Genomic DNA, 72089 nt, shown 5'->3' with positions numbered 1-72089 from the left:
ATGCAGCCCTCATATAGTATAATGCAGCCCCCTCAACGAATATAATGTAGCCCCCTCATAGAATATAATGTAGCCCCCTCATAGAATATAATACAGCCCTCCATAGAATATAATGTAGCCCGCTCATAGGGTATAATGGAGCCAGCCTGATATAGTATAATGCAGCCCCCCACAGAATATAATGTACCACCTCAGAGTATAATGCAGCCCCCTAATAAGGTATAATGCAGCCCCCAACAGAATATAATATAGCCCCCTAAGAGTATAATGCAGCCCCCTCATATAGTATAATGCAGCCCCCCACCTACAGAATGTAATGTAGCCCCCACAGAATATAATGTAACCCCCACGGAACATAATGCAGCCCCCTCATAGGGTATTATGCAGCCCCCAATAGGATTTAATGCTGCCCTCCTCACAGAGTATAAAGCTGCCCCCCCCTCATAGGGTATAATGTTGCTCCCCTCATAGGGCATAATGCTGCCCCCCTCATAGGGTATAATGCAGCTCCCCTCATACAACATAATGCTGCCCCCTTATAGGGTATAATGCACCCCTCATAGGGCATAATGCTGCCCCTTCATAGGGTACAATGCAGCCCCCTCATTGGGTACAATAAAGCCCCAACCATAGGGTACAATGCAGCTTCCATTATAGGGTACAATGCAGCCAGCCTCATAGGGTACAATGCAGCCAGCCTCATAGGGTACAATGCAGCCAGCCTCATAGGGTACAATGCAGCCCCCCTCATAGGGTACAATGCAGCCCCCTCATAGGGTACAATGTAGCCAGCCTCATAGGGTACAATGCAGCCTGCCTCATAGGGTACAATGCACCCCCCTCACAGGGTACAATGCAGCCCCCCCATAGGGTGCAATGCAGCCCCCCTCATAGGGTATAATGCAACCAAAACTCATTGATATATAAATATATACTGTATATAAATAAAAAAACATAATACTTACCTCTCTTCCTCGTTTCCACATTGATTCTGGTTCTGCTCCTGTGTGAAGAGCTGTGCTGCCTTCTGCCCAGCACACACAGTGGGTGCGCAATGAAGTCATGTCATCGTACACTGGCTGTGTCAATGGCAGAGGGGAATGATGGGAGAGAGAGTGTCGTCTGACGCTCTCTCCTCCATTATTGCTTTCAACTGCATCTGCATCTGGGAGCCCCTGGGCTAACGTTGCCAACTATTAAAGTGAAATTAATATTCACCATTCTCCACGCACATGGGGGCGTGGGAAAGAGTTAATATTAATTTCTCTTTAGCAGTGGGGACAGGCTTTAGCCGCAAAAACTGGCTTCTGCCTCCTGTCACCCTCTGCTGCTCCACTGGCACCTGGGGCCCCCATAGCAGCTGCATGGCGTGTCGCTATTAGCGACATGCCACTGGCTGGGGAAACCTGGAGCAGCAGTGCCCTAGGCAGCTGCTGACCCTGTATGCCAGTAGGGGTCAGTGCCTGGGCCACCAGAGAATCTGGATCTCTGGTGTGCCAGTCTGATCCTGCACATATCTCAGCCTTACACTGGATTCTCAGGCCACATTGGGTGATGAAGAGGAACAGGAGAAGGAGGATGATGAGGAGGAACAGTATTTTTTGCTCTGCGCTACAGAGGGACTTCCAATCCCAGCTTCATTGCTGTCCAGCATGGATGGCCTGAAGAGGAGGAAGAGGAGGCTATGTGTTGTGAGGAGGAGAGGATGGCTACTGAACTTCTTGGTGAGGACACTGAATGTTTGACTCTTTGTAGTCTGCCACATATGGCATTGTTCATGTCCAGATGTCTTTCCCAAGACCCTTGCATGAAAGACATTTTGTCCACCATGAAATTCTGGCTTTCTTGACCGACGGTACAAGGAGAAATTTGCTTCTCTAATGTCAGTGGCAGATGTGCCATTTTGAGTGCATGCATGCCAGAGGGCCATAGTGGAAGACTTGCTCAAAAGATTACACTCAGGCAACACTGGTGGCAGAGGTATCGTCTCTTTTCGACCAGAAGGATTACATTGGATGGCCACAAACACTAGGCACAAGTCGGGAGGGGAGAATTGTCCACCAACTGGGCCATTTTCATGAGACCGTCCCATCAGCAAGGGCTATCTGTGGGTGTAACTATGGAGAGGAAGGAGAAGTTGACCAAGATGGTGACCACACCAACATCCTTCCTGATTCTTCAGTGCCCTTTAAATATTGGTTGTCCAAGCTGCACGCTTGGCTCGACCTCCCCTTGTACCCCTTGAGGTGCTGCCATGACCTGCCACGAGTCTGTTATTTGAGCGGGTTTTTAGTTTGGCAGGTGCAATCATAATGGATATGCACCTGTCTGTCAATGGAAAATGCAGACAGGCTCACTCTTCCAAAATTGAACAAGGGCTGGATTTCCTCTGACTTTGTAAACCCTACGGATGATAGCAATGTTACTGTACATTGTTACCTCCAGGAGAAATATTATACATTGACTTCAGACTTACGTCTTTAACCCCTTTCTGCCAGCTGACGGAATAGTACGTCAGCTGGCAGATCCCCTGCTTTGAGGTGGGCTCCGGCGGTGAACCCACCTCAAAGCCGCGACATGTCAGCTGTTTTCTACAGCTGACATGTGCGCGCAATGAGCGCGAGTGGAATCGCGATCTGCCCGCGCCCATTAACTAGTTAAATGCCGCCGTCAAGCGCTGACAGTGGCATTTAACTAGCGCTCCTGGCCGCGCGGCCGGCGGTGCTCGCACTGCTGACCCCCGTCACATGATCGGGGGTCAGCAGTGCATTGCCATAACAACCAGAGGTCTCCTTGAGACCTCTATGGTTGTTGATGGCCGATTGCTTTGAGCGCCACCCTGTGGTCGGCGTTCAAAGCAACCCTGCATTTCTGCTACATAGAAGTGATCTGTGCATCACCTCTAGGTAGCAGAGGTGATCGAGTTGTGCATGCTTCTAGCCTCCTGTGGATGCTATTGAAGCATGCCAAAATTAAAAAAAAAAAGTGATTAAAAATATAAAAAAAATAAAAAATATATAAAAGTTCAAATCACCCCCCTTTCGCCCCAATCAAAATAAAACAATTAAAAAAAAATCAAACATACACATATTTGGTATCGCCGCGTTCAGAATCGCCCGATCTATCAATAAAAACAAAGGATTAACCTGACCGCTAAATGGCGTAGCGAGAAAAAAAATCAAAACGCCAAAATTACGTTTTTTTGGTCGCCGTAACATTGCATTAAAATGCAATAACGGGCGATCAAAAGAACGTATGTACACCAATATGGTATCATTAAAAACGCCAGCTTGGCACGCAAACAATAAGCCCTCACCTGACCCCAGATCACGAAAATTGGAGACGCTACGGGTATTGGAAAATCACGCAATTTTTTTTTTTTAAACAAACTTTGTTTTTTTTTTCACCACTTAGATAAAAAATAGCCTAGACATGTTAGGTGTCTATGAACTCGTAACCTGGAGAATCATAATGGCAGGTTAGTTTTAGCATTTGGTGAACCTAGCAAAAAAGCCAAGCAAAAAACAAGTTTGAGATTGCACGTTTTGTGCAATTTCATCACACTTGGAATTTTTTTCCCGTTTTCTGTTACATGGCATGGTAAAACCAATGGTATTGTTCAAAAGTACATCTCGTCCCGCAAAAAATAAGCCCTCACATGGCCATATTGACGGAAAAATAAAACAGTTATGGCTCTGGGAAGGAGGGGAGCAATAAACGAAAATGAAAAAGCAGAAAAAGCTCCGGGGGTGAAGGGGTTAAAAGAAAATTATGAACATTGGGGCTTGTATAGATCCAATTAGTGTGAACATACATTTTCAGCTTCAAGACTAACCGGGGAAGAAGATGCATGTCTTTTCATAACTGTAACTCATGCCTTTAAGCCACAAAGCAGTAGTGGGCAGATAACTGACAACAGCAATGTTTGGTCTCTGGGGAAAGCAAAAATCCTGATAAAAATATGGCAGCATTCTTGAACTTCTGCGATAGTCAGAAGTGAAGTTATTGCTTAAGTTGGGAATTTCATAAAATCCTGAAGGGCTGAGGAGATCCCACAAGGCGGGCCACATGACTTCATTACGGGTGGAGTGTGGGTACATATCAGTTTATGCATGATTCCTATTCGCAGGACGTTTTCAATCAAAGCACTCTACTTTGCTTAGCCGAATCATATCTGTGATTAGCGTAGTAAGTTTCATCCATTTTATTTTATGTATCTGTATATGCTGTATTGTTTTGTCCCCTTTGTAAAATATTTTGTACATTTTTCATAACGCTGCCTATCATTTGGATTAAATATAAAATGTAATAGTTCTTTTCCTTTTGTTCTGTAGCCTGCACCCCGAAGCCATATCCTACAGGAACCAGAACCCAGTCTCAAGTCAGCCTGTAAAGCACGACTCGTGGTGGCCGTGAGTAGTCTGGGGTTATCGGGGAGCTAGCAGTTAATGCATCAGGAGTATACCCATATATTCTATGAGTTGAAATCGGAGGTGTATATACCATACGCTCACTGAGTATTGCAGCAGGAATCAAGGGGTAACAATCCACAAATCTCTTTTAGATCTCTTCCCAATAACTGACCTATTAGCGGAAACAGCCTCCTCCATTACATAGTTACATAGTTATGTAGGTTGAATAAAGACCTGGGTCCATCAAAATTCAACCTTTCTACACCAACTGTACATTTCGTCACTAATCTAGCTATAACCTGCAATGTTATTTGTATCAAGGAAATCGTCCAGCCCTTTTTTAAAAGCTGTTATAGTGTCTGCCATTGCCATTGATTGTATATCAATTGCGTAGTTGTCCAGACAACAGGGGTCAATAGAGAGCTGTTTGCTCCAAAGATAACAGCGGGTAGATCTGCTTGACATCCCAGGCAGCGATCTTTGACAATTGGTGGCAAGTGATGGGATTCTGGATGGTCTCTCCGATGCCTTCTCATCACACTGTATGTTTCAGAACAAAACACACTTTAAAAGCTGCTGGAGAACAAGCCGCACTGGAAACTAGAAGGACAGGCTAGTCCCCGGCTGCCTATCCCCATCCAGTGCCAGTGAGAAGCTGCTGAGGTCCTGCCTGTCTGACTAGTCTCTCATTCAGCATTAAGCATTTAAAGAATTCATCCTAAGGCTTCTCTAATCAAAATCTAATATGATATCAAGTGTGAAAACTAATTGTAGGTTTTATGTAAATGACCTACAAATAATATTTCTATTTCAAATTCAGTTCACTGAATTGCAACATTCCGCAAACTAGAATATCTTAATAGCATTTGCATACTTGGTAATTTTTCCACAGCATTCACCTTATAATGTAATTATTTGCTGTACATTATCTAGTGCTGACATGCAGAAGAAGGGTTAGAAATAAATGTTCCGGATTGTTATTCTGTACATAGAATTAGATATTTCATGTTTCTGAAACTGCAAATAAAATATTGTGTTTTTGAAAATTGCTTTAATGTATATTTTTTACACCTTTTAAATGTGTCTCTGGTTGTTGTAGCTAAAAACAGAAGTGCCTAGAGTGTTGGCAGTCTGAGGGCAGATGTGCCTTTTTTTCTTCAGGCATTAGTGGCATCACGATAACTATAAAAGTACGTTACCATCTGTGTAAGAAAACTGCAAGGAAATTCTGTTGCCTAATTCTAAAAATAAGACAAGGAAGTAGTTTGTTTAAAAAGACTTTCAACCAGCAAGATCTCATAAATTTTACATATAATCAGCATGGCAAGAAACCAGGAAAGATTTGCATCAACATAACTGACAGAAGCCTCCAGAAGGGGTAAATAAACAGATGTGACCACACATGACTAATGCTGAGATCACTCCATGTCATCAACTTTTTGGGGGTAAATGCAAATCAATATATTCAGTATAAAGCTGAAATAAACTGTATGCTGTTTAACACAATAAAAAAACAATATATACAGAACTGTATGTGTAAGAAACTAGCATATGTGCAATTAGTAGACTTTCAAGGCAGAGTCTGCTCCCAAAATCTCTGACAATTTAAAATATTACACACGTGGATAATTCAGAACGGCATCTACAAGTAGCAGAACTGCAGATTTTACGACATTTAAAAATCTACATTATGCTTATTATGTTGTAAAAATATTACAAATGCTTCCAGAAATACAACCAGAACCTGATTGGATCTGTTATGATATCAAAATCCTTCTTATCGGCAGAACATCACCCCATTGATACAGGGGATGTGCTGCAGATAACATGCTGCTAAATGAGGACAGAGTGATTGTAATTATGCTCATTCATTTCCTACCAATATTTGCGTGCCTGTGTCAACTGAATGATCACTGATTAACTAGCCGCTTGTTAATGGGCCAAAAAGAGTCCATCTAAATACCTTTATGTACGAATAATTCCAAAAATTAGCAAGCACCATGCTCCTGAAAACCAATGGACGATAAACACTGTACATTTCTGTTTATAAACTCAGGTAGTTATTTGACACTTAATAATTCTGTTTGCTTTCTTCCAAGGTTTCATCATATCATATTTTAAATTAACATATCCTCAGCACCTTAACATTTTTTTTTACATTTTGTTTTAGTTTCACATTTTTGTAACTTAAAAATGGAGAGACATGGGATACAAAATGGAATTTTAACTGGTGCAATTAAACATCTACAAGCTGCTCATAACAAATAATCTAGCTGCTGATTTCAATTTCTAAAAAAATTACAAAAATGAAAAGTTGGAATCTGAATGATACTTCACTTTTCATTTTAAAGAGATACCAAAAAAAGACTTTATTTAAAGGCCAAATTAAATATGAAATACTTTATTTTGACAAAAATGAATGAATAAAATGATGTATACTAAAGAAAGGAAAAAAAACTGGACAAAGCATTTCAATGCGAAATGCGCTTTGGGTGTGGTGGTCTACTTGACACTAAACCTTATAATGTAATCACTTCAGAGATATGAATTGCTTTTTGATGCAGATGTATTTACAGTGGGTACGGAAAGTATTCAGACCCTTTACATTTTTCACTCTTTTATTGCAGCCATTTGTTAAATTCAAAAAAGTTCATTTTTTCTCAAATTAATGTACACTATGCACCCCATCTTGACTGAAAAAAACAGAAATGTAGAAAATTTTGCAAATTTTATAAAAAAGAAAAAATGAAATATCACATGGTCATACAGTCATGGCCAAAAATATTAACACCCCTGCAGTTCTGTCAGATAATACTCATTTTCTTCCTGAAAATGATTGCAAACACAAATTATTTGGTATTATTATCTTCATTTAATTTGTCTTAAATGAAAAAACACAAAAGAGAATGAAGCAAAAAGCAAAACATTGATATTTTCACACAAAACTCCAAAAATGGGCCAGACAAAAGTATTGGCACCCTCAGCCTAATACTTGGTTGCACAACCTTTAGCCAAAATAACTGCGACCAACCGCTGCCGGTAACCATCAAAGAGTTTCTTACAATACTCTGCTGGAATTTTAGACCATTCTTCTTTGGCAAAATGCTCCAGGTCCCTGATATTTGAAGGGTGCCTTCTCCAAATTGCCATTTTTAGATCTCTCCACAGGTGTTTTATGGGATTCAGGTCTGAACTTATTGCTGGCCACCTTAGAAGTCTCCAGTGCTTTCTCTCAAACCATTTTCTTGTGCTTTTTGAAGTGTGTTTTGGGTCATTGTCCTGCTGGAAGACCCAGCCATGACCTCTGAGGGAGACCCAGCTTTCTCACACTGGGCCCTACATTATGCTGCAAAATTTGTTAGCAGTCTTCAGACTTCATAATGCCATGCACACGGTCAAGCAGTCCAGTGCCAGAGGCAGCAAAGCAACCCCAAAACATCAGGGAACCTCCGCCATGTTTGACTGTAGGGACCGTGTTCTTTTCTTTTGAATGCCTCTTTTTTTCTCCTGTAAACTCTATGTTGATGCCTTTGCCCAAAAAGCTCTACTTTTGTCTCATCTGACCAGAGAACATTCTTCCAAAATGTTTTAGGCTTTTTCTGGTAAGTTTTAGCAAACTCCATCCTGACTTTTTTATGTCTCGTGGCAAGAAGAGGGGTCTTCCTGGGTCTCCTACCATACAGTCCCTTTTCATTCAGACACCGATGGATAGTACGGGTTGACACTGTTGTACCCTCGGACTGCAGGGCAGCTTAAACTTGTTTGGATGTTAGTCGAAGTTCTTTATCCAACATCCACACAATCTTGCGTTGAAATCTCTTGTCAATTTTTCTTTTCCGTCCACATCTAGGGAGGTTAGCCACAGTGCCATGGGCTTTAAACTTCTTGATGACACTGTGCATGGTAGACACAGGAACATTCAGGTCTTTGCGGATGGACTTGTAGCCTTGAGATTGCTCATGCTTCCTCACAATTTGGTTTCTCAAGTCCTCAGACAGTTCTTTGGTCTTCTTTCTTTTCTCCATGCTCAATGTGGTACACACAAGGACACAGGGCAGAGGTTGAGTCAACTTTAATCCATGTCAACTGGCTGGAAGTATGATTTAGTTATTGCCAACACCTGTTAGGTGCCACAGGTAAGTTACAGGTGCTGTTATTTACACAAATTAGAGAAGCATCGCATGATTTTTCGAACAGTGTGAATACTTTTGTCCACCCCCTTTTTTATGTTTGGTGTGGAATTATATCCAATTTCGCTTTAGGACAATTCTTTTGTGTGTTTTTTCATTTAAGACAAATTAAATGAAGATAATAATACCAAAGAATTTGTGATTGCAATCATTTTCAGGAAGAAACTGAGTATTATCTGACAGAATTGCAGGGGTGTTAATACTTTTGGCCATGACTGTAAGTTTTCAGACTTTTTGCTCAGACACTCATCTTTAAGTCACATGCTGTGCATTTCCTTGTGATCCTCCTTGAGATGGTTCTACTCCTTCATTGAAGTCCAACTGTGTTTAATTAATACTGATTGGACTTGATATGGAAAGGCACATACCTGTTTATATAAGACCTCACAGCTCACAGTGCATGTCAGACTAAATGAGAATCATGAGGTCAAAGGCACTGGCCAAGGAGCTACGAGACAGAATTGTGGCAAGACACAGATCTGGCTAAGGTTACAAAAGAATTTCTGCAGTACTCAAGGTTCCTAAAAGCACAGTGGCCTCCATAATCCTTAAATGGAAGAAGTTTGGGACCACCAGAAGTCTTCCTAGACCTGGCCGTCCGGCCAAACTGAACAATCATGGGAGAAGAGCCTTGCTGAGAGAGGTAAAGAAGAACCCCAAAATCACTGCAGCTGAGCTCCAGAGATGCAGTAGGGAGATGGGAGAAAGTTCCACAAAGTCAATTATCACTGCAGCCATCCTCCAGTTGGGCCTTTATGGCAGAGTGGCGTGACGGAAGCCTCTCCTCAGTGCAAGACATATGAAAGCCAACATAGAATTAAAACACATGAAACACTCCCAGACCATGAGAAATAAGGTTCTCTGGTCTGATGAGACGAAGATAGACCTTTTTGGTGATAATTCTAAGCGGTATGTGTGGAGAAAACCAGGCACTGCTCATCACCTAAAAAAATAGCTGAATACAGTGGCGCTGGTATGCACAAGAGACTAGCAGCAAAAAAAGAAAATAGCCACACAACTGTCACTTAGAAGAGGTAAAAATAATAAGATAAATTCATGCTTACACCCCTTGTCCTAGGAAAAGAAAATTTATAGATGTCTAGGAGAACGCTTACAAATCCTGCATGGTTAGGCTGAACCTATGGATCTTTAAAATAGCAGCCATGGTGATAAATAAATGATTGAATAAATGCGGAATGCAGTAAGCTATCCACATAAGGTTAAGGGATTAGCAGAGATAACATGCTGTAAATAGTCCTAAAGTTAGTAACAGTCAATCAACTGTCAAAAGCGGATGTTAGTTCCAGTTAATGTCCTGTATATCACAGTTGACATAAGGAATCCACATGAAAAATTGCGCCAGTGCAGGCATTAGTTGAAGTTGCCGTTCTAGGCGTAATAGATGTTAGGAGTAGTCCTTTCCAAAAAGCATAAAACAAATGAAATAAAGGCCGGGGGAGAAGATAGCTACCAGTCTTGCGATACATGGGTGTCCCCGCAATATGCTTGGTAGGACAGTGATGAAGTACTTGATGAAGACGTTGCAGTCTAAGCAAACCGGTAGATAGAAGCGCTGTTTGTGCCAGTGACAGCTACTCCGGGCGTCTTCTCCAGCAGTCAGCGGAGAGCCGGTCACGCTGATCAGGTTCCACGTACTGGGTGCAAAGCGAAATGAAGAATAACTGAAAGATAGACCATTAATTTTAATATATGAAAATATTTATTTTAATATACAAGAGAATGTGAGGTGGGGAACCAAATACCAGAAAGGGGCACAACACATGGGACAGCATATATTCTAAAATAGACACCAATCAGTAAAATAATTGTTAAGCACAAGTAAAAGATATGGTATGAATATTCTAGATTAGGATAATAATTCAAGTGTCATATATATATGCCGCTGTATATGGTATGGTGGATAAAATTGCTATCAGCAGAAGTGATTATGTGCAGGTATAAAGATATAAAAAAGATAAAGTTCATGTGCAATGATTTGTCACAAGAGGTAGAGTGAACACAGCTACTTATGAATCAAGTAACATGGTAAGGCATTAGTATACCATTGTACTTTAGTAAGTGAAGGGCCTCAGGTCATTACCTTATGCATGTCTAAATAGTCCCTTGGATGCGCCCACCCCATCGCGCGTTTTGGCATCTGCCTTCGTCAGGGTGTGGCGTCATCCAAAGGGAGTGGAGTATAAGAAGGGGGAACAGTCAATGGGAGTGGGAGCAGGCACTGAGCGACACATGCCCACATTGGAGGCCCACTAACATTGGAAGAAAAAGACCATGTGGTTCAAACTTCCTGAAAGGTAGACAAAACAAAGCAAAAGATCCTATTGTGTTGCTGGTGGCATGGCTTAAAATATATGGGAGCAAAGAAGACAATTGCAGTGATTAGACATACAAAAGAAAAGGGCAATAAATATGTATGTTAGAAGTGTTGGTTGTGACAAATAATAATAAATAATAATGAATAAAAGTGAATGGAAACAATAAAGAATTATGATAAAAGTGACAAAATTATATGAATAAATGCAAAGTGCTGCGACAGATGAAATATGTGACAATAAGGAAAAATACATTTCTGCTAAGTGATATAGTATGTGACAATACTATTAGTATGTGAGATATATATACAGTGCCTACAAGTAGTATTCAACCCCCTGCAGATTTAGCAGGTTTAATAACATGCAAATAAGTTAGAGCCTTCAAACTTCAAACAAGAGCAGGATTTATTAACAGATGCATAAATCTTACAAACCAAAAAGTTTTGTTGCTCAGTTAAATTTTATAAATTTTAAACATAAAAGTTTGGGTCAATTATTATTCAACCCCTAGGTTTAATATTTTGTGGAATAACCTTTGTCTGCAATTACAGCTAATAATCGTCTTTTATAAGACCTGATCAGGCCGGCACAGGTCTCTGGAGTTATCTTGGCCCACTCCTCCATGCAGATCTTCTCCAAGTTATCTAGGTTCTTTGGGTGTCTCATGTGGACTTTAATCTTGAGCTCCTTCCACAAGTTTTCAATTGGGTTAAGGTGAGGAGAATGACTAGGCCACTGCAACACCTTGATTTTTTGCCTCTTGAACCAGGCCTTGGTTTTCTTGGCTGTGTGCTTTGGGTCGTTGTCTTGTTGGAAGATGAAATGACGACCCATCTTAAGATCCTTGATGGAGGAGCGGAGTTTCTTGGCCAAAATCTCCAGGTAGGCCGTGCTATCCATCTTCCCATGGATGCGGACCAGATCGCCAGGCCCCTTGGCTGAGAAACAGCCCCACAGCATGATGCTGCCACCACCATGCTTGACTGTAGGGATGGTATTCTTGGGGTCGTATGCAGTGCCATCCAGTCTTCAAACGTCACGTGTCTGGTTGGCACCAAAGATCTCGATCTTGGTCTCATCAGACCAGAGAACCTTGAACCAGTCAGTCTCAGAGTCCTCCAAGTGATCATGAGCAAACTGTAGACGAGCCTTGACATGACGCTTTAAAAGTAAAGGTACCTTACGGGCTCGTCTGGAACGGAGACCATTGCAGTGGAGTACGTTACTTATGGTATTGACTGAAACCAATGTCCCCACTGCCATGATATCTTCCCGGAGCTCCTTCCTTGTTGTCCTTGGGTTAGCCTTGACTCTTCGGACAAGCCTGGCCTCGGCATGGGAGGAAACTTTCAAAGGCTGTTCAGGCCGTGGAAGGCTAACAGTAGTTCCATAAGCCTTCCACTTCCGGATGATGCTCCCAACAGTGGAGACAGGTAGGCCCAACTCCTTGGAAAGGGTTTTGTACCCCTTGCCAACCTTGTGACCCTCCACGATCTTGTCTCTGATGGCCTTGGAATGCTCCTTTGTCTTTCCCATGTTGACCATGTATGAGTGCTGTTCACAAGTTTGGGGAGGGTCTTAAATAGTCAGAAAAGGCTGGAAAAAGAGATAATTAATCCAAACATGTGACGCTCATTGTTCTTTGTGCCTGAACTACTTCTTAATACTTTAGGGGAACCAAACAGAATTCTGGTGGGTTGAGGGGTTGAATAATAAATGACCCTCTGAAAAGACTTTTCACAATTTAAAAAAAAAAATAAACAAAGAAATAACATTCTTTTTTGCTGCAGTGCATTTCACACTTCCAGGCTGATCTACAGTCCAAATGTCACAATGCCAAGTTAATTCCAAATGTGTAAACCTGCTAAATCTGCAGGGGGTTGAATACTACTTGTAGGCACTGTATAATGTAAAACATGTAATGAAAAATAATAAAATATATATGCATGCAAATAATCAAAGTGCATACAAGAACATAAAAATCATGTTAACAAGACAATGATATATATACAAATACTAGATGGTGGCCCGATTCTAACACATCGGGTATTTTAGAATATGTATGTAGTTTATTTCTGATGTTTTCAGAATAATGCAATTTATACACAGGATTCGGCTGGCCGGGCATGACCAATTAGCGAAGCGTGGTTCAAATTCCGTGCCAATTCGCAGCCGGACTGCGCCTGTCGCTGATTGGTCACGCCAGGCCGCTAACAATCAGTGAAGCCGGGCCTGCTCCAGGTTTTTGAGGACCCCGGGCAAAAGAGTCTCAGTGGGCCCCCCTCGTTAACACATACCACGATTCATGATGCACAGATACAGAGAAATATAGCACAGCCAAGTAGCATACAGCCCACGTAGTATATAACACAGCCCACGTAGTATATAACACAGCCCACGTAGTATATTGCCCAGCCACGTAGTATATAGCACAGCCACATAGTATATAACACAGCCCACATAGTATATAACACAGCCCACATAGTATATAGCACAGCCAACGTAGTATATTGCCCAGCCACATAGTATATAGCACAGCCCATGTAGTATATAACACAGCCACATAGCATATAGCACAGCCATGTAGTATATAACACAGCCCACGTAGTATATAACACAGCCCATGTAGTATATAACACAGCCCACGTAGTATATAACACAGCCCATGTAGTATATTGCCCAGCCACGTAGTATATAGCACAGCCCCCATAGTATATAGCATAGACACGTAATATATTGCCCAGCCACGTAATATATTGCACAGCCCCGTAATATATTGCACAGCCACGTAATATATTGCACAGCCACATAATATATTGCACAGCCATGTAGTATATAGCACAGCCACGTAGTATATAGCACAGAGACGTATTATATAGCACAGAGACGTAGTATATAACACAGCCCATGCAGTATATAACACAGGCCATGTAGTATAGAGCACAGCAATGTAGTATATTGCTCAGCCACGTAATATATACCACAGCCACGTAGTATATAGCACAGAGACGTAGTATATAACACAGCCCACATAGTATATAGCACAGCCCACGTAGTATATTGCCCAGCCACATAGTATATAGCACAGCCCACGTAGTATATAACACAGCCACATAGCATATAGCACAGCCATGTAGTATATAACACAGCCCACGTAGTAAATAACACAGCCCATGTAGTATATTGCCCAGCCACGTAGTATATAGCACAGCCCCCGTAGTATATAGCATAGACACGTAATATATTGCCCAGCCACGTAATATATTGCACAGCCCCGTAATATATTGCACAGCCACGTAATATATTGCACAGCCACGTAATATATTGCACAGCCATGTAGTATATAGCACAGCCACATAGTATATAGCACAGAGACGTATTATATAGCACAGAGACGTAGTATATAACACAGCCCATGCAGTATATAACACAGGCCATGTAGTATAGAGCACAGCAATGTAGTATATTGCTCAGCCACGTAATATATACCACAGCCACGTAGTATATAGCACAGAGACGTAGTATATAACACAGCCCACATAGTATATAGCACAGCCCACATAGTATATTGCCCAGCCACATAGTATATAGCACAGCCCACGTAGTATTTAACACAGCCACATAGCATATAGCACAGCCATGTAGTATATAACACAGCCCACATAGTATATAACACAGCCCATGTAGTATATAACACAGCCCACGCAGTATATAACACAGCCCACGTAGTATATTGCCCACCCAGGTAGTATATAGCACAGCCCCGTAGTATATAGCACAGCCATGTAGTATATAGCACAGCCACGTAGTATATAGCACAGAGACGTAGTATATAGCACAGAGACGTAGTATATAACACAGCCCATGCAGTATATAACACAGGCCATGTAGTATAGAGCACAGCCATGTAGTATATTGCTCAGCCACATAATATATACCACAGCCACGTAGTATATAGCACAGAGACGTAGTATATAACACAGCCCACACAGTATATAACACAGCCCATGCAGTATATAACACAGCCCACGTAATATATTTCCCAGCCACGTAATATATTGCACAGCCACACAATATATTGCACAGACACGTAGTATATAGTACAGCCAAATAGTATAAAACACAGCCCATGCAGTATATAACACAGGCCACGTAGTATAGAGCACAGCGATGTAGTATATGCCCAGCCACGTAATATATACAAAATGGTTGGTTGGTACACAAAATGAGAATGCTTGGTCTGGGGGAAAATGTGTGTAAATGGGTTAGTAACTGGCTTAGTGATAGAAAGCAGAGGGTGGTTATAAATGGTATAGTCTCTAACTGGGTCGCTGTGACCAGTGGGGTACCGCAGGGGTCAGTATTGGGACCTGTTCTCTTCAACATATTCATTAATGATCTGGTAGAAGGTTTACACAGTAAAATATCGATATTTGCAGATGATACAAAACTATGTAAAGCAGTTAATACAAGAGAAGATAGTATTCTGCTACAGATGGATCTGGATAAGTTGGAGACTTGGGCTGAAAGGTGGCAGATGAGGTTTAACAATGATAAATGTAAGGTTATACACATGGGAAGAGGGAATCAATATCACCATTACACACTGAACGGGAAACCACTGGGTAAATCTGACAGGGAGAAGGACTTGGGGATCCTAGTTAATGATAAACTTACCTGGAGCAGCCAGTGCCAGGCAGCAGCTGCCAAGGCAAACAGGATCATGGGGTGCATTAAAAGAGGTCTGGATACACATGATGAGAGCATTATACTGCCTCTGTACAAATCCCTAGTTAGACCGCACATGGAGTACTGTGTCCAGTTTTGGGCACCGGTGCTCAGGAAGGATATAATGGAACTAGAGAGAGTACAAAGGAGGGCAACAAAATTAATAAAGGGGATGGGAGAACTACAATACCCAGATAGATTAGCGAAATTAGGATTATTTAGTCTAGAAAAAAGACGACTGAGGGGCGATCTAATAACCATGTATAAGTATATAAGGGGACAATACAAATATCTCGCTGAGGATCTGTTTATACCAAGGAAGGTGACGGGCACAAGGGGGCATTCTTTGCGTCTGGAGGAGAGAAGGTTTTTCCACCAACATAGAAGAGGATTCTTTACTGTTAGGGCAGTGAGAATCTGGAATTGCTTGCCTGAGGCGGTGGTGATGGCGAACTCAGTCGAGGGGTTCAAGAGAGGCCTGGATGTCTTCCTGGAGCAGAACAATATTGTATCATACAATTATTAGGTTCTGTAGAAGGACGTAGATCTGGGTATTTATTATGATGGAATATAGGCTGAACTGGATGGACAAATGTCTTTTTTCGGCCTTACTAACTATGTTACTATGTTACTATGTTACTATACCACAGCCAAGTAGTATATACAGTCATGGCCAAAAGTATTGACACCCCTGCAATTCTGTCAGATAATACTCAGTATCTTCCTGAAAATTATTGCAAACACAAATTATTTAATATTATTATCTTCATTTAATTTGTCTTAAATGAAAAAACACAAAAGAAAATGAAGCAAAAAAGCTAAACATTGATCATTTCACACAAAACTCCAAAAATGGGCCAGACAAAAGTATTGGCACCCTCAGCCTAATACTTGGTTGCACAACCTTTAGCCAAAATAACTGCGACCAACCGCTTCCGATAACCATCAATGAGTTTCTTACAATGCTCTGCTGGAATTTTAGACCATTCTTCTTTGGCAAACTGCTCCAGGTCCCTGATATTTGAAGGGTGCCTTCTCCAAACTGCCATTTTTAGATCTCTCCACAAGTGTTCTATGGGATTCAGGTCTAGACTCATTGCTGGCCACCTTAGAAGTCTCCAGTGCTTTCTCTCAATCCATTTTCTAGTGCTTTTTCAAGTGTGTTTTGGGTCATTGTCCTGCTGGAAGACCCATGACCTCTGAGGGAGACCCAGCTTTCTCACACTGGGCCCTACATTATGCTGCAAAATTTGTTGGTAGTCTTCAGACTTCAAAATGCCATGCACACGGTCAAGCAGTCCAGTGCCAGAGGCAGCAAAGCAACCCAAAACATCAGGGAACCTCCACCATGTTTGACTGTAGGGACCGTGTTCTTTTCTTTGAATGCCTCTTTTTTTCTCCTGTAAACTCTATGTTGATGCCTTTGCCCAAAAAGCTCTACTTTTGTCTCATCTGACCAGAGAACATTCTTCCAAAACGTTTTAGGATTTTTCTGGTAAGTTTTGGCAAACTCCAGCCTGGCTTTTTATGTCTCGGGGTAAGAAGTGGGGTCTTCCTGGGTCTCCTACCATACAGTCCCTTTTCATTCAGACGCCGACGGATAGTACGGGTTGACACTGTTGTACCCTCGGACTGCAGGGCAGCTTAAACTTGTTTGGATGTTAGTCAAGGTTCTTTAGCCAACATCCGCACAATCTTGCGTTGAAATCTCTTGTAAATTTTTCTTTTTCATCCACATCTAGGGAGGTTAGCCACAGTGCCATGGCCTTTAAACTTCTTGATGACACTGCGCACGGTGGACACAGGAACATTCAGGTCTTTGGAGATGAACTTGTAGCCTTGAGATTGCTCATGCTTCCTCACAATTTGGTTTCTCAAGTCCTCAGACAGTTCTTTGGTCTTCTTTCTTTTCTCCATGCTCAATGTGGTACACACAAGGACACAGGACAGAGGTTGAGTCAACTTTAATCCATGTCAACTGGCTGCAAGTGTGATTAAGTTATTGCCAACATCTGTTAGGTGCCACATGTAATTTACAGGTGCTGTTAATTACACAAATTAGAGAAGCATCACATGATTTTTCGAACAGTGCCAATACTTTTGTCCACCCCCTTTTTTATGTTTGGTGTGGAATTATATCCAATTTGGCTTTAGGACAATACTTTTTGTGTTTTTTCATTTAAGACAAATTATATGAAGATAATAATACCAAATAATTTGTGTATGCAATCATTTTCAGGAAGAAAATGAGTATTATCTGACAGAATTGCAGGGGTGTTAATACTTTTGGCCATGACTGTAGCACAGAGACGTAGTATGTAACAAAGCCCATGCAGTATCCAACACAGCCTATGTAGTGTATAGCAATGTGGGCACCATATCCCTGTTAAAAAATGAATTAAATTAAAAAATAGTTATATTCTCACCTTCTGTCGGCCCCCGGATCCAGCCCAGGCGTTTATCGATGCTCCTCGCGACGCTCCGGTCCCAAGAATGCATTGCGGTCTCGCGAGATGATGACGTAGCAGTCTCGCGAGACCGCTACGTCATCATCTCGCGAGACCGCAATGCATGGACTGGAGCGTAAAGAGGAGCAGCGGGAAAGGTGACGGAAGGTGAGAATATAATGATTTTTTATTTTGTTTCTTATTTTTAACATTAGATCTTTTTACTATTGATGCTGCATAGGCAGCATCAATAGTAAAAAGTTGGTCACACAGGGTTAATAGCAGCGTTAACGAACTGGGTTACACTGCTGCATAACGCGGTGTAATGCAGCCATTAACCCTGTGTGAGCGCTGACTCGAGGGGGCACTGACAGAGAGTAGGAAGGGGCAAATTCGCGACTGTGCCCGTTGCTGACGTGGGATTTCCATGACAGACAGACAAACAGCAAACAGACGGAAGTGCCCCTTAGACGATTATATATATAGATCAAACTAGTAATACTAATGATGGAATATATAATTGTCCATGCAGCATAGCACATTGATCAGGGCACACACCAGGGGGATACGGACTGTGGAACCAAGATCCAGCTGAAGGAAACCTGCGCCAGCAAGTTAAAGTACGTGTACAGGAGGATTGAGTTCCCAAAATTCAGGTACAGAATATAACAAGTAACTAAATAAGAATAAACAATAAAATATATAAGTACATATAAAAGACACATATTCTCCTATGGTGTAAAGGACCAAAATAAGTGAGATAATAAATAATGGTAATAAATATATATATTTTAACCCCTTCATGACCCAGCCTATTTTGACCTTAAAGACCTTGCCGTTTTTTGCAATTCTGACCAGTGTCCCTTTATGAGGTAATAACTCAGGAACGCATCAACGGATCCTAGCGGTTCTGAGATTGTTTTTTCGTGACATATTGGGCTAGTGGTAAATTGGGTATTGGGTATTGGGATATTGGGTTAGTGGTAAATTTAGGTCAATAAATTCTGCGTTTATTTGTGATAAAAACGGAAATTTGGCGAAAATTTTGAAAATTTCGCAATTTTCACATTTTGAATTTTTATTCTGTTAAACCAGAAAGATATGTGACACAAAATAGTTAATAAATAACATTTCCCACATGTTTACTTTACATCAGCACAATTTTGGAAACAAATTTTTTTTTTGTTAGGAAGTTATAAGGGTTAAAATTTGACCAGCGATTTGTCATTTTTACAACGAAATTTACAAAACCATTTTTTTTAGGGACCACCTCACATTTGAAGTCAGTTTGAGGGGTCTATATGGCTGAAAATACCCAAAAGTGACACCATTTTAAAAACTGCACCCCTCAAGGTACTCAAAACCACATTCAAGAAGTTTATTAACCCTTCAGGTGCTTCACAGCAGCAGAAGCAACATGGAAGGAAAAAATGAACATTTAACTTTTTAGTCACAAAAATTATCTTTTAGCAACAATTTTTTTATTTTCCCAATGGTAAAAGGAGAAACTGAACCACGAAAGTTGTTGTGCAATTTGTCCTGAGTACGCTGATACCTCATATGTGGGGGTAAACCACTGTTTGGGCGCACGGCAGGGCTTGGAAGGGAAGGAGCGCCATTTGACTTTTTGAATCAAAAATTGGCTCCACTCTTTAGCGGACACCATGTCACGTTTGGAGAGCCCCCGTGTGCCTAAAAATTGGAGCTCCCCCACAACTGACCCCATTTTGGAAACTAGACGCCCCAAGGAACTTATCTAGATGCATAGTGAGCACTTTGAACCCCCAGGTGCTTCACAAATTGATCCGTAAAAATGAAAAAGTACTTTTTTTTCACAAAAAAATTCTTTTAGCCTCAATTTTTTCATTTTCACATGGGCAACAGGATAAAATGGATCCTAAAATGTGTTGGGCAATTTCTCCTGAGTACACCAATACCTCACATGTGGGGGTAAACCACTGTTTGGGCACATGGTAAGGCTCGGAAGGGAAGGAGCGCCATTTGACTTTTTGAATGAAAAATTATTTCCATCGTTAGCGGACACCATGTCGCGTTTGGAGAGCTCCTGTGTGCCTAAACATTGGCGCTCCCCCACAAGTGACCCCATTTTGGAAACTAGACCCCCCAAGGAACTTATTTAGATGCCTAGTGAGCACTTTAAACCCTCAGGTGCTTCACAAATTGATCTGTAAAAATGAAAAAGTACTTTTTTTTCACAAAAAAATTCTTTTCGCCTCAATTTTTTCATTTTCACATGGGCAGTAGGATAAAATGGATCATAAAATTTGTTGGGCAATTTCTTCTGAGTACGCCGATACCTCATATGTGGGGGTAAACCACTGTTTGGGCACACGGCAGGGCTCGGAAGGGAAGGCGCGCCATTTGACTTTTTGAATGGAAAATTAGCTCCAATTGTTAGCGGACACCATGTCGCGTTTGGAGAGCCCCTGTGTGCCTATGCATTGGAGCTCCCCCACAAGTGACCCCATTTTGGAAACTAGACCCCCCAAGGAACTTATCTAGATGCATATTGAGCACTTTAAACCCCCAGGTGCTTCACAGAAGTTTATAACGCAGAGCCATGAAAATAAAAAATAATTTTTCTTTCCTCAAAAATGATTTTTAGCCTGGAATTTCCTATTTTGCCAAGGATAATAGGACAAATTGGACCCCAAATATTGTTGTCCAGTTTGTCCTGAGTACGCTGATACCCCATATGTGGGGGTAAACCACTGTTTGGGCGCACGGCAGGGCTCGGAAGGGATGGCACGCCATTTGGCTATTTAAATGGAAAATTAGCTCCAATCATTAGCGGACACCATGTCACGTTTGGAGAGCCCCTGTGTGCCTAAACATTGGAGATCCCCCAGAAATGACCCCATTTTGGAAACTAGACCCCCAAAGGAACTAATCTAGATGTGTGGTGAGGACTTTGAACCCCCAAGTGCTTCACAGAAGTTTATAACGCAGAGCCATGAAAATAAAAAAAAAAAAATATTTTCTCAAAAATGATCTTTTAGCCTGCAATTTTTTATTTTACAAAGGGTAACAGGAGAAATTTGACCCCAAAAGTTGTTGTCCAGTTTCTCCTGAGTACGCTGATACCCCATATGTGGGGGTAAACCACTGTTTGGGCACATGCCGGGGCTCGGAAGTGAAGTAGTGACATTTTGAAATGCAGACTTTGATGGAATGCTCTGTGGGCATCACGTTGCGTTTGCAGAGCCCCTGATAAGGCTTAACAGTAGAAACCCCCCACAAGTGACCCCATTTTGGAAACTAGACCCCGAAAGGAACTTATCTAGATGTGTGGTGAGCACTTTGAACCCCCAAGTGCTTCATAGAAGTTTATAATGCAGAGCCGTGAAAATAATAAATACGTTTTCTTTCCTCAAAAATAATTATTTAGCCCAGAATTTTTTATTTTCCCAAGGGTTACAGGAGAAATTGGGCACCAAAAGTTGTTGTCCAGTTTCTCCTGAGTACGCTGATACCCCATGTGTGGGGGTAAACCACTGTTTGGGCACACGTCGGGGCTCAGAAGGGAAGTAGTGACTTTTGAAATGCAGACTTTGATGGAATGGTCTGCGGGCGTCACATTGCGTTTGCAGAGCCCCTGGTATGCCTAAACAGTAGAAACCCCCCACAAGTGACCCCATTTTAGAAACTAGACCCCCCCAAGGAACTTATCTAGATATGTGGTGAGCACTTTGAACCCCCAAGTGCTTCACAGACGTTTACAACGCAGAGCCGTGAAAATAAAAAATCATTTTTCTTTCCTCAAAAATGATGTTTTAGCAAGCATTTCTTTATTTTCACAAGGGTAACAGGAGAAATTGGACCCCAGTAATTGTTGCGCAGTTTGTCCTGAGTATGCTGGTACCCCATATGTGGGGGTAAACCACTGTTTGGGTGCATGTCGGGGCTCGGAAGTGAGGGAGCACCATTTGACTTTTTGAATACAAAATTGGCTGGAATCAATGGTGGCGCCATGTTGCGTTTGGAGACCCCCTGATGTGCCTAAACAGTGCAAACCCCTCAATTCTAACTCCAACACACCCCTAACCCTTATCCCAACTGTAGCCGTAACCCTAATCACAACCCTAACCCCAACACACCCGTAACCCCAACACACCCCTAACCCTAACCACAACTCTAATTCCAACCGAACCCTAGCCCTAAGGCTATGTGCCAACGTTGCGGATTCGTATGAGATTTTTCAGCACCATTTTTGAAAAATCCGCGGGTAAAAGGCACTGCGTTTTACCTGCGGATTTACCGCGGATTTCCAGTGTTTTTTGTCCAGATTTCACCTGCGGATTCCTATTGAGGAACAGGTGTAAAACGCTGCGGAATCCGCACAAAGAATTGACATGCTGCGGAAAATACAACGCAGCGTTCCCGCGCGGTATTTTCCGCACCATGGGCACAGCGGATTTGGCTTTCCATATGTTTAAATGGTACTGTAAACCTGATGGAACTCTGCTGCGGATCCGCAGCGGCCAATCCGCACCGTGTGCACATAGCCTAATTCTAAAGGTATGTGCACACGCTGCGGAAAACGCTGCGGATCCGCAGCAGTTTCCCATGAGTTTACAGTTCAATGCAAACCTATGGAAAACAAAAATCGCTGTACACATGCTGCAGAAAAACTGCACGGAAACGCAGCGGTTTACATTCCGCAGCATGTCACTTCTTTCTGCGGATTCCGCAGCGGTTTTACAACTGCTCAAATAGAAAATCGCTGTTGTAAAACCGCATTGAAATGCGCAGAAAAAACATGGTAAATCCGCCATAAATCCGCAGCGGTTTAGCACTGCGGATTTATCAAATCCGCAGCGGAAAAATCCGCAGAGGAACAGAATACGTGTGCACATACCGAAACCCTAACCCTAACCCTACCCCTACCCCTACCCCTAACCCTACCCCTAACCCTACCCCTACCCCTAACCCTAACCCTACCCCTAACCCTACCCCTAACCCTACCCCTAACCCTACCCCTAACCCTACCCCTACCCCTAACCCTACCCCTAACCCTATCCCTACCCCTACCCCTAACCCTACCCCTACCCCTAACCCTAACCCTAGTTCTTACCCCAACCTTAGTGGAAAAAAAATATATATTTTTTTTATTGTCCCTACCTATGGGGGTGACAAAGGGGGGGGGGTCATTTACTTTTTTTTTTTATTTTGATCACTGAGATATAATCTATCTCAGTGATCAAAATTCACTCTGGAACGAATCTGCCGGCCGGCAGATTCGGCGGGCGCACTGCACATGCGCCCGCCATTTTGGAAGATGGCGGCGCCCAGGAAAGAAGACGGACGGTCCCCGGGAGGCCAGGTAAGTATAAGGGGGGGAGATCAGGGCACGGGGGGGCGTCGGAGCATGGGGGGGGTGGACCGGAACACGGGGGGGTGGATTGGAGCACGGAGTGGGGGATCGCTGTGCGGGCGGGTGGATCGGAGCACGGGGGGGGATCGCTGTGCGGGGGGGGATCGCTGTGCGGGCGGGGGGATCGCTGTGCGGGGGGGATCGGAGTGCTGGGGGGTTTGATTGGAGCACGGGGGGTGTGATTGGAGCACGGGGGGAGCGGGAAGGAGGACGGGGGAGCGGACCACAGGACCGAGGGGAGCAGACCGCAGATCGGGGGGCGATCGGAGGAGTGGAGTGGGTGCACATTAGTGTGTCCAGCCATGGCCGATGATATTGCAGCATCGGCCATGGCTGGATTGTAATATTTCACCATTTTTTTAGGTGAAATATTACAAATCGCTCTTATTGGCAGTTTCACTTTCAACAGCCAATCAGAGCGATCGTAGCCACGAGGGGGTGAAGCCACCCCCCCTGGGCTAAAGTACCACTCCCCCTGTCCCTGCAGATCGGGTGAAATGGGAGTTAACCCTTTCACCCGATCTGCAGGGACGCGATCTTTCCATGACGCATATGCTGCGTCATGGGTCGGAATGGCACCGACTTTCATGACGCAGCGTATGCGTCAAAGGTCGGGAAGGGGTTAATAAAAAATGTGCTCACAATTAAAAACAGATGTTAAAATGAATAAAAGACATACTGAGTCATATTTTAAAGAATAAATACCTCAAGAAATAATAAATGGATGACTAGGTGGTCATAAAAATGGGGTAAAGCTAATATTCTCATTCAAACCATGGGGGTACATAGTGTACCGCGTCCATATCCATCTTGTTTCCATTTGTGCTAATCTTTGGCTGATGTTGCCTCAACATATAGAGGGCATGATCTTGTCAATACCCCTTACCCTTGGACATGATGGATCACAGTTATGAAATTGTTTAAAACGTTTAGGAATTGTTTTGAGAATAGATATGTGTTCCTCATCTTGTACTGTGGTAATGCCATTGACGTCCTCACGTACTCTTTCTACTATAATCAGTTGAATATAAGGCAAAACTTAAAAAGAGTTTTTTAAAAAACAATAATTTAAGTAAACCAAAAATGATTTTTTTTAATAAAAAAATTGGAAACTTCAGTGTAATTTATGGAGGAAGCAAGAACTGCCAACATTTTGATGAATGACGAACGCAGATACACCCTGCATTAGATATAAAGAAGGGCATCATACACATTATGTTAAAATTGTCATGTAGCTGTACACTTAGAGATTGTTTTTTCATGGCACATTATACTTTATGATAATGGTAACTTTAGGTCGATATGTTTTGTGTTAATTTATAAAAAATATCAGACATTTGATAAAAATGTAAACAAATTAGCAATTTTCAAACTTTGAATGATTATCCCTTTAATTCAGATAGTCATACCATAACAAAACATTAATAAATAACATTTCCCTCATGTCTGCTTTACATCAGCACCATTTGTAAAAATGTTTTTATTTTGTAAGCATTTTAGGAGATTTAAAAATGTAGCAGTAATTTTTCATTTTTCATGGAAATTTACAAAATGTATTTTTTAGTGACCAATCCAGGTTTGAAAAGACTTTAGGGGTCCTATATATTGGAAAACCCGCAAAAGTGATAACATCCTCTGACATACTGAAAACTGCTGTCAGATAGTTTGTAACGGGGTCTAGCAAGCTGGGGTACCTCTTTCAGTACCACCTCGTGTTTCAGGAGGTCCACTCTGCTTTTGCTGGATTTTGAATGAAGGACGCTGGCTGCAATTCCTTGGTTACGTGAGAACATATAAAAGCTGACTGCTACCCCACCTATTTTCTGTCTAAAAGAACACACTTTATTTACAGCACACAGAATATATAACACAGATACACAGGGCAGGTCAATAGAAAAAGCAGGCCAGACATACATTACAATAGCCGCAGGGGGCCGGAGCCTGCTGATATTTACTGGGGAAATTACAAAGGTGGGGGAGGACAGAAGGGGGATATCTTTTCCTCTCTGCCCAGTGGCGCAGCCTGTGGACTGATGTATTTCACATGGAAAGTATTATACATACATATACTGCATAACATTCTTGGTGCTGGGGGGTTCTGTAACACGGCTCCCCTTTTCAGCGACGCGATCGGCATACACAGTCTGATCCTTAATGGATCGGTTTGGGGATGACAGAAGTTTATGGGGTTGATACAAGTTCCGTTTGTCGACTTAGTCCATCGGCGTTACCGTTTTGTTTGCCGGGTCTGTAGTGGATGGTGAAGTCCAGAGGTTGTAGCGCTAAACTCCACCGCAGTAATCTGGCATTGTCTCCGGAGACCCGATTAAGCCAGACTAGGGGATTATGGTCCGTTAGGAGGGAAAACTGTCATCCATACAAATATGGTTGTAACTTTTTGAGTGCTCATACTATTGAAAGGCACTCCTTCTCGATGGCCGCATAGCTCACTTCACGGGGCAGTAGCTTCCGACTCAGGTAAGCTACCGGGTGCTCTTGGTCGTCCGGCCCGACTTGGCTTAGTACTGCCCCCAATCCAAACATAGAAGCGTCTGTGTGAACAAGGAAATGTTTAGTTGGATCGGGTGCGGCCAATACAGGGGTATTGGTGAGGGCTTCCTTTAGCTGGCGAAAGGCTTCCTCACACTCTGGGGTCCAGGTTACCTGGCGGGGTTGGTTCTTATGGGTCAGATCAGTGAGGGGCTTGGCCATGCTGCTGTAATTGGGAACGAATTTCCTGTAATACCCCGCTGTCCCTAGAAACGCCATGACCTGGGTTTTAGTGCGTGGGGTGGGCCATTTGGCTATGGCCTCAATCTTGGCTGGTTCTGGTCTCTGTTTCCCACTTCCCACCCAATGCACTAAATACTGAACCTCTGCTTTGCCCACGTGACACTTGTTTGGGTTCAGGGTGATTCCGGCCTTGTGGATCCTGTCTAATACTGTCTCTAGGTGACTTAGATGCTCTTCCCATGTCGTGCTGTAGATGGCGATGTCATCCAGGTAGGCACACACATAGTCCTGGAGACCATCCAGAAGCCGGTCAGCCAGCCTCTGGAAGGTTGCCGGGGCAGTCTTCATCCCGAATGGCATAACTCGAAACTGGAATAAGCCAAACGGGGTGACAAATGCCGGCTTGGGAATAGCATCAGGACTAAGGGGAATCTGCCAGTAGCCTTTGCATAGATCGATGGTGGTCAAATACTTTGCCCCTGCCAGCCGGTCTAACAAGTCATCCACCCCCGGCATGGGATACGCATCCGTCACTGTTTTCTCATTGAGCTTACGATAGTCTACACAAAACCGTGTACTCCCATCCTTCTTGGGCACTAACACTACGGGGGATGCCCAGGGACTATCTGACTCTTCAATGACCCCTAAACGCAACATCTCTTGTGTCTCTTGTCACATCCCTTCTTGTACAGACTCAGGGACGCGGTAGGGGGGTTGTCGCAGGGGGGTCTGATCCTGGGTCTCAACCTTGTGTTGTGCCAGGTGAGTGTACCCGGGTTTCCCCGAAAACATCTTCTGTCGCTGCCTCAACAACTCCTCCACCTGCTGTCTCTCCCGGGGACCTAAGTCTTCACCCCAGTGTACCTGGTCCCATGTTTTAGACTGAGTCCTCTCCCCTAAGACATCAGGCAAGGGAAGTCCGGCTAAATCCTCTGCTTCAGGTGCACAGATGGCCACTACTTCTTCAGGTCACTCCCGATAGGGCTTCAGCATATTCACGTGGAACATGCGGATAACCCTGGGGTCGTCACAATCGGCGACATTATAGGTGGTGTCGGCTATTTTCCCCACTACCTGGTAGGGCCCCTGCCATACAGCTTGGAACTTGTTCTGCCTAGTGGGCTGTAACACCAGGACCTTCTGCCCTATTTCCAAGGTGCGCTCTTTGGCCCTCCGATCGTACCATACATGCTGGCGCCGCTGGGCCACCTGCATGTTCCCATGTACAGCCTGGGTCAGCTCCTGTAGGCGGTCCCGGAATTCCAGCACATAGGGTACAATAGGTACCCCTTCTATGATGCCCTCCCCTTCCCAGTGTTCTAGCACTAAGTCTAGGGGTCTCCTTAGCCGTCTCCTGTATACCAGTTCGAATGGGGAGAACCCCGTGGATTCTGGTAAAAGTCCCAATGAGTTGTTTTAACGTCCCGTTAAAGCGTTCACACAACCCATTGGTTTGCGGGTGGTACGGGGCGCTTCTAATGGACTTTACGCCGCACAGCTTCCACAGTTGGTTGGTCACCTCTGCTGTTAACTGGGTACCCTGGTCTGAGATAATCTCCTGGGGAAATCCAACCCATGAGAAAACCTGGAGCAGGGCAGCCACCACTGTCTCTGCCAGTATGTTAGGTAACACAACCGCCTCTGGATACCGTGTGGCATAATCTACCACTGTCAATATATACCTTTTCCCTGACGGACTGGGTTTGGCTAATGGCCCTATCAGATCGACCGCTACTCGGCTAAATGGTTCCTCCACAATGGGGAGGGGGCGTAATTTGGCCTTGCATCGATCTCCCCTCTTGCCAATGCGCTGGCAACTGTCACAGGTCTGGCAGTATTGATGAACATCATAGGCTACCCCCGGCCAAAAGAAGTTTTGTGTCAGACGATGCCTGGTGTGACTGACGCCGAAGTGCCCGGCCAAGGGTATGTCATGAGAGATTCGCAGTAACTCCTGCCTATACTTCTTGGGAACTACCAGCTGTCGTTTTATAGTGGGGCTTGTCCCTGTGTGGTGCTGCTCTGTGATCCGGTAGAGGAGTCCCTGCTTCCATATAAACTGTTCCCCTTCCAGTACCCTTCTCCCCTCCTTTGCCTTCCCACGATATCCCTCCAATGAAGGATTCTCAAGTAACTCCCTCTTAAATTCATCTGGAGTGGCCCAAGAAATGTGTCTGGCTATGGGAATACGTGTAGGGCTGGGATGTCTTACCTTGGCCTCCTCTGAGTGTGATTCCGCCTCCGCAGCTCGAGCTTGTCTCCGGGTGGTCACAGGATATGTCTCAGCCAGAGGGGCAACCGAGAAGGTAGACAACATGGGCCCCAAGTCATTTCCCAGCAAAACGTCTGCAGGCAAATCCTCCATCAAGCCGACCTCAACAAGGCCAACCCCAACTCCCCAGTTCAGGTGAATCCTGGCAGTGGGCAGTCGATGTATGGCTCCCCCTGCTACACGGACTGCCACTGTCCGGTCCGTCTTCTCTTGGTCCCGGACGAGATGAGGCTTCACAAGGGTCAAAGTTGCTCTGGAATCTCTTAGTCCCTGCATGCGTTTCCCATTAACCCACACGACCTGTCGATGCTGTTGTCGATTATCTGCCCGGGATGCCTGCACGGGGTCTACTTCATGCAGCACTTCCTCCATGTCTTCCACCCCTTGGTTAGTTGTAGCCCCCAATGCCGGGTCAGCTTTGCCTTGGTAGCAGTGTACAGCGGCCCGGCGGAAGGTAGCTGTTCCCGCCTTTGGCCACTGGGTATGCTGAGTCGGGACATTCTCTTTGCAGGTGGCCCAGCTGACGGCAGGTGTGGCATCGCACCCCAGGGGAACTGTGGTAGGCCGGGTTTCTAGCAGGTCCCCCTACAATCTTCGGTGGTTTGGGGCCCTCCAGGTCCATGGGCGGACCCCTAGTGACCATCTTTGATCCTGATAACTGAGGCCTCCTGGCGTCATGATGTTCATCGGCCAGATGAGCGGCTTCCTCAAGAGTCATTGGCCGCCTGTCCCGAAGCCATTCCTGTGTCTCGTGGTTTAGTCCATTAAAGAATCGTTCTAAAAAGAAGAGCTGGAGGATGTCCTCCTTAGTGGTTGCTTGGCTCCCTTGTACCCACTGTAGCAGTGACCGCCGTAATTTATAGGCCCATTCAGCGTGGGTATCGGTTACTCGTTTTATAAGTCCGTGGAACTTTTGGCGGTATGCCTCTGGTGTCAACGCATACCGGGCCAAGATCACTTCTTTGATCCGCTCATAGTCCATACAGTCCTCATCAGGTACCGTGCGATAGGCGTCCGCTGCCCGGCCTGTCAGCTTGCTGGCCAGAATCTGAACCCGTTCCTCCGGCTACACTTGATGAAAGGCACACTGCCGCTCAAAGTCCTACAGAAAGCCATCAATGTCTTCCTCTGCCTCCCCCAACTGTCGGAAGGCATTATACTAGATCTTTTTGTGGCTTACTGTTGAAGGTACCTGGGCGGAAGCCAGAGCTCCCCTTGCTCGCCGACTCTCCTCTCTCCGCTCTGCCATCTCCATCTTGGCCAGCTCCACTTTGGTCCGTTCTGCCATCTCCATCTTGGCCAGCTCTATCCTGGTCCGCTCGGCCATCTTTACCTTCAGATTAGTACGCACATCAGCCATCACCTCTCGTATGATCTCTACTGCAGGGTCTAGGCCATAGAACGCCAGTCTGTTCTTTACCTCCCTCTGGAATTCAGTCTCCTCCACGTTCACATTGGGGGGCGCTGCACTGTCGTGTTCCATGATGGCTGCTATCAAATCCGCTTTTGTTTTGTTGCTGGCAATTAACCCTCGGGCTTCCACCAGATCTTTTAATGTAGTCCTCTTTAACTTCTGGTAGTTGTCTTCCATTCATTCCTTTCCTCCTGTAGAAGGGGTATCAGATCCCGCTGTCTGCTACCAGTGTAACGGGGTCTAACAAGCTGGGGTACCTCTTTCAGTACCACCCCGTGTTTCAGGAGGTCCACTCTGCTTTTGCTGGATTCTGAATGAAGGACGCTGGCTGGAATTCCTTGGTTACGTGAGAGCATATAAAAGCTGACTGCTACCCCACGTATTTCCCGCCTAAAAGAACACACTTTATTTACAGCACACAGAATATATAACACAGATACACAGGGCAGGCCAATAGAAAAAGCAGGCCAGACATACATTACAATAGCGGCAGGGGGCCGGAGCCTGCTGATATTTACTGGGGAAATTACAAAGGTGGGGGAGGACAGAAGGGGGATATCTTGTCCTCTCTGCCCAGTGGCGCAGCCTGTGGACTGATGCATTTCACATGGAAACTATTATACATACATATACTGCATAACATTCTTGGTGCTGGGGGGGTTCTGTAACATAGTTTATTAACCCTTCCAGTGCATTTAAGGAATTAATGCAAAGTGACATGACAGAATTAAAAAGTGTATTTTTATCTCCTAAATGTCGCTGACTTTTTAACAGGTCAGTGTAGCCGGCAGACACTAAGGGGGCTATTTGCTATTGAATTGCTATGGCAAACATCAGAACCACACAATCATGATCTCAGGATGCTGATGGGGATAAAGAGGGAGAAGCCACACTGCTAACCATTCATATAATATAGTCATTATTGACAGCAACATCTAAGGGGTTAAACAGATATGGACATTGACAACACTGATCGTGGCTGATGCAGCATGTTGTCAGCTATTGTGTACAGACGACAGCTGCTGGATTGTTAATTGTATAGGGAGGCTAGTCTCTTATACATATCTCAGGTCAGTTAAAAGACATATTGATGGTCATTAAGGGGTTAACATTTTTTTTCCTGTAAATTCCAATTTCTCTTGATTTTGAATGTTTTATTGTAAGTCCTTAAGGTGAAGTAAAAGTGTGACGCAATTGTCTTCAGCAGCGATCTGGAAGTCAGACATGCTTCCAGGGTCTTCCCCATGCTGTTCTTCTTCCATTCAGCACTTTTCCATCCATTTCAACATTTTCAATGGCCCCACAGACCTCCTTGTAGGGTCTGCCAGAAAAATGCTCAGATTGTCTATTGTCTACCATCATACTTGATACTCAAAAAAAGCATCAGAGCATTAGAATATTCTCCTTTCAAGTAACGAGCATCTGAGTATTTCAGTACTTGCTCATCAATTGTTGTCTTCCATTTATCATCTATTAAATGGATCAAGATAAAAACAAAATTGCTGTGTACAAGTTCAGTCTTATGTCACGTCTTTTAAACACTTCTGTGTTTGGAAATGCTAAAGCGATTAGAAGTGCTACACCTCCTTATATCAATATGTATAAAACTCAAAGTCTGTAGTAGCCCGCTCCATACAAATCCACAGTTCCCGCCTGATTTAGGTGAAATTTGGCATGCCCACTCTCCACCCACAGAAGCAGAATACTGCACGTTACATCTCGCTAGTGTCCCCCTGTCATGAGATTGGGGCCCCCGAAGTTAGGCCCTATACATATAATGGGGAAATGTGAAATCTGTAGTAGCCCGCTCTATACAAATCCACAGTTCTCGCCCAATTTGGGTGAAATTTGGCATGCCCCCTCTCCACCCACAGGAACAGAATACTGCGCACATTAATTAAATTTTGCTAGCATCCCCCGTCATGAGATTGGGGCCCTATACATATAATGGAGAAATGTGAAGGTGAAAGTAAACGTGCTGAGGGGAAAACAACAGTTGTGACTGACAGGGACGGATTATAGCAACGGCGCCAAAGAGTCGCTGCTAAAGGGGCCGCACCACCACACACAACACACAAACATTTCAAAAACACCATACAAACATCACATAGACAGCACCCATACACCAACCCACAATCACAACACCACACAAATACCACCCCACAAATACCACACCACCACCCCATAAATGCCACAAGCATACCACACACACACGCACAACACCACACAAATGTCACAACACACCACGCAAACACCAGACAACTCTAGGCACACACAGTACAAACAAAATCCCACAATACCACAACACCACCCCATAAATACCACATGCACACCACACGTACACACACACACACACGCACGCACGCAAGACCACACATGCATGCAAACACACTCAGATGGGTGCACCCTACGCACATGGATGAACATTACTGAGCAGCAATATTGGTCAGGCGAAAAATGCCTCATAGTAAGATTGTTATTATTGCTTATTATACAGGGAGCTTTCATCACTGAAGCTGCTGAGGTAAAGTGAAAGCTGAGTTCTGATTGGTTGCTATGGGCAACTGGACAAGTCTGCCTGTGAGGCGGTTTTCATTCCTGAGATTTGAGCTCTTTCAGGTCTTCGTAATACTGTGTGTGGGCTGCCATGTAGTTGGAGCGCCCCCAGATGCAGGGCCATGGGTTACTCGCTACCGGTCCTCTCTGGCTCAGTTCTGGGGTTGTCACGGTGGCTGGACCCGGTCCGTGACCCTGCTAAGGGGCGTCCAATAAAAGAGATGATGAAAGTCAGCTAAGGTTTCGTGACGCCACCTGTGGTATTCGGTCAGGGTGACCGACGCTGCTTGGGGTCCACTGGGGTGATGTGATGGCAGCTAGATGGTATACCTTCCCACAGGTGAAGTATGTCCCCAGGGCTTCCCAGTGGTGTAGGTGGCGATGGTGTAAGGTGCAGTCAATAATGAGGACAAAGGGTTGCAGTCTCTTTACCTTTTACTGAAGGCTTCTGGATCCGCAATCCAGAGCACTGTCAACAGGGCTGTCTGAGACCGGCCGGTCCGAAGGAACATCCAGAGTTCCCTTTGCAGGTGGAAATCGTTGCCTACCACTAGCGCCTGTGTGTTGTAGTGCTTCCCTGCTGAGCATTCGGGATAGTCCTCACAACTTCTGTTCTCGTTCTTTCTCGTTCTTTCTAGTTCTTTCTCTCTCCGTCCCCCAAGTTTGTTATGGCTAGGACGCACCTGCTTGACGGGAAGGCTCGGAGCTATTCTGGGACCCTAGAGACGCCCCTCTCCACGGTTGCCCCCTATGTCTGCTTAGGTGATGTAAGGTAGACAGCCAACCTATAATTAACTGTCCGGCGGTATTTGAAGTAAGGCATAGAGTCAGTTACTTCCTCGATGTTCCGGTCAGCGGCTACGTGCCTCAGTAGGATGTTGCCGTTCTCGGGGCACGACTCCTACTGGCTCTCCTTTGTGCTTGATCTCGTTTCTCACTGTCCACAATATCCTTCGCTTCGTGTCCTTTCTTTAGATGCCACCGCAAGGTAGTGCAGGCGCGGAACTGTAACGATCTGTCCTTGTCGCTAAGTCTCTGCCAGGTTCCCACGCCTGACAGGGACTCCCCTGAAGTCTCCCCCGCAACACCCCCTGCCACGGGATGTTGCCTGGGCAAAACACAGTCAGCTTCTCTACTAACTTCCTATCCAACCCCTAGTTTTACCAGTGTGAGGAGTGGCCTAATAAATAAAACCTTTTGCTCCCCCTAGTGGCCGGAGTGTGAAGTGTAATGTGTGCTGGTGATACCCGGTCAGATGAACTCCTTTAGTGCCATCAGACGTACCATCACTCCCCTTAGTGGCAGAGCGACATTACTGCAATGACCAGGTCTCTGGGGCGCTGCACTCCCCCCCGGTTAAATCCAGTACTCCTGGACTGGGAAGAAGAACAACAATACATGTTAGCAAAAGACATGCAAATATTTCAAATGCAAGAAAAATATAACAATGCTTCCCTTTATGGGAGGTGAGGGCACTTGAACGTTACAAACAAAAACAAGGTTAAATATTTTAAATAACACTCTGACTATAAATAACTTCTGGTACCCTGCCGGGTATTCTACTAAGTACAAATTCTGAGCAATAATTTAACTTCTCCTTTAAGGGTATATAGGCTGAACCCACTAAAGGCTTACTATAAAGTACTATAATGCAAACTCAACTGTTTCTTTATTTTTCTAACTTCACAAATGCAGGACCGCCTAGCTCCTTGTCTGGGCCTACTGCCATTGTGCTTCTATCAGCGCAATCAACCATCTTTCTATGGTTCTCAGGAGGACTCTCTCTAACCCCTACGGGTTCACTGTGTTGGAATTCGGCTTCCAACTTTTCCTGTTCTCAATCTCTAGTAACATTATTAACATTTTAACTTTCTTAAGGCAACATTATACTTAAGTGCAACATGTGAACATTCCCTTTAAGAGGGAATCAAGTCTCTCTGAGGTAGTGCAGATTCTCTCTGTCTGCAAGTCCGTTGGAAAGCAAGAACTTCTGTGCTGTATTCAAAAACAGTCTCTTCACAAAGTCTTCTTTCTGTGTAAAACCAGTAGAAGGCACCTTTAAGAAGGTGCAAACTATTTACAAAACAGTTTGTGAACCATTCACCGTCCATGATTCGTCAGTCTTTTAAACAGTGATGAACTTGTGCAAAATAAAATAAAACAATAGGGATCCCAGGTAAACAAAGGGACCCCTTTAAGAGTTAACCCTAGACGGGTTCAAGTAGTAAAAGAGCAGAAAGACAAACAGTTAACTATTTACAGTTTCAGGTTTCTGAGGTTTATTTCTATAGCAGGTGACAGTACATCAGTCAAAAGTGCACACTTCCTGGCCTGGGAAGGTCTGTATCCGGGCTCTCATCTGATGCTGTATTACCGTCGTGGATTTGTCTCTCCGGTGTGGTCAAGTCATTAGTGGGTTTGATATGGATGTCAATTTTTGTAGTAGATTCAGCAGAAGGAACGATACACACGGTGGTAGTAGTGCCAGGACCCGCTAGTTCAAAGACCAGGGGGTTACTGCCGTTAATCTCAATCACGGCAGTAGATGGCGCCACAGGAGGCTCATACCGCTGGACATTCTTGGAATACCATCCTTGCTCACCCCTGTGGCGGGTGTAGGTCACATGGTCCCCCCTGCACAAGCTTCGATAAAGGGTCCCGCCACAGGACTGAGTTTCCACGTTATAGTTGGCAACGAAGATTTCGGTCGGCAGTCCCGGCTCCAGTATGAAGCCCCAACCCCACCTCGGGTGAAAGGTTAACACTGTCTCTCGTCTCACCGGATCATTTTTGCCACATTTAGTCTTCGATTTCGGTACTTTTTGGACAGTCTGTTTGGTTTGTTCTTGGCCTTTCCATTGTGAAACTAAGCATTGTCTGTACTGCTCCCAGGTGAGCCCAACGACGTAAGAGCCCGTCCCGTCTGGACCCGTCTGGTTGGATTCTTGGCGCATCCCATTCAAAGATCACCCCCTCATGGCTCACGTCTAGCGGTTCGCCCCTAGATGTCGGTAGCAGGGGCAGTATCCCCTTCATGGCGTAAAGGGTTGCCACCCCAATCTCAACAGTGGAAGACCGGTCATAGATGGGATGGAGAGCGATCGCCGGAGCTGGATCGGTCGGTGGGGCAGGGTCGCTTTTGGTTCCTGCGTTTGATGTGGTTCCACCGATGTTGATCAGCTCCGCTGACAAGGACACTGGAGTCTGCGGCGGCTCTGACCACGGCTATCCCTGTGCGATCTTCTGGCACACCTCCGACTTCCATTTCTTCGCCGTCACTGACCCAACGTCTGGAGTCGGGTGGTTCGATGCTTCCTCCGGCAGCTCCAAGAAGTCCGGATCTCCCTGTGGCGACAAGCCCTGGTTCGGCTCCGCTGGGTTGCAGTGATCCTGGGTCATTTCGTCGTCGTTCAGGCACCCGCTGGTCGTCATCTCTGCTCCTTGATCTGCGGTGGCACACACACGAGGCCCCTCCATGTTCTGGGGTTTCAGCTCCTGCATTCCAGAGCTCGTCATCCTGCAGCCGTAGTCGGAGGGGGCGGATGCTGCTTTTGGCGCCGCTTTTGCGATCTCCTCCCATGGCACGCCCTCCTTCTTCTCCTGCGCTCCTCGTGGCGCAGCAATGGCGGTGGTTTTGGCGGGAATCTTGCGGTAATTAGCAATACACAGTCCTTGCAATAAATCACGGTTCAAGTACAATTCTAACACAGTTCCAAGGCACACATGACCTGCTTATCAGGCTTAAGTAGATCCTGTTCGTGACGCCAAGTTGGAGCGCCCCCAGATGCAGGGCCGCAGGTTACTCGGTACCAGTCCTCTCTGGCTCAGTTCTGGGGTTGTCACGGTGGCTGGACCCGGTCCGTGACCCTGCTAAGGAAGAAGGAGGACCAAAGCAGGGCCCACATAGAAATCATTACTGGTAATAAAAGAAAAAGAGAAAAAAAACAAGTTAAAAACAACTTAAAAACAAAACTGAAACCCACCAGAGGGATACTGATGGAAACTAAAGATGGGGAATAACACTGAGAGACAGGAGTACAATAGGCTAGAGGTAGGGAGCGAAACTAAAGGATTCGTTAAAACCTTTCGGGGTCACAGTGTCAAGCGTAGCGATCCACTTAGTTTCAATCTGTGCTAACCATTTTTTATTGTCACCACCTCTGATACCCAAATGAAGCACATCAATCCCCCTCACCTTAAACAATTTTTCATTGCAATTGTGGTGTGACCTAAAATGACGGGGGATTGTTTTGAGATCTGCCGCCATGGACACTGTCCTGGCCGCTCCAATGTCCCGCACGTGCTCCCGTACGCGAACTCTAAGTTCGCGGGTAGTGAGACCAACGTATATCCTGGGGCACGAGCAAGTAGCATAATATATGACATTAGTAGTGCTGCAGGATATACGCTGTCTAATTTGGAATACTTTAGAGCCATCACTAGAGGCGAAATCGGAACAGCGCAAGACATTGGCGCAGGCAAGACAGTGCCCACATGGAGTACATCCCAACTGAGGGCCGCCAGTACCAAAGAAGTTTTTTTCTGGGGCTGGGATGTAATGGCTCCTCTCCAACATGTTGCTGAGATTAGTGCCTCTTCTAGGGGTCATGAGGGGAAAGGCACACAGGGAGGGCTCAACCTGAAGAACAGGCCAATGCTTTTTCAGGATGGAACGCATGCTCTCCCATTCATGATTGTAGGTGGAAATGAACCTGATACGTCCATCACCACCCACAGCACGGCGTCGGGCATTAGAGTGCAATAGATCACTCCGTGGTGTTTTGCGAGCCCGATCATATCCAGCTTTTATGGACCTGCGGCTATACCCGCGGGCCACAAATCTGTCCTTCAAATTAGTTGCCTGTGACTAAATAAGCAGGCCTCAGTAGAGCAAATCCGCCGCACCCTGAGGAACTGTCTTACCGGGACGGCCTTAATGGTGGCTGGGTAATGGGCAGAGGAGGCATGCAATAGAGAGTTGACAGCGGTCGGCTTCCTGTACACATCCGTCTGGAGGCGCCGGTCAGGATCGACCTCCAGACGGATATCCAAGAAGTCGACCATATCTTCACTGGAATTGTATGTGAGCCATATATTAAACGGGTTCTTATTGAGACTCTTCATAAAGTCCTCGAGCTGGTGGGCAGACCCCAACAGAAACAGAATGTAATCAATGTAGCGATACCAGCACAGCACATGGGCAGCAAGCGGTGGGCCCCCGTCGCCAAAAATATCCCTCTCCCAGGTGCCAAGGAAGAGGTTGGCGTACGAGGGCGCACACGCTGCGCCCATGGCTGTGCCACGCCTCTGTAAGTAAAAGTTGTCTTTGAATACAAAGAAATTGTGGGTGAGGATGTACCCCACCAGCTCGAGGATCAGCTCACACAAAGGGCCGCCCAGGTCGGAGGCCCCCAGGAAATGGCGGACAGCGTCTAGCCCATGGGAGTGATCTATGCACGTATACAAGCTATCGACGTCGGCCGTAACAAATATAGTGCCCTGGTCCACAAGGATGCCATCGACCCTAGACAGGACGTCGGTCGTGTCTTTAACATATGATGGCAGAGTCTCTACCAACGGTTTAAGGTAGTAATCAATGAATCGACACACAGGATCACATATGCCGTCGATTCTGGACACGATAGGGCGTCCCGGAGGGTCAAGGGCATCCTTATGGACCTTGGGCAGTAAGTAGAAGGTTGGGACCCTCGGTGACCTGACCATCAACCCATCAAATACCTGCTTGGTAATGACATTTTCATCGAGGGCCCCAACTAAAATGTTCTGCAGTTCCCGTAGGAAGGGAGCCGTGGGATTGGAGGACAGCTTGAGGTAGGTGTTAGAATCTTTGAGCGGCCAGAAAACTTCCCGCTCGTATTTCACACACGGCCAGATCACCACGTTCCCCCCCTTGTCCGCTGGTTTAAATACGACGTCTTTCATAGACTTGAGTTGTTGTATAGCTTGGCGATGCCTAAAAGTCAAATTGTCATGTGTCCGCTGTGCAGACAATTTTTTAAAATCCTCACCAACCAATTTAGTGAAGACTTCTATTGCCGGTGACAGGGACAAGGGGGGAAACTTGGTCGATCTGGGACGGGTGGAAGGAGGAAACTTACTTAAGTCAGGTGTCTGTTGTTCCTCAAGCAAGTCCTCCAAATCACGAAGGGTCTCCCTTTCTATTTCACTCATCCCCTCAGCAAAGTCTCTGCTGGTGTGAAGTTTCTTGAGGATGAGTTTATGGGAAAATAAATGGAGGTTCTTTAATGCTGAAAAATAATCAAAAGAGTTGGTGGGAGAAAAAGTCAGACCCCTGCCGAGGACATACACCTGATCCTCTGAAAGAGTGTGAGTAGAGAGAGTGAGCACTTGTAAGCATCCCTGTGTACCAACCTATGTAAGGTGGTATAGTATGCGGGAAGGGGAACCTCACTTTCAGCAGGGTCAGATTCTGGCTGTGTAGCGTGCAAGAGGAATGTAGCGGTCTGGGTCAATGTACCAGCAGAGTCATCTAGCACTGGCTGGGCAATGGGCAGGATGAGAAGGAAACACAGATATAGGCCCAAATAATAAAGTGGGCTAAATGCATTTCAAAATTAGTAACAGGACTAACCAGGCGGCATTGCTTTGTTCAGTGGAGGACAACTGTAATGAGAGGCTGACACAGTGAGTAGGCCCAAATCAGTAAGTAGTCTAAATGCAGTTCAAAATTGGTAACAGTAGTAAACAGGTGGCACTGCTTTGTTCAGTGGAGAACAGCAAGGAGCGGCAGACACCGTTAGTAGGCCCCAACCAAACTAGTAGGCCAAATGCAGTGTTATATTAAAAACTACTTAATGAGAGCCTGAAGATAGAAGCTCAGGAAAGGAAACCAGGAGAACACCTGGGAGCGGCAGACACCGTTAGTAGGCCCCAACCAAACTAGTAGGCCAAATGCAGTGTTATATTAAAAACTACTTAATGAGAGCCTGAAGATTGAAGCTCAAAACAGGAAACCAGGAGAACACCTTGGAGCGGCAGACACCGTTAGTAGGCCCCAACCAAGCTAGTAGGCCAAATGCAGTCTTATATTAAAAACTACTTAATGAGAGCCTGAATATTGAAGCTCAGGACAGTAAACCTGGAGAACACCTTGGAGCCGCAGACACCGTTAGTAGGCCCCAACTAAACTAGTAGGCCAAATGCAGTGTTATATTAAAAACTACTTAATGAGAGCCTGAAGATAGAAGCTCAGGAAAGGAAACCAGGAGAAAACCTTGGAGCGGCAGACACCGTTAGTAGGCCCCTACCAAACTAGTAGGCCAAATGCAGTGTTATATTAAAAACTACTTAATGAGAGCCTGAAGATTGAAGCTCAGGACAGTAAACCTGGAGAACACCTTGGAGCGGCAGACACCTTTTGTAGAACTCAACCAAACTTGTAGCCCCAATGCAGTTTTCAAATTCCGATAGGCTGAAAACCTGACAATTGCAGCTCAGCTTTTTTGAGAAGAGGACAGCTTTATTGGGTGGCGCAGACACTGGTAGTAGGCCTTACACCACAATGCAGTTTAAAAAAAGGTTACAGGGGTACACGGGCAGCATTGTTGTGGTCAGCGAAGGACAATTGGCACGAGGGTCCACAGACAGACTTACTAGGCCTAAAATAAGAAAGTAGGCTCGATGCATATCTAAATAGGTTCCAGGGGTACACAGGCAGCATTGGCGTGGTCAGTGGAGGACAATTGGCAGGAGGGACTGCAGACAGACTTACTAGGCCTAAAATAAAAAAGTAGGCTCGATGCAGTTGTAAATAGGTTCCAGGGGTACACAGGCAGCATTGGTGTGGTCAGCGGAGGACAATTGGAAGGAGTGTCTGACACAGGTAGTAGTCCAAAATAATAAATAGATGTTAATGTCTGGCAAAAAAACAAATTAACAAATAAACAGGTGGCATACCTAGGTACAGGGGTGGGCTCCTCTGTTGACTTGCAGACAGTGATATTTGGCGCAAAGTATTAACTGGTGTAAATGTAGGACAGGGCCCCTGAATATATGTCAAGAAATTGGTATTGGCAGTGCCATTGAAGGATTTAACCGCATAGACTAAACAGTGGTGGAGCAGTGAGAGATAATTTTGCAAGTTGTAGAGCACTGTTTGAGCTTGGGGGGGACACTCTCTCATGGCTGGCGATACTAGCCCAGGGCCCCTCATGTTACAACGGTGTGTCTGACGTTGGGTGCGCACCAACACCGCCAGAGACACTTCATTGTACTATGAGGGACCCTGTGCCAGTGCCGTCGACCAAAAGTGGGCACACCCACCTCTTCAGACAAACGGCACTCTCACGGGTGCTTGTGCCAAGTGGTGACCACGGCCCCGTGGGGGGAGTCAGCCCATTTAGGGAGGTGTAAAAATGTTGTATGCTGGACATACAGCATCTGCAAATGGAGAAATTGGAACACTCAGTAAGACCAGTCCAAAAGCAAGACCTTTTTACAGGAAAGCTAGGTGTCAGCCGGGAAAGGTGGGGCAAAATAATTAAAAATCCATGATTGGTTCATTTTAATGAAGGTTAGATCATCAACATTTTGGGTAGCCAGACGACTCCTTCTTTCGGTCAGTATTGAACCAGCAGCACTGAATACTCTTTCTGATAGCACATTATCTGCTGGGCAAGCAAGCTCCTGCAATGCATATTCTGCCAATTCAGGCCAGGTGTCTATTTTGGATGCCCAGTAATTAAATGGGAATGATCGCTGAGGGAGAACATCGATAAGGGAGGAAAAATAGTTAGTAACCATACTGGACAAATGTTGTCTCCTGTCACTTTGAATTGATGCTGCAGTACCTGTCCTGTCTGCGGTCATTGCGAAATCACTCCACAACCTGGTCAGAAACCCCCTCTGTCCAACGCCACTTCTGATTTGTGCACCTCTAACACCTCTGTCATGTTGCCTCCTGCAGCTCATGTGAGAACCATCAGCGCCGCTGTGTGCTGGGAATGCCTGAACCAAACGGTCTACGAGAGTTGCTTGTTTGGTAGCCAATATTTGCTCAAGGTTCTCATGTGGCATGATATTTTGCAATTTCCCTTTGTAGCGTGGACCCAGGAGGCAGGCCAACCAGTAATCGTCATCGGTCATCATTTTTATAATGCGTGGGTCCCTTTTTAGGATGCGCAAGGCATAATCCGCTATGTGGGCCAATGTTCCAGGTGTCAATTCACTGCTTGTGCTGGGTTGAGGAGCACTTTCTGGCAAATCAACGTCACTTGTCTCCCTCAAAAACCCTGAGCCTGACCTTGCAACGCCACCAGTTTCTATTACCCAATGAGAAGCTTCCTCATCCAAAAAATATTCATCCCCATCATCCTCCTCGTCCTCCTCCTCTTTGCCCGCCACCTCATCCAGTAGACTTCCCTGACCAGACAATGGCTGACTGTCATCAAGGCTTCCCTCGTCCTCGGCTGCAGACGCCTGCTCCTTTATGTGCGTCAAACTTTGCATCAGCAGACGCTTTAGGGGGATGCTCATGCTTATGATGGCATCATCTGCACTAACCAGGCGTGTGCATTCCTCAAAACACTGAAGGACTTAACACAGGTCTTGTAGCTTTGACCACTGCACACCTGACAACTCCATGTCTGCCATCCAACTGCCTGCCCGTGTGTGTGTATCCTCCCACAAATACATAAGAGCACACCTCTTTTCGCACAGCCTCTGAAGCATGTGCAGTGTGGAGTTCCACCTTGCTGCAATGTCGATTATTAGGCGGTGCTGGGGAAGCTTCAAAGATCGCTGATGGTTCTGCATATGGCTGGAGTGTACGGGCGAACGGCGGATGTGCGGGCAAACTCTGCGCACCTTCAGGAGCAGGTCGGGTAACCCCGGATAACTTTTCAGGAAGCACTGCACCACCAGGTTTAAGGTGTGAGCCAGGCAAGGAATGTGTTTCAGTTGTGAAAGGGCTATGGCAGCCATAAAATTCCCTCCGTTATCACTGACTACCTTGCCTGCCTCAAGATGTACACTGCCCAGCCATGACTGAGTTTCTTGCTGCAAGAACTCGGACAGAACTTCCGCGGTGTGTCTGTTGTCGCCCAAACACTTCATTCCCAACACAGCCTGCTAACGCTTGCCACTAGCTGTTCCATAATGGGACACCTCGTGTGCAATAGTGGCAGCTGCGGATGGAGTGGTCGTGCGACTGCGGTCTGTGGACGAGCTCTCGCTTCTACAGGAGGACGAGGAGGAGGAGGGGGGCCAACGCCTACAGCCAACTGTTTCCTAAACCATAGGCTAGGCAGAACTGTCCCAATATGGCTGTCCCCTGTGGACCCTGCATCCACCACATTAACCCAGTGTGCTGTGATGGACACGTAACGTCCCTGGCCATGCCTACTGGTCCATGCATCTGTTGTGAGGTGCACCTTTCTACTAACAGAATGCCTGAGTGCATGGACAATGCGGTCTTTTACATGCTGGTGGAGGGCTGGGATGGCTTTTCTCGCAAAGAAGTGTCGACTGGGTAGGTCGTAGCGTGGTACTGCGTAGTCCATCAGGGCTTTGAAAGCTTTGCTTTCAACTAACCGGTAGGGCATCATCTCTAACGAGATTAGTCTAGCAATGTGGGCGTTCAAACCCTGTGTACACAGATGAGAGGATGAGTACTTCCTTTTCCTATTGAGAGTGTCTTGTAGGGTGAGCTGGACTGGAGAGCTGCATATGGTGGAACTAGCGGGAGTGAAGGTGGACATGGCAGACTGAGAGAGGGTTGGTGATGGTATTCTTGCAGTTGGCCTACATACAGTGTTTCCTACCACGAACCTGGTGATTCCCTGACTGCTTTGGCCTTGCGACGAAACCTCCACATTTGCTGCAGGTGGTGTGGTAAATGTTGGGCTTACAGTGAGGGAAGGAATGTAGCGTTGCTGACTAGCTTCATTGTGAGAGGGTGCAACAACGTTACAGGACATTCGGTAGTTAGTCCAGGCTTACAAGTGCATGGTGGTTAAATGTCTACACATGCAACTTGCATTTAGATTTTTCACATTCTGACCTCTGCTGAAGGTCATTTCTTACAGATGAATTTGCACTGATCATTTGGATCTTGGTTAAAAAATTGCCAGACTGCACTCTTCCTACTATCAGAGACCTTTTCAGGCATTGCACACTGTGCTACTTTAACCGGATGGCTACACTGTCCTACAACTGTTTTTGGTTTTGACACACGTTTTTGCCAGATACGGGCCTGCCTGATGAAAGCTGTTGTCATGTTGATGCCTGCTGCGGCTCCTCCTCCTCCGCTTCAGAGCTGCTGCCGGTGGCACACTGTTCCCCCAATGGCTGCCATTCGGGGTCAAACACTGGGTCATCTATCACCTCCTCTTCTATGTCCTGTGCACCTTCCTCTGTGTCACCGTGTAAGCCGGTGCTAGAGCGTTCGGGACGGGGCCCAATATTCTCATCAGGGTCAGATTCTGGCTCAGTACACTGCAAGGGCAATGTTGTGATCTGAGTCAATGGAACAGCATAATAATCTAGCTGTGGCTGTGCATCTGTGCACTCCATGTCCGATTCATCTTGTAATGGGCATGGCCTGTTAATAATTTCCCTTTTTAACCCAGGCACGGTATGTGTAAAGAGCTCCATGGAGTAACCTGTTGTGTCGCCTGACGCATCCTTCTCTGTTGTTCTGGGTGAAGGACACAAGGAAGCGACTTGTTCCTGACTGGGAGCATCTACTGACGACGCACTGCTTTTAAATTTTGCACTTTCCGAAGAGGAGGCGAAAGAGCTAGAGGCACAGTCAGCAAGGAAAGCCAAAACTTGTTCCTGCTGCTCCGGCTTTAAAAGCGGTTTTCCTACTCCCAGAAAATGGAGCGTTCGAGGCCTTGTGTAGCCAGACGATGATGCTGGCTCAACAACTCGAGACTTAGGTGCTATATTGCTTTTCCCATGACCACCTGATGCTCCACCACCACTACCATCATTACCAGCTGGCAATGACCGCCCACGGCCACGACCTCTTCCACCAGACTTCCTCATTCTTGGAAAAAATGTAACCAAACTGACAAATGTTATATGGTACTGTAAAACCAGTTATAAGGTGTACGTAAACTTGTTGTGAGTTTAAATCTCCCTTTATAGGTGTGTGAGACTGCATGGGAAAATCAGGCCCACTGTATTACACTACACAGTTTGAGTGGCAGAAAGTGGATGACAGATTCCCCAAACAGGACTGACGCAGATGCACTCAGTGGCAATATAAATCTCCCTTTTTTATGTGTGGGAGACAGCAGGAAAAAATCAGGCCCACTGTATTACACTCTAGTTTGAGTGGCGGAATTGGATGACAGATGCCACAAACAGGACTGACGCAGATACACTCAGTGGCAATATAAATCTCACTTTCTTATGTGTGGGAGACAGCAGGGAAAAATCAGGCCCACTTTATTACACTACAGTTTGAGTGGCAGAAAGTGGATGACAGATGCCACAAACAGGACTGACGCAGATGCACTCAGTGACAGTATAAATCTCCCTTATTTATGTGTGGGAGACAGCAGGGAAAAATCAGGCCCACTGTATTACACAACAATTTGAGTGGCAGAAGGTGGATGACAGATGCCACAAACAAGACTGATGCAGATGCATTCAGTGGCAATATAAATCTCCCTTTTTTATGTGTGGGAGACAGCAGGGAAAAATCAGGCCCACTGTATTACACTACAGTTTGAGTGGCAGAAAGTGGATAACAGATGCCACAAACAAGACTGATGCAGATGCACTCAGTGGCAATATAAATCTCCCATTTTTGTGTGTGGGAGACAGCAGGAAAAATCAGGCCCACTGTATTACACTACAGTTTGAGTGACAGAAAGTGGATGACAGATGCCACAACAGGACTGACGCAGATGCACTCAGTGGCAATACAAATCTCCCTTTTTTATGTGTGGCAGACAGCAGGGAAAAATCAGGCCCACTGTATTACACTACAGTTTGAGTGGCAGAAAGTGGATGACAAATGCCACAAACAGGACTGATGCAGATGCACTCAGTGGCAATATAAATCTCCCTTTTTTATGTGTGGGAGACAGCAGGGAAAAATCTGGCCCACTGTATTACACTACAGTTTGAGTGGCAGAAAGTGGATGACAGATGCCACAAACAGGACTGACGCAGATGCACTCAGTGGCAATATAAATCTCCATTTTTTATGTGTGGTTGACAGCAGGGAAAAATCAGGCCCACTATATTACACTACAGTTTGAGTGGCAGAAAGTGGATGACAGATACCACAAACAGGACTGATGCAGATGCTCTCAGTGGCAATATAAATCTCCCTTTTTTATGTGTGGGAGACAGCAGGGAAAAATCTGGCCCACTGTATTACACTACAGTTTGAGAGGCAGAAAGTGGATGACAGATGCCACAAACAGGAATGATGCAGATGCACTCAGTGGCAATATAAATCTCCCTTTTTTATGTGTGGGAGACAGCAGGAAAAAATCAGGCCCACTGTATTACACTACAGTTTGAGTGGCAGAAAGTGGATGACAGATGCCACAAACAGGAATGATGCAGATGCACTCGGTGGCAATATAAATCTCCCTTTTTTATGTGTGGGAGACAGCAGGAAAAAATCAGGCCCACTGTATTACACTACAGTTTGAGTGGCAAAAAGTGGATGACAGATGCCACAAACAGGACTGTCGCAGATGCACTCAGTGGCAATATAAATCTCCCTTTTTATGTGTGGGAGACAGCAGGAAAAAATCAGGCCCACTGTATTACACTACAGTTTGAGTGGCAGAAAGTGGATGACAGATGCCACAAACAGGACTGACGCAGATGCACTCAGTGGCAATATAAATCTCCCTTTTTTATGTGTGGGAGACAGCAGGGAAAAATCAGGCCCAGTGTATTACACTAAAGTTTGAGTGGCAGAAAGTGGATGACAGATGCCACAAACAGGACTGACGCAGATGCACTCAGTGGCAATATAAATCTCCCTTTTTTATGTGTGGGAGACAGCAGGAAAAATCAGGGCCACTGTATTACACTACAGTTTGAGTGGCAGAAAGTGGATGACAGATGCCACAAACAGGATTGACGCAGATGCACTCAGTGGCAATATAAATCTCCCTTTTTTATGTGTGGGAGACAGCAGGGAAAATCAGGCCCACTGTATAACACTAAAGTTTAAGTTGCAGAAAGTGGATGACAGATGCCACAAACTGGACTGACGCAGATGCACTCAGTGGCAGTATAAATCTCCCTTTTTTATGTGTGGGAGACAGCAGGAAAAAATCAGGCCCACTGTATTACACTACAGTTTGAGTGGCAGAAAGTGGATGACAGATGCCACAAACAGGACTGACACAGATGCACTCAGTGGCAATATAAATCTCCCTTTTTTATGTGTGGGAGACAGCAGGAAAAAATCAGGCCCACTGTATTACACTACAGTTTGAGTGGCAGAAAGTGGATGACAGATGCCACAAACAGGACTGACGCAGATGCACTCAGTGGCAATATAAATCTCCCTTTTTTATGTGTGGGAGACAGCAGGGAAAAATCAGGCCCACTGTATTACACTAAAGTTTGAGTGGCAGAAAGTGGATGACAGATGCCACAAACAGGACTGACGCAGATGCACTCAGTGGCAATATAAATCTCCCTTTTTTATGTGTGGGACACAGCAGGAAAAAATCAGGCCCACTGTATTACACTACACAGTTTGAGTGGCAGAAAGTGGTTGGCAGATATATCAAAAAATACAAGGGCTGTAGTAGAATTTCAATCTCCCTACAATGATCAAAGGACAAGTATGCCAGCAATAAAAAGGACTGCTGCACACAAGAGTGTGGACAATTAAACAAGAGAACTGTGGAGAAAAGAAGGAGCAACATGATTTTTGCTTTGAAAAAAGCAGTTGGCTTCCACAGCGGCATACAAACAGCAATGCAGCTATCAGGGAGCCTTATAAGGCAGCCTTATAAGCTACCGAGCTGATGCACAGAAATCTAGCCTCCACTGTCCCTGCAAGGAAAAGGTGGTGTTGGACAGTGGAAATCGCTACAGCACAAGCGGTTTGGGGGTTAATATTCCCTTCCTAACAATATCCCTGCTTCTGACGAAGCTACAGCAACCTCTCCCTATGCTCAGATCGGCAGAAGTAAGATGGCAGTCGGCGTACACGCCCCTTTATAGCCCCTGTGACGCCGCAGAAAGCAAGCCAATCACTGTAATGCCCTTCTCTAAGATGGTGGGGACTGAGACCTATGTCATCACGCTGCCCACACTCTGCGTCCACCTTCATTGGCTGAGAAATGGCGCAGAACGCGTCATATGAAACGCGACTTTGGCACGAAGATCGACGACCACGTGGCCGATCCCACACTGGGATCGGCTCGGGTTTCACAAAACCCGACTTTGCCGAAAGTCGGCGACTTTTGAAATTGACCGATCCGTTTTGCTCAACCCTAGTCAGCACCTGTGCATCCCCAGGCCTCACCCATCCGAGCTGACAGTCGTGGCCTGTGTGCAGAGGATCCCATGTGCCTACTGAGGCTGAGTGGATCCAGTGAGTCAGGCGATTCAGGAGAAAACGCAGTGCGAGCGCCATATCCATGAGGAACTGCAGCGCCCCAGCAGAGGAACTGCGGCAAGCCGGATGACCCGTCGCCTCTTTAGGTATCTAAACTGGAGCAGGGGCTATGGCTTTGTACAGGAGCTGAAGACCGGGTCCAAGGTCTACATAAATGCGGCCTGCCTCATGTTCAATGGCCCCCCTCAGGAAGGGGATTATGTGGAATTTATAAAGGAGCAAGGACGCTGGGGGCCTTATGCAGTGGCCATAAGAATGGCCTCCAACCGGGAAACCGGTCCATCACAGGAGATCCCAGATTTGAAAGGACCAGCAGCTGCAGCCGTAGTTGTCCAGGCTGCATAGAAAGGAGTGGTGCATCAGGGCAGTGAGGCGGCCGCAAATACCTCAGCATAACCAGAGGCTCAAGGAGCAACCGGACCACCACTGGCAGGAGTATGGAGCCGGAGAAACAGCAGGGACTCCTCCTCCAGTGGGTCCTCATCTCACGTTTATGTGGTGGTACAAATCCCAAATGCAGTCCACTATGCAACTCAGCGGCTGTGTACAGACTGAGCAGCCCCTTCAAGAAAATTGTGTTGGTGCCAGTTGCAGGATCCAGGGACTGTTCTGCATCCTTGAGAAGGCAGTCAGCTTTGCATGGCGCCCAAGGACAATGGCACCTGACGTGGCCACTGGTTATTGGCCATACGTGTTTGTTTTCCCCTCCTCCAAGTTTTTTGCACCCATTGGTGCCTCCCGTACTGAATTATGGGACGAGTACTCCATGGGGGTTAGTAGCGGTGGACTCCAGATGTGGCTGCTGGACTGTGTGCTCCTAAACTTTGCCCCACTTAAACCTTGGACTGGCCCCATGTTTAACATGCAGCCCTCCATCACTAAAACCTCTCGTCCGCTTAACGGAGGGAGGGGAAGACTGTCCCCAGAAGGACTAAGGACCTACCTGCAGAGAGACTGGGACTCTTGTTATATTTGTTTGTCAAGGTTGCCTTGGCTGGGCACGGCCATGTTTAAGGAGGGGGGATTGTATGGGGGTGGCAAATCTCCTCAGTTTCGCCCTCCTCTCCTGTGTGACACCCCTGTGCACGGTATAAAAATATGTTATGTATTCTTAATGTATTGTGCTGTGTTTGCCTGGTCCTAATGTTTACTATTGTAATGTATGTAACTGTATGTTAGAAGTAAGGAAAGAGTTAAGTAACTAAGAGGGCTGGGTCAGCAGCCTTCAGAGCAGACAGGAAGTCTCAGTCTGCAAGGAGAATGGCACGGATATGTTGGCGAATGCAGATGTGGATTACAGACCAGGCACTGCCAGACCTCCCGGACGGGATAGGTCTGTTGCCCCAGGCTAAGGACCAATGACTGGACAAAAGGACTAAGGACTGCAACAAGGGCCCCAGGACTCTGGAAGGGCCCCCCCGCTTCTGTAGGGGTTATTCTGGCACATGGAATTCCTCTAATCTTTGACTGCTGCAGCTGCTGTAGGTGCGTTTGGAGAGCATGACGGGAGAGAGTAGGAAAACCAGTGTTGTATTTGTGCCCTTCTTCATATTCTTTTTTATCACTGTATTTTAAAAAATTATTTTCCCTGTTGGACAACAGTTGCCTTTGTGAACTTCGAATCACCTGGACTGCTGTGGCCAGAAGAGAAGGTAAACTGTGGGGAAAAGCTGTGTTGGTCCCGTTTATCCATGTGCAAGGGCCCGGGTGGTGCTCACTGACCGTTTGCTCAGTGGACTGTCTATGTACTATGAACTACTATGTACTACTATGTAGATGAAAGCTATGACTGGGCAGTTAACTTACAGGGTTACAGTCTGTTTAGAAAGGATCGTAAAAATCGGAGAGGAGGAGGGGTTTGTCTCTATGTAAAGTCTTTTCTAAAGTCCACTTTAAGGGAGGATATTAGCGAAGGGAATGAGGATGTCGAGTCCATATGGGTCGAAATTCAGGGAGGGAAAAATGGTAACAAAATTCTCATTGGGGTCTGTTACAAACCCCCAAATATAACAGAAATCATGGAAAGTCTACTTCTAAAGCAGATAGATGAAGCTGCAACCCATAATGAGGTCCTGGTTATGGGGGACTTTAACTACCCGGATATTAACTGGGAAACAGAAACCTGTGAAACCCATAAAGGCAACAGGTTTCTGCTAATAACCAAGAAAAATTATCTTTCACAATTGGTGCAGAATCCAACCAGAGGAGCAGCACTTTTAGACCTAATACTATCTAATAGACCTGACAGAATAACAAATCTGCAGGTGGTCGGGCATCTAGGAAATAGCGACCACAATATTGTACAGTTTCACCTGTCTTTCACTAGGGGGACTTGTCAGGGAGTCCCAAAAACACTGAACTTTAGGAAGGCAAAGTTTGACCAGCTTAGAGATGCCTTTAATCTGGTAGACTGGGACAATATCCTCAGAAACAAGAATACAGATAATAAATGGAAAATGTTTAAGAACATCCTAAATAGGCACTGTAAGCGGTTTATACCTTGTGGGAATAAAAGGACTAGAAATAGGAAAAACCCAATGTGGCTAAACAAAGAAGTAAGACAGGCAATTAACAGTAAAAAAAAAGCATTTGCACTACTAAAGCAGGATGGCACCATTGAAGCGCTAAAAAACTATAGGGAGAAAAATACTTTATCTAAAAAACTAATTAAAGCTGCCAAAAAGGAAACAGAGAAGCACATTGCTAAGGAGAGTAAAACTAATCCCAAACTGTTCTTCAACTATATCAATAGTAAAAGAATAAAAACTGAAAATGTAGGCCCCTTAAAAAATAGTGAGGAAAGAATGGTTGTAGATGACGAGGAAAAAGCTAACATATTAAACACCTTCTTCTCCACGGTATTCACGGTGGAAAATGAAATGCTAGGTGAAATCCCAAGAAACAATGAAAACCCTATATTAAGGGTCACCAATCTAACCCAAGAAGAGGTGCGAAACCAGCTAAATAAGATTAAAATAGATAAATCTCTGGGTCCGGATGGCATACACCCACGAGTACTAAGAGAACTAAGTAATGTAATAGATAAACCATTATTTCTTATTTTTAGGGACTCTATAGCGACGGGGTCTGTTCTGCAGGACTGGCGCATAGCAAATGTGGTGCCAATATTCAAAAAGGGCTCTAAAAGTGAACCTGGAAATTATAGGCCAGTAAGTCTAACCTCTATTGTTGGTAAAATATTTGAAGGGTTTCTGAGGGATGTTATTCTGGATTATCTCAATGAGAATAACTGTTTAACTCCATATCAGCATGGGTTTATGAGAAATCGCTCCTGTCAAACCAATCTAATCAGTTTTTATGAAGAGGTAAGCTATAGGCTGGACCACGGTGAGTCATTGGACGTGGTATATCTCGATTTTTCCAAAGCGTTTGATACCGTGCCGCACAAGAGGTTGGTACACAAAATGAGAATGCTTGGTCTGGGGGAAAATGTGTGTAAATGGGTTAGTAACTGGCTTAGTGATAGAAAGCAGAGGGTGGTTATAAATGGTATAGTCTCTAACTGGGTCGCTGTGACCAGTGGGGTACCGCAGGGGTCGGTATTGGGACCTGTTCTCTTCAACATATTCATTAATGATCTGGTAGAAGGTTTACACAGTAAAATATCGATATTTGCAGACGATACAAACTATGTAAAGCAGTTAATACAAGAGAAGATAGTATTCTGCTACAGATGGATCTGGATAAGTTGGAAACTTGGGCTGAAAGGTGGCAGATGAGGTTTAACAATGATAAATGTAAGGTTATACACATGGGAAGAAGGAATCAATATCACCATTACACACTGAACAGGAAACCACTGGGTAAATCTGACAGGGAGAAGGACTTGGGGATCCTAGTTAATGATAAACTTACCTGGAGCAGCCAGTGCCAGGCAGCAGCTGCCAAGGCAAACAGGATCATGGGGTGCATTAAAAGAGGTCTGGATACACATGATGAGAGCATTATACTGCCTCTGTACAAATCCCTAGTTAGACCGCGCATGGAGTACTGTGTCCAGTTTTGGGCACCGGTGCTCAGGAAGGATATAATGGAACTAGAGAGAGTACAAAGGAGGGCAACAAAATTAATAAAGGGGATAGGAGATCTACAATACCCAGATAGATTAGCGAAATTAGGATTATTTAGTCTAGAAAAAAGACGACTGAGGGGCGATCTAATAACCATGTATAAGTATATAAGGGAACAATACAAATATCTCGCTGAGGATCTGTTTATACCAAGGAAGGTGACGGGCACAAGGGGGCATTCTTTGCGTCTGGAGGAGAGAAGGTTTTTCCACCAACATAGAAGAGGATTCTTTACTGTTAGGGCAGTGAGAATCTGGAATTGCTTGCCTGTGGAGGTGGTGATGGCGAACTCAGTCGAGGGGTTCAAGAGAGGCCTGGATGTCTTCCTGGAGCAAAACAATATTGTATCATACAATTATTAGGTTCTGTAGAAGGACGTAGATCTGGGGATTTATTATGATGGAATATAGGCTGAACTGGATGGACAAATGTCTTTTTTCGGCCTTACTAACTATGTTACTATGTTACTATGTTACTATGTACTGTGCCTTTAACCTCTCTCTGCCTTCCGATGTACTATTTTGTTCATGTGACCTGGGCTTTACTTCCCTTGGATGGAATAGTACGTCATACTGATCAGCCGCGCACAGCTGACACCCGGCACTAAGTGCCAGGAGTGGTCACAGACCGCTTCCGGCACTTTAACTCCCGAACAGGATTGCAGCATTCTGGAGCAGGCAGAGGGCTGACAGCCCCTCTGCCTTTGGATTGGAGACCCTGTGGTGTGATGCAGGATCCCGATCGCTGCTATGGTAACCCAATGTTGTCATGACGACATCCGGGTTACCAGAGCTGAGAAACTTCCTGTCATGCGCAGTGCATGTCAGGAAGTCTCTTAGGTCAGTGTTCAAGGATTGCAGTGCTGACAGCTTCTATAGGATGCAGATGATGCTTCATCTGCATGCTATAGAAGCGATCAGCCTGCACAAAATGAGTGTTGAAAAAATGTACGAAGCCAATCCAAGATAGCAAAGGATAATAATCAATTATATATATATATATATATATATATATATATATATATATTAATATAGAATAATGGAATATGGCCAAGACACAAAGAAGAGAGTGGCAAGTCTTTGGTAACGGTGACGCTTATATTGCGTCCGTGCCCTGCTATAATATAAAGTACTTTAGTGTGCACTTCTATGCAATTGGTTACATCCTGCCCTATAGTGCACCCGTGCATAATCAGTTAGTGCACCAACAGTTCCTTATCTATACACACCTTAGTGTGCACTTCCATGCAATCAAATACATCCTGCCCTATAGTGCACCCGTATATAATTAGTTAGTGTACCAACAACTCATTATCTATACACATCTTGGTTTAGGCATTTTGTCTCTTTTCCTTTTGTTCATATAAGTATACCTAGTCACTTATACATTCAGGGTCGGTACACTCTACTATGTGGGGTACTCTCTTATATATAGCCATATAGTGCATCTATATACAGAGATATTCAGCTTTTTACTTATGCACATATATATCTAATAATTTTTTTCTCTTTCTCTATCACACTTAGTCACTTCACACCTTGGTATATATTTTATACCTTTAGTACACAATTTTTATATGGTATATCTATATATTTTTTGTTTTACTAGGCCCCTACACATTTTTTCATCATCATTTTTTTTGGTGTTTATTACTTCTCGCTTTTATATTTGTATATATTTTCTCACTATATATCTTTTTCTCACTATATTTTTATGGTCTTGGAAATGTGAGTTTTTTGTGTTTTTGCCTGTTATTGTTGCACTATGCACTGCTCTGAAATAGCTGTACATATAGACTAAATCCCGGGTGACTCTGGTGTTAGTCACATTGTGTTTTGAGACGATATATGTTATATCCCCTACCCTACATTTTTTTTTATTCTTGTTAGTCCGTCCGTAATATATACATAATGTATACATATATACCGTATATACTCGAGTATAAGCCAAACCCGAGTATAAGCCGACCCCCTAATTTTGCCACAAAAAACTGGGAAAACGTATTGACTCGAGTATAAGCCTAGGGTAGGAAATGCAGCAGCTAGAGTTGAGCGACCTTGACCTTTTTAGAGTCGAGCCGGGTTTCGCGAAACCCGACTATCTCAAAAGTCGGGTCGAGTGAAATCGGCCGATTATGACGTAAAGTCGGGATCGACCGAAACACGAAACCCAATGCAAGTCAATGGGGCAGCATAGTCGGCAGTGAGTGGGAGCCAGGAAAACACCTAGAATGCCCATTTTAATGTCAAAACCATCCATTCTTCTTAATGAAGCTTGTCAAGCGTAATTTACCTTATAATAATTGGAAGGCATTTGAAATTGGGGGTCATTTGGCTAAAGTTGTGGTGGGTAGGGCTGGTTCAAGTAATTAGTGGGCCCAGGAAATCTGGACCACGTCACGGCAGTGGAGCAGGGAGAGGTAAGTATTTCAACTTTGCAAGTGCTGTGAACCTGAGCAAGCAGGGGGGGCCCACTCGTTGGCATTGGCACTGGCACAGGGCCCCTCAAAGTACAGCGGTGTGTTTGCACGGCGGGGGCGCCTCCCACCGGCAGCAACACTTTTGCGTACCATGAGAGGCCCTGTGCCAGTGACGTCGCCAACTAGTATTCCTCCCCCCACCTGATGAAGGAACCTGCACTTTCATCTGCACCTTCCTGTTTGTCCCCGTGTAAGGTGGTATGGTATGCGGGAAGGGGAACCTGACTTTCAGCAGGGTCACAATCTTGCAGTGTAGCGTGCACGGGAAATGTTGCGTTATGGGTCAATGTACCAGCAGACTCATCTATCACTGGCTGGGCAATGGGCAGGATGAGGAGGAAACACAGATATAGGCCCAAAGAATAAAGTGGGCTAAATGCAGTTCAAAATTGGTAACACAGGACTAATCAGGGGGCATTGCAGTGGAGGACAACTGGAATGAGAGGCTGACACAGAGAGTAGGCCCAAATCAGTAAATAGTCGAAATGCAGTTCAAAATTGGCAACAGTAGTAAACAGGCGGCACAGCTTTGTTCAGTGGAGGAGAACAGCAAGTAGTGGCAGACACCGATAGTAGGCCCCAACCCAACTAGTAGGCCAAATGCAGTCTAACATTAACAACTACTTAACGAGCGCCTGAAAACGGAATTTCAGGACAGGAAACCAGGAGAACAGCAAGGAGCGGCAGACACCGATAGTAGGCCCCAAACCAACTAGTACGCCAAATGCAGTTGTTCCGTTTAACCACAATTTAATGAGAGCCTGAAGATAGAAGTTCAGGAAAGGCAACCTGGAGAACACCTTGGAGTGGAACACACCATCTCTCTACACCCCATACCCAATTTGTAGGCCTAATGCAGCGTAGTTTCCAACAACTACTAAACGAGAGCATGATGATCGAAGCATTGGCGAGGAAACCTGGGGAACACCTTGGAGTGGAACACACCATCTCTCTACAGTGGAACACACCATCTCTCTACACCCCATACCCAATTTGTAGGCCTAATGCAGCGTAGTTTCCAACAACTACTAAACGAGAGCCGGAAGATCGAAGCAATGGAGAGGAAACCTGGGGAACACCTTGGAGTGTAACACACCATCTCTCTACACCCCATACCCAATTTGTAGGCCTAATGCAGCGTAGTTTCCAACAACTACTAAACGAGAGCCGGAAGATCGAAGCTCAGGAAAGGCAACCTGGAGAACACCTTGGAGTGGAACACACCATCTCTCTACACCCCATACCCAATTTGTAGGCCCAATGCAGCGTAGTTTCCAACAACTACTAAACGAGAGCCGGAAGATCGAAGCAATGGAGAGGAAACCTGGGGAACACCTTGGAGTGTAACACACCATCTCTCTACACCCCATACCCAATTTGTAGGCCTAATGCAGCGTAGTTTCCAACAACTACTAAACGAGAGCCGGAAGATCGAAGCAATGGAGAGGAAACCTGGGGAACACCTTGGAGTGGAACACACCATCTCTCTACAGTGGAACACACCATCTCTCTACACCCCATACCCAATTTGTAGGCCTAATGCAGCGTAGTTTCCAACAACTACTAAACGAGAGCCGGAAGATCGAAGCTCAGGAAAGGCAACCTGGGGAACACCTTGGAGTGGAACACACCATCTCTCTACACCCCATACCCAATTTGTAGGCCCAATGCAGCGTAGTTTCCAACAACTACTAAACGAGAGCCGGAAGATCGAAGCTCAGGAAAGGCAACCTGGGGAACACCTTGGAGTGTAACAAACCCTCTCTCTACACCACGGAAGGGCTGATTCTTAGGAAGGAAGGCTGTCGGAAAGAAGCAGGGCGCGTCCGAGGGTGATTATATACTTATTAGGTATATACTCACCCTCGGACGCGCCCTGCTTCTTTATTTGTAATGAATGTTTATTTGCAATGTGGTTTTGACTTACTCTATTTTTTTGGTAAATAATGATTTTATTATTTTCATTGTTTTGCATCTTCTTGGCAATAATATAAAGAAGACGCGACAGGACAACACTCGGTGGATGCCATATCTGTGTTTAAAATTGAAAAAACCTTTCAGTTAACTACTTGCAGGAGAAAGTTATTGTAGCTGGTGGCCATTTTTAGTACTGTACCAGATTTTTGTTGTATGTGTTTGTTTTTAATGTTAAAATGTCTGCATTTGATATCTCTCCAGTATTTTCTTTTTTATAAGCAAAATACTTATTTTTATATTTTCTGATGTTGGTTCCAGGGGTACACGGGCAGCAGTGGTGTGGTCAGTGGAGGCCTAGTGGAAGGAGTGACCGCAGACAGGCATCGAAGGCCTAAAATAATAACACATGGCTGTAGGCAATTTTAAATTGGTTCCAGGGGTACACGGGCAGCAGTGGTGTGGTCAGTGGAGGCCTAGTGGAAGGAGTCACCGCAGACAGGCATCGAAGGCCTAAAATAATAACACATGGCTGTAGGCAATTTTAAATTGGTTACAGGGGTACACGGGCAGCAGTGGTGTGGTCAGTGGAGGCCTAGTGGAAGGAGTAACCGCAGACAGGCATCGAAGGCCTAAAATAATAACACATGGCTGTAGGCAATTTTAAATTGGTTCCAGGGGTACACGGGCAGCAGTGGTGTGGTCAGTGGAGGCCTAGTGGAAGGAGTGACCGCAGACAGGCATCGAAGGCCTAAAATAATAACACATGGCTGTAGGCAATTTTAAATTGGTTACAGGGGTACACGGGCAGCAGTGGTGTGGTCAGTGGAGGCCTAGTGGAAGGAGTGACCGCAGACAGGCATCGAAGGCCTAAAATAATAACACATGGCTGTAGGCAATTTTAAATTGGTTCCAGGGGTACACGGGCAGCAGTGGTGTGGTCAGTGGAGGCCTAGTGGAAGGAGTCACCGCAGACAGGCATCGAAGGCCTAAAATAATAACACATGGCTGTAGGCAATTTTAAATTGTTTACAGGGGTACACGGGCAGCAGTGGTGTGGTCAGTGGAGGCCTAGTGGAAGGAGTGACCACAGACAGGCATCGAAGGCCTAACATAACAAAAATGTCAATACAATGGTATTGTCAGTGGCAGGCATTGAAGGATGTCAGCGCATAGACTAAACATTGGTTGAGCTGTGAGATAATTTTGCAAGTGGTAGAGCACTGTTTGAGCTGGGGTGGGGGGAAACTGTCTTGTGGCCGGCGGTACAGGCCCAGGGCCCCTCATATTACAACGGTGTGTCTGACGTTGGGTGCGCACCACCACCGCCAGAGACACTTTATTGTACTAGGAGGGACCCAGTGGCAGTGCCGTCGACCAAAAGCGGGCTCACCCACCTCTTCAGACAAACTGCACTCTCACGGGTGCTGTCGCCAAGTGTCGATACCACGGCCCCGTGTGGGGAGTTTGGCCATTTAGTGAGGTGTAAACATGTCGTATGCTGGACAATCAGGTGCAGAAAATTACGAGATTGGAAAAGGCATTCAGAATAGTCCACAGGCAAGACCTTTTCATAGGAAAGCTAGGTGTCAGCCGGGCAAGGTGGGGCAAAAGATTTCGAAATCCAGTTGTGGTTCATTTTAATGAAGGTTAGATCATCTACATTTTGGGTAGCCAGACGAGTCCTTTTTTCTGTTAGTATTGAACCTGCAGCACTGAATACTCTTTCTGATAGGACACTAGCTGCCGGGCAAGCAAGCTCCTGCAATGCATATTCTGCCAATTCTGGCCAGGTGTCTAATTTTGATGCCCAGTAATCAAATGGGAATGACGGTTGAGGGAGAACATCGATAAGGGATGAAAAATAGTTTGTAACCATACTGGACAAATGTTGTCTCCTGTCACTTTGAATTGATGCTGCAGTACCTGTCCTGTCTGCGGTCATAGCAAAATCACTCCACAACCTGGTCAGAAAACCCCTCTGGCCAACGCCACTTCTGATTTCTGCCGCTCTAACTCCTCTGGTCTGCTGGCCCCTGCAGCTCGTGTGAGAACGATCACGGGCGCTGTGTGCAGGGAATGCCAGAAGCAAACGGTCAACAAGAGTTGATTGTTTGGTTGCTAATATTAGTTCCAAGTTCTCATGTGGCATTATATTTTGCAATTTGCCTTTATAGCGAGGATCAAGGAGGCAGGCCAACCAGTAATCGTCATCATTCATCATTTTAGTTATGCGTGTGTCCCTTTTGAGGATACGTAAGGCATAATCCGCCATGTGGGCCAAAGTTCCAGTTCTCAAATCTGCGGTTGTGCTTGGTTGAGGGGCAGTTTCAGGCAAATCCACGTCACTTGTGTCCCTCAAAAAACCAGAACCCGGCCTTGCCGCGCCACCAATTTCCAGTGGCCCCGGAAAAGCTTCCTCATTAAAAATATAATCATCCCCATCATCCTCCTCGTCCTCCTCCTCCTCTTCGCCCGCTACCTCGTCCTGTACACTGCCCTGGCCAGACAATGGCTGACTGTCATCAAGGCTTTCCTCTTCCTCAGCTGCAGACGCCTGATCCTTTATGTGCGTCAAACTTTGCATCAGCAGACGCATTAGGGGGATGCTCATGCTTATTATGGCGTTGTCTGCACTAACCAGCCGTGTGCATTCCTCAAAACACTGAAGGACTTGACACATGTCTTGAATCTTCGACCACTGCACACCTGACAACTCCATGTCTGCCATCCTACTGCCTGCCCGTGTATGTGTATCCTCCCACAAAAACATAACAGCCCGCCTCTGTTCACACAGTCTCTGAAGCATGTGCAGTGTTGAGTTCCACCTTGTTGCAACGTCTATGATTAGGCGATGCTGGGGAAGGTTCAAAGAACGCTGATAGGTCTGCATACGGCTGGAGTGTACGGGCGAACGGCGGATATGTGAGCAAAGTCCACGCACTTTGAGGAGCAGGTCGGATAACCCCGGATAACTTTTCAGGAAGCACTGCACCACCAGGTTTAAGGTGTGAGCCAGGCAAGGAATGTGTTTCAGTTGGGAAAGGGAGATGGCAGCCATGAAATTCCTTCCGTTATCACTCACTACCTTGCCTGCCTCAAGATCTACAGTGCCCAGCCACGACTGCGTTTCTTTCTGCAAGAACTCGGACAGAACTTCCGCAGTGTGTCTGTTGTCGCCCAAACACTTCATAGCCAATACAGCCTGCTGACGTTTGCCAGTAGCTGCCCCATAATGGGAGACCTGGTGTGCAACAGTGGCAGCTGCGGATGGAGTGGTTGTGCGACTGCGGTCTGTGGACGAGCTCTCGCTTCTGCAGGAGGACGAAGAGGAGGAGGAGGGGGTGCGAACGGCTACAGCCAATTGTTTCCTAGACCGTGGGCTAGGCAGAACTGTCCCAAACTTGCTGTCCCCTGTGGACCCTGCATCCACCACATTTACCCAGTGTGCCGTGATGGACACGTAACGTCCCTGGCCATGCCTACTGGTCCATGCATCTGTTGTCAGGTGCACCTTTGTGCTCACAGATTGCCTGAGTGCATGGACGATGCGCTCTTTAACATGCTGGTGGAGGGCTGGGATGGCTTTTCTGGAAAAAAAGTGTCGACTGGGTAGCTCGTAGCGTGGTACAGCGTAGTCCATCAGGGCTTTGAAAGCTTCGCTTTCAACTAACCGGTAGGGCATCATCTCTAACGAGATTAGTCTAGCTATGTGTGCGTTCAAACCCTGTGTACGCGGATGCGAGGCTAAGTACTTCCTTTTTCTAACCATAGTCTCATGTAGGGTGAGCTGGACTGGAGAGCTGGAGATCGTGGAACTAGCGGGGGTGCCGGTGGACATGGCAGACTGAGAGACGGTGGGAGATGGTATGGTTGCCACCGGTGCCCTAGATGCAGTGTTTCCTACTACGAAACTGGTGATTCCCTGACCCTGACGGCTTTGGCCTGGCAAAGAAACCTGCACAGATACTGCAGGTGGTGCGGAAAATGGTGGCCCTACACTGCCGGAAGGGATGTTGCGTTGCTGACTAGCTTCATTGGCCGAGGGTGCTACAACCTTAAGGGACGTTTGGTAGTTAGTCCAGGCTTGCAAATGCATGGTGGTTAAATGTCTATGCATGCAACTTGTATTGAGACTTTTCAGATTCTGTCCTCTGCTTAAGGTAGTTGAACATTTTTGACAGATGACTTTGCGCTGATCAATTGGATGTTGTTTAAAAAAATGCCAGACTGCACTCTTTCTAGCATCGGATACCTTTTCAGGCATTGCAGACTGAGCTTTAACCGGATGGCCACGCTGTCCTCCAACAGGTTTTAGCTTTGCCACGCGTTTTGGGCAAGATACGGGCCCGGCAGATGGAACCTGTTGCGATGTTGATGCCTGCTGCGGCCCCTCCTCCTCCGCTTCAGAACTGCTGCCGCCTGCACCCTGTTCCCCCAATGGCTGCCAATCGGGGTCAAGAACTGGGTCATCTATTACCTCTTCTTGTAGCTCGTGTGCAACTTCGTCTGTGTCACCGTGTCGGTCGGTGGTATAGCGTTCGTGATGGGGCAACATAGTCTCATCAGGGTCTGATTCTTGATCAGCACCCTGCGAGGGCAATGTTGTGGTCTGAGTCAAAGGACCAGCATAGTAGTCTGGCTGTGGCTGTGCATCAGTGCACTCCATGTCAGATTCAACTTGTAATGGGCATGGACTGTTAACTGCTTCACTTTCTAAGCCAGGGACGGTATGTGTAAAGAGCTCCATGGAGTAACCCGTTGTGTCGCCTGCTGCATTCTTCTCTGTTGTTGTTTTTGCTGAAGAGGACAAGGAAGCGACTTGTCCCTGACCGTGAACATCCACTAACGACGCGCTGCTTTGACATTTACCAGTTTCACGAGAGGAGGCAAAAGAGCTAGAGGCTGAGTCAGCAAGATAAGCCAAAACTTGCTCTTGCTGCTCCGGCTTTAAAAGCGGTTTTCCTACTCCCAGAAAAGGGAGCATTCGAGGCCTTGTGTAGCCAGACGACGAACCTGGCTCCACAGCTCCAGACTTAGGTGCAATATTTTTTTTCCCACGACCAGCTGATGCTCCACCACTACCACTACCCTCATTACCAGCTGACAATGAACGCCCCCGGCCACGACCTCTTCCACCTGTAGCATGGCTAAAGGGTTTGTAGTCGATGGGAGGTATGTGCCACATAAGTGCCTGGTTGCTGTAATGTAGCCCGGAGTATTCCTTTCTTGCACATAATCTTGTATATGTGTTTCAGGACGTGTGGTAATGTCAGACCACATGGCTAATCATGTGATGGGTTACTGGGTGGGGTTAGCTCTTTATAAGACTGGCTAATCCTTTACACAGCGGATAGGTGTGGAGGTGAAACCCTCCTGAGTGTGTTACGGCTTCAGGACTGAGCCGGATGAACTGGACACTTGCTTTTCTTTGCCTGAACCAAAGGCCCATTTTGCTTTCTGTTATTTGCCACATGGTTTATGAAGCAATAAACCCAGTGAACTTTAAAGGAACACGTCTCCTGAGTGTCAGCCGTCGCAGCTGAGTGAGTGAAATCCTTACACACCATACTTCCTCATTGTTTTAAAAACGTAAACAAACTAACGGTATTTGTTGCTGTCACACAAATTACACGGTGAGCTATAACTTCAGTATGATTTAGCTACCCCTTTACAGGTGAGTGAGACCACAACGAAAATCAGGCACAATGTTACACACTCTGTTGTTGGTGGCAACAAATGAGAGAGATGCCACACACGCAGGACTGTCACTGAAGCACAAATGTAAATATTAATCTCCCACTGATTTGATTTTTTTTTTTTTTTTCAGGGAGACTTTAGGAAAAAAAAAATAGAATAAAATGATTTTTTCAGGAAGAATTTAGAAAACAAATAAAACAAAAAAAGGCTTTCTATGGCCCACTGAGTGAGAGATGACGCACACAGGAGTCAGGAGTGGCACACAAGCCCAGAGGCCAATATTTATCTCCCACTGATTGATGTAGTGATTTTTTCAGGTAGATTTTGGAACCCAAATCAAGCTAAAAAAAATAATAGGCTTTCTATGGCCCACAATTGGAGAGAGAGAGAGAGAGAGATGGCACACCCAGGAGTCAAGACTGGCACACAAGCAGAAAGGGCAATATTAATCTCCCACTGATTTGTTGTTTTTTTTTTTTTTTTTTCAGGGAGACTTTAGGAAAAAAAAATAGAATAAAATGATTTTTTCAGGAAGAATTTAGAAACCAAATAAAATAAAATGATTTTTTCAGGGAGAATTTAGAAAACAAATAAAACAAAAAAAGGCTTTCTATGGCCCACTGAGTGAGAGATGACGCACACAGGAGTCAGGAGTGGCACACAAGCCCAGAGGCCAATATTTATCTCCCACTGATTGATGTAGTGATTTTTTCAGGTAGATTTTGGAACCCAAATCAAGCTAAAAAAATAATAGGCTTTCTATGGCCCACAATTGGAGAGAGAGAGAGAGATGGCACACCCAGGAGTCAAGACTGGCACACAAGCAGAAAGGGCAATATTAATCTCCCACTGATTTGTTTTTTTTTTTTTTTTTTCAGGGAGACTTTAGGAAAAAAAAAATAGAATAAAATGATTGTTTCAGGAAGAATTTAGAAACCAAAGAAAATAAAATGATTTTTTCAGGGAGAATTTAGAAAACAAATAAAACAAAAAAAGGCTTTCTATGGCCCACTGAGTGAGAGATGACGCACACAGGAGTCAGGAGTGGCACACAAGCCCAGAGGCCAATATTTATCTCCCACTGATTGATGTAGTGATTTTTTCAGGTAGATTTTGGAACCCAAATCAAGCTAAAAAAAATAATAGGCTTTCTATGGCCCACAATTGGAGAGAGAGAGAGAGATGGCACACCCAGGAGTCAAGACTGGCACACAAGCAGAAAGGGCAATATTAATCTCCCACTGATTTGTTTTTTTTTTTTTTTTTTTTCAGGGAAACTTTAGGAAAAAAAAATAGAATAAAATGATTTTTTCAGGAAGAATTTAGAAACCAAATAAAATAAAATGATTTTTTCAGGGAGAATTTAGAAAACAAATAAAACAAAAAAAGGCTTTCTATGGCCCACTGAGTGAGAGATGACGCACACAGGAGTCAGGAGTGGCACACAAGCCCAGAGGCCAATATTTATCTCCCACTGATTGATGTAGTGATTTTTTCAGGTAGATTTTGGAACCCAAATCAAGCTAAAAAAATAATAGGCTTTCTATGGCCCACGATTGGAGAGAGAGAGAGAGATGGCACACCCAGGAGTCAAGACTGGCACACAAGCAGAAAGGGCAATATTAATCTCCCACTGATTTTTTTTTTTTTTTTTTTTTCAGGGAGACTTTAGGAAAAAAAAAATAGAATAAAATGATTTTTTCAGGAAGAATTTAGAAACCAAATAAAATAAAATGATTTTTTCAGGGAGAATTTAGAAAACAAATAAAACAAAAAAAGGCTTTCTATGGCCCACTGAGTGAGAGATGACGCACACAGGAGTCAGGAGTGGCACACAAGCCCAGAGGCCAATATTTATCTCCCACTGATTGATGTAGTGATTTTTTCAGGTAGATTTTGGAACCCAAATCAAGCTAAAAAAATAATAGGCTTTCTATGGCCCACAATTGGAGAGAGAGAGAGAGATGGCACACCCAGGAGTCAAGACTGGCACACAAGCAGAAAGGGCAATATTAATCTCCCACTGATTTGTTTTTGTTTTTTTTTTTTTCATTGAGACTTTAGGAAAAAAAAAAATAGAATAAAATGATTGTTTCAGGAAGAATTTAGAAACCAAAGAAAATAAAATGATTTTTTCAGGGAGAATTTAGAAAACAAATAAAACAAAAAAAGGCTTTCTATGGCCCACTGAGTGAGAGATGACGCACACAGGAGTCAGGAGTGGCACACAAGCCCAGAGGCCAATATTTATCTCCCACTGATTGATGTAGTGATTTTTTCAGGTAGATTTTGGAACCCAAATCAAGCTAAAAAAAATAATAGGCTTTCTATGGCCCACAATTGGAGAGAGAGAGAGAGATGGCACACCCAGGAGTCAAGACTGGCACACAAGCAGAAAGGGCAATATTAATCTCCCACGGATTTGTTTTTTTTTTGTTTTTTTTTCAGGGAGACTTTAGGAAAAAAAAAATAGAATAAAATGATTTTTTCAGGAAGAATTTAGAAACCAAATAAAATAAAATGATTTTTTCAGGGAGAATTTAGAAAACAAATAAAACAAAAAAAGGCTTTCTATGGCCCACTGAGTGAGAGATGACGCACACAGGAGTCAGGAGTGGCACACAAGCCCAGAGGCCAATATTTATCTCCCACTGATTGATGTAGTGATTTTTTCAGGTAGATTTTGGAATCCAAATCAAGCTAAAAAAATAATAGGCTTTCTATGGCCCACGATTGGAGAGAGAGAGAGAGATGGCACACCCAGGAGTCAAGACTGGCACACAAGCAGAAAGGGCAATATTAATCTCCCACTGATTTTTTTTTTTTTTTTTTTCAGGGAGACTTTAGGGAAAAAAAATAGAATAAAATGATTTTTTCAGGAAGAATTTAGAAACCAAATAAAATAAAATGATTTTTTCAGGGAGAATTTAGAAAACAAATAAAACAAAAAAAGGCTTTCTATGGCCCACTGAGTGAGAGATGACGCACACAGGAGTCAGGAGTGGCACACAAGCCCAGAGGCCAATATTTATCTCCCACTTTTTTTTTTTTGTTCCAGGGAAAATTTATAAACCCAATAAAAAAAATAATAAATAGGCTTTCTATGGCCCACTATCTGAGAGACAGAGAGAGATGGCACGCTTAGGACTGGCACACAAGCCCAAAGGCCAATATTAATCTCCCTTTTTTTTTTAAGGGAGAATTTATAAAACCAAAAAAAAAAAAATAAATAGGCTTTCTATGGCCCACTATTTGTGAGAGAGATGGCACGCTCAGGACTGGCACACAAGCCCAGAGGCCAATATTAATCTCCCACTTTTTTTTTTTTTCCAGGGAAAATTTATAAACCCAATAAAAAAAAAAATAAATAAATAGGCATTCTATGGCCCACTATCTGAGAGAGAGAGATGGCACGCTTAGGACTGGCACACAAGCCCAAAGGCCAATATTAATCTCCCACTGATTGATTTATTGATTTTTTCAGGTAGAATTTAGAACCCAAATAAAGCAAAAAAAAAAAAAAAAAAGGGCTTTCTATGGCCCACTGAGTGAGTGATGATGCACACAGGAGTCAGGAGTGGCACACAAGCCCTGAGGCCAATATTTTTCTCCCACTGATTGATGTAGTGATTTTTTCAGGTAGATTTTAGAACCAAAATCAAGCAAAAAAATAAATAGGCTTTCTATGGCCCACTGAGTGAGTGATGATGCACACAGGAGTCAAGAGTGGCACACAAGCCCTGAGGCCAATATTTTTCTCCCACTGATTGATGTAGTGATTTTTTCAGGTAGATTTTATAACCCAAATCAAGCAAAAAAATAAATAGGCTTTCTATGGCCCACTGAGTGAGAGATGACACAGACAGGGATGGCACTCTAGCAGAAATGTCAATCTTAATCTCCCACAAAAAAAAAAAAAAAAACAGGGAGTGTCCTTCAATTACTATCTCCCTGCAGTAATCTCAGCCAGGTATGGCAGGCAGCAATAAGGAGTGGACTGATGCACAAATTAAATAAAAAGTGTGTACAAACCAAAAAGATAGCTGTGCAGAAAGGAAGGAACAAGAGGATTTGTGCTTTGAAAAAAGCAGTTGGTTTGCACAGCGGCGTACACACAGCAATGCAGCTATCAGGGAGCCTTCTAGGGCAGCCCAATGAGCTACAGCGCTGAGGGGGAAAAAAAAAAAAATGTAGCTTCCACTGTCCCTGCACACCGAAGGTGGTGTTGGGCAGTGGAAATCGCTACAGCACAAGCGGTTTGGTGGTTAATGGACCCTGCCTAACGCTATCCCTGCTTCTGACGAAGCGGCAGCAACCTCTCCCTAAGCTCAGATCAGCAGCAGTAACATGGCGGTCGGCGGGAACTCCCCTTTATAGCCCCTGTGACGCCGCAGACAGCAAGCCAATCACTGCAATGCCCTTCTCTAAGATGTTGGGGACCAGGACCTATGTCATCACGCTGCCCACACTCTGCGTTTACCTTCATTGGCTGAGAAATGGCGCTTTTCGCGTCATTGAAACGCGACTTTGGCGCGAAAGTCGCGTACCGCATGGCCGACCCCGCACAGGGGTCGGATCGGGTTTCATGAAACCCGACTTTGCCAAAAGTCGGGGACTTTTGAAAATGAACGACCCGTTTCGCTCAACCCTAGCAGCAGCTACTGGTAAATTTCAAAAATAAAAATAGATGCTCCATACCATTCATTATTGCCCCATAGATGCTCCATATACAACTGTGCTATATAGAATGCTCTGCACCGTTCATTATGGCCCCATAGATGCTCCACATAAAGCTGTGCCATATATAATGCTCTGCACCATTGATTATAGCCCCATAGATGCTCCATATATAATGCTGTGCCATATAGAATGCTGCTGGCGCTGCAATAAAAAAAAAAAATCACATACTCACCTCTCTTGCTCAGGATGCCAGCGCTTTCAATATTTACCTGCTCCTCGTGCAGCTCCGTCTCCAGCACTGACGCTCAGCAGAGGGCGCGCACTGACTACGTCACCGTGCCCTCTGACCTGAGCGTCACTGCCAGGAGACGCTGGAGACGGAGCCTGCGCTCCCCATATACTTACCTGCTCCTGGCGCGGTCCCTGCAGTCCCTGGCTTCCCCGGCGCTGCAGCTTCTTCCTGTAATTGAGCGGTCACATGGCACCGATCATTTACAGCAATGAATATGCGGCTCCTCCCCTATGGGGGTGGAGCCGCCTATTCATTTCTGTAATGAGCGGTGCCATGTGACCACTCAGTACAGAAAGAATCTGCAGCGTCGGGGAAGCCAGGGACTGCAGGGACCGCGCCGCAGCAGGTAAGTATAACTACACAGCCCCTGCTCCCCCTCACCTGCTGACCCCCGGGTATATGACTCGAGTATAAGCCGAGAGGGGGACTTTCAGCCCAAAAAAATGGGCTGAAAATCTCGGCTTATACTCGAGTATATACGGTATATGTTTTTTAACTCCAAATACAGGCACATTGTTAGTGCCACTGCCAAATATGCTATAATAAAGACTAGGGTTGAGCGAAACGGGTCGAACATTTTCAAAAGTCGCCGACTTTTGGCTAAGTCGGGGTTTCATGAAACCCGATCCGACCCCTGTGCGGGGTCGGCCATGCGGTACGCGACTTTCGCGCCAAAGTCGCGTTTCAATGACGCGAAAAGCGCCATTTCTCAGCCAATGAAGGTAAACGCAGAGTGTGGGCAGCGTGATGACATAGGTCCTGGTCCCCACCATCTTAGAGAAGGGCATTGCAGTGATTGGCTTGCTGTCTGCGACGTCACAGGGGCTATAAAGAGGCGTTCCCGCCGACCGCCATCTTACTGCTGCTGATCTGAGCTTAGGGAGAGGTTGCTGCCGCTTTGTCAGAAGCAGGGATAGCGTTAGGCAGGGTCCATTAACCACAAAACCGCTTGTGCTGCAGCGATTTGCACTGTCCAACACCACCCTCGGTGTGCAGGGACAGTGGAAGTTTTTTTTTTTTTTTTTTTCCCCTCAGCGCTGTAGCTCATTGGGCTGCCCTAGAAGGCTCCCTGATAGCTGCATTGCTGTGTGTACGCCGCTGTGCAAACCAACTGCTTTTTTCAAAGCACAAATCCTCTTGTTCCTTCCTTTCTGCACAGCTATCTTTTTTGTTTGTCCACACTTTTTATTTCATTTGTGCATCAGTCCACTCCTTATTGCTGCCTGCCATACCTGGCTGAGATTACTGCAGGCAGGGAGATAGTAGCTGCCTGCCATACCTGGCTGAGATTACTGCAGGCAGGGAGATAGTAATTGTAGGACATTCCCTGTTTTTTTTTTTTTTTTTTTTTTGGTGGGAGATTAAGATTGGCAATTTGGCATTTCTGCTAGAGTGCCATCCCTGTGTGTGCCATCTCTCTCACATAGTGGGCCATAGAAAGCCTTTTCATTTTTCTGTATTTTTTTTTGTGGGGTGTATAAATTCTCCCTGATAAAAATACAGTGGGAGATTAATATTGGCCTTTGGGCTTGTGTGCCAGTCCTGAGTGTGCCATCTCTCTCACAAATAGTGGGCCATAGAAAGCCTATTTATTTTTTTTTTTGGTTTTATAAATTCTCCCTGAAAAAAAGGGAGATTAATATTGGCCTCTGGGCTTGTGTGCCAGTCCTGAGCGTGCCATCTGTGCCAGCCCTGAGCGTGCCATCTCTCTCACAAATAGTGGGCCATAGAAAGCCTATTTAATTTTTTTTTTTGTTTTATAAATTTTCCCTGAAAAAAGGGAGATTAATATTGGCCTCTGGGCTTGTGTGCCAGTTGTGAGCGTGCCATCTGTGCCAGTCCTGAGCGTGCCATCTCTCTCACAAATAGTGGGCCATAGAAAGCCTATTTAAATATTTTTTTGGTTTTATAAATTCTCCCAGAAAAAAAGGGAGATTAATATTGGCCTCTGGGCTTGTGTGCCAGTCCTGAGCGTGCCATCTGTGCCAGCCAGCCCTGAGCGTGCCATCTCTCTCACAAATAGTGGGCCATAGAAAGCCTATTTAATTTTTTTTTTTGTTTTATCAATTTTCCCTGAAAAAAGGGAGATTAATATTGGCCTCTGGGCTTGTGTGCCAGTTGTGAGCGTGCCATCTGTGCCAGTCCTGAGCGTGCCATCTCTCTCACAAATAGTGGGCCATAGAAAGCCTATTTAAATATTTTTTTGGTTTTATAAATTCTCCCAGAAAAAAAGGGAGATTAATATTGGCCTCTGGGCTTCTGTGCCAGTCCTGAGCGTGCCATCTGTGCCAGTCCTGAGCGTCCCATCTCTCTCACAAATAGTGGGCCATAGAAAGCCTATTTTATTTTTTTTTTGGGTTTTAGAAATTCTCCCTGAAAAAAGGGAGATTAATATTGGCCTCTGGGCTTGTGTGCCAGTTGTGAGCGTGCCATCTGTGCCAGTCCTGAGCGTGCCATCTCTCTCACAAATAGTGGGCCATAGAAAGCCTATTTAAATATTTTTTTGGTTTTATAAATTCTCCCAGAAAAAAAGGGAGATTAATATTGGCCTCTGGGCTTCTGTGCCAGTCCTGAGCGTGCCATCTGTGCCAGTCCTGAGCGTCCCATCTCTCTCACAAATAGTGGGCCATAGAAAGCCTATTTTATTTTTTTTTTGGGTTTCAGAAATTCTCCCTGGAAAAAAAAAGGGAGATTAATATTGCCCTTTGGGCTTGTGTGCCAGTACTAAGCGTTCCATCTCTCTCTCTCTCTCAGTCAGTGGGCCATAGAACGCATATTTTTGGTTTTATTTGTTTTCTAAATTCTCCCTGAAAAAATCATTTTATTTTATTTGGTTTCTAAATTCTTCCTGATAAAATCATATTTTTTTTATTATTTTTATTTCTAAAGTCTCCCTGAAAAAAAAAAAAAAAAAACAACCAAAAAAAACAGTGGGAGATTAATATTGGCCTTTCTGCTTGTGTGCCAGTCTTGACTCCTGGGTGCGTCATCTCTCAGTCAGTGGGCCATAGAACGCCTATTTTTGGTTTTATTTGTTTTATAAATTCTCCCTGAAAAAATCATTTTATTTTATTTGGTTTCTAAATTCTTCCTGATAAAATCATATTTTTTTTATTATTTTTTTTTCTAAAGTCTCCCTGAAAAAAAAAAAAAAAAAAACAACCAAAAAAAACAGTGGGAGATTAATATTGGCCTTTCTGCTTGTGTGCCAGTCTTGACTCCTGGGTGTGCCATCTCTCTCTCTCTCTCTCTCTCTCTCTCTCTCTCTCTCTCTCTCTCCAATTGTGGTCCATAGAAAGCCTATATTTTTTTTCCTTGATTTGGGTTCTAAAATCTACCAGAGAAAATAACTACATCAATCATTGGTAGAAAAATATTGGCCTCTGGGTTTGTGTGCCACTCCTGACTCCTGTGTGCGTCATCTCTCAGTCAGTGGGCCATAGAACGCCTATTTTTGTTTTTATTTGTTTTATAAATTCTCCCTGAAAAAATCATTTTATTTTATTTGGTTTCTAAATTCTTCCTGATAAAATCATATTTTTTTTATTATTTTTTTTTCTAAAGTCTCCCTGAAAAAAAAAACAAAAAAAAAAAACAAAAAAAAAACAGTGGGAGATTAATATTGGCCTTTCTGCTTGTGTGCCAGTCTTGACTCCTGGGTGTGCCATCTCTCTCTCTCTCTCTCTCCAATTGTGGTCCATAGAAAGCCTACATTTTTTTTCCTTGATTTGGGTTCCAAAATCTACCAGAGAAAATAACTCCATCAATCATTGGTAGAAAAATATTGGCCTCTGGGCTTGTGTGCCACTCCTGATTCCTGTGTGCGTCATCTCTCACTCAGTGGCCCATAGAAAGCATATAGTTTGTTACATTTGTTTTCTAAATTCTCCCTGCAAAAATCTATTTTTTTTTTTTTGGGGGGTTTCTAAAGTGTTCCTGAAAAAAATAAAAATAAAAAAAAAATAATAGTGTGACATTAATATTAACATTTGTGCTTCAGTGACAGTCCTGCGTGTGGGGCATCTCTCTAATTTGCAGCCACCAAAAAAAGAGTGTGTAACATTGGGCCTGATTTTCGCTGTGGTCTCACCAACCTGTAAAGGGGTAGCTAAATCATACTGAAGTTATAGCTCACCGTGTAAGTTGTGTGACTGCAACAAATAACGTTAGTTTGGTTACGTTTTTAAAACAATGAGGAAGTCTAGTGGAAGAGGTCGTGGCCGGGGGCGTTCATTGTCAGCTGGTAATGAGGGTAGTGGTAGTGGTGGAGCATCAGGTGGTCGTGGGGGAAAAAATATTGCACCTAAGTCTGGAGCTGTGGAGCCAGGTTCGTCGTCCGGCTACACAAGGCCTCGAACGCTCCCTTTTCTGGGATTAGGAAAACCGCTTTTAAAGCCGGAGCAGCAAGAGCAAGTTTTGGCTTATCTTGCTGACTCAGCCTCTAGCTCTTTTGCCTCATCTCGTGAAACTGGTAAAAGTAAAAGCAGCGCGTCGTTAGTGGATGTTCACGGTCAGGGACAAGTCACTTCCTTGTCCTCTTCAGCAAAAACAACAACAGAGAAGAATGCAGCAGGCGACACAACGGGTTACTCCATGGAGCTCTTTACACATACCGTCCCTGGCTTAGAAAGTGAAGCAGTTAACAGTCCATGCCCATTACAAATTGAATCTGACATGGAGTGCACTGACGCACAGCCACAGCCAGACTACTATGCTGGTCCTTTGACTCAGACCACAACATTGCCCTCGCAGGGTGCTGATCAAGAATCAGACCCTGATGAGACTATGTTGCCCCATCACGAACGCTATACCACCGAACGACACGGTGACACAGACGAAGTTGCGCAGGAGGTACAAG

This window comes from Ranitomeya imitator, chromosome 5, assembly GCF_032444005.1.
Source record: "Ranitomeya imitator isolate aRanImi1 chromosome 5, aRanImi1.pri, whole genome shotgun sequence".
NCBI lineage: Eukaryota > Metazoa > Chordata > Amphibia > Anura > Dendrobatidae > Ranitomeya > Ranitomeya imitator.
This window is presented reverse-complemented; position numbering follows the sequence as displayed.